The sequence below is a fragment of the Haemaphysalis longicornis genome, unplaced genomic scaffold (assembly GCF_048455015.1).
Source record: "Haemaphysalis longicornis isolate Haplotype H1 unplaced genomic scaffold, Haemaphysalis longicornis Haplotype H1 scaffold_6, whole genome shotgun sequence".
In the NCBI taxonomy this organism is placed as follows: Eukaryota; Metazoa; Arthropoda; class Arachnida; order Ixodida; family Ixodidae; genus Haemaphysalis; species Haemaphysalis longicornis.
Genome location: NW_027526407.1, coordinates 60,491,519 through 60,563,126, shown reverse-complemented (window position 1 = coordinate 60,563,126; position 71,608 = coordinate 60,491,519). Strand labels below are relative to the sequence as shown.

The 71,608-nt window shown below is 46.8% G+C and overlaps 2 protein-coding genes and 1 long non-coding RNA gene across 3 annotated transcripts; all 3 read right to left on the bottom strand.

Annotated features, from left to right (window-relative positions):
* Window positions 1-23,105: 23,105 nt before the first annotated feature.
* On the bottom strand, window positions 23,106-24,666 carry LOC144141583 (uncharacterized). The gene is made up of 3 exons (XR_013316648.1): window positions 24,516-24,666; window positions 23,300-24,418; window positions 23,106-23,239 (listed from the first exon to the last, which is right to left on the bottom strand). It is a non-coding gene; the product is annotated as an uncharacterized LOC144141583 (long non-coding RNA).
* Window positions 24,667-37,152: 12,486 nt separating this feature from the next.
* Window positions 37,153-63,924, bottom strand: Dera (deoxyribose-phosphate aldolase). Its single transcript, XM_077674502.1, has 7 exons — window positions 63,705-63,924; window positions 63,539-63,636; window positions 63,326-63,473; window positions 58,189-58,425; window positions 51,813-51,941; window positions 50,369-50,481; window positions 37,153-38,224 (listed from the first exon to the last, which is right to left on the bottom strand). The coding sequence occupies exons 1-7, from the start codon at window positions 63,733-63,735 to the stop codon at window positions 38,018-38,020; spliced, it is 963 nt and encodes a 320-aa protein (XP_077530628.1). The 5' UTR covers window positions 63,736-63,924; the 3' UTR covers window positions 37,153-38,017.
* Window positions 63,925-65,147: 1,223 nt separating this feature from the next.
* LOC144142781 (THAP domain-containing protein 2-like) lies at window positions 65,148-68,957 on the bottom strand. The gene is made up of 3 exons (XM_077674503.1): window positions 68,823-68,957; window positions 68,491-68,689; window positions 65,148-65,297 (listed from the first exon to the last, which is right to left on the bottom strand). Exons 1-3 carry the CDS (start codon window positions 68,891-68,893, stop codon window positions 65,148-65,150), a joined length of 420 nt encoding a protein of 139 aa, XP_077530629.1. The 5' UTR covers window positions 68,894-68,957.
* Window positions 68,958-71,608: the final 2,651 nt, after the last annotated feature.

Sequence of the window (71,608 nt, the reverse complement as noted above, 5' to 3'; positions counted from 1 at the left end):
GGGTGGTTAAGTTTCGTTATTTCTAGCTGGAACTTGGACGAAACATTTTTCTTATACACACACTCCAAGCAACCACGGACGTCCGTGGAACGTTTTAAAAGCAGCCGAACATCGAGTGCCAAGTTTGGGCGGCCACTTACTGCCACTGTACGGCTATGCTCGGATGTACACTTGCGGACGTGCAGTGGGCATCCAGCAAAAGACGTACAAAGGATATACACTTCTATATGTCCGTATAACTATATGTCCGTATATGTCCGTATAACACTTCTATATGTCCGTATATGTCCGCTTGCGCACGTATAAAGTTACCACGAAGCATCAAATAATGGCGTAAATTGAAGATAACGGCAAAGCAAAACCTACTCCGCTTCTCAATTAAAAAGAGTTTGCGCAGCAAAACCCTGGCAAGTACACTGCAAGTTCTATCTCTATATTACTGAAATTAAGCCTAAATGTTTAACTATTTTGAAGCACCTCGCCGACTGCAACGATGATCTTTTCGGGGAACGTCATATAAAAATTGATAACTGCTAACAAAACGCGTGAAGCAAGTTTACCGTGTTCGTGTATGCTTGTCAGCCCAGTAGGGCGTTGGTGTTGTGTAGCGTAGTATTCGTTGTATGAAAATGCGCTTCTCGGAAATTAAAACATTTGAGGTTCTATAAATTTTTACTGAACGTCCAAAACAGATCCAATTTCGAATGTCTGAATGGAGGTATACGGAAGGGTTCATTCCGGACGCGCCACGGATGTGTACTTGGTAGCTCCATTCGATTCAGAAGGGGTGCAGGCAACTTTGCAGAGAAAGTTCTGTGGTGCCGGTGCAGTGCAGCAACGTGGTTCCGCGGTGCCGTGCATCACGGCTGCACCGTCAGCAGCGCCCCTGCGTGTTTACAATCGAGCGAGGTGCAGGCATAGTCGTCTGCTAATCATCCTCGCCTGTCGTCCTCTACAACTGGATGTTTACGGCCATCTGGGTTGCGTCGTATGCATCAGCGGCGACACTAAGTTCGTCCCGCGTATCTTCGAGCTCGACGGACATTTTCACGCGGTCACCGCAACTGCCGGTAGCCGCCTGCCAACCCGCAACGCCCCAACGCTCACGGCACCGAATCGCTGCACCTCCTCCGTAGCAGGTGCAGCGGTTCTCTGCACCGCGGTGGCAACGCTGCTGCACCATGAGCAATCGAGCGACGCGGTGCACGGCACCATTCCTGCAGCGGCGAATCGAGCGCTTTGGTGCAGCGCATCGTGCAACGTCGCAGGCGTTGCAGGGAATCGCGTCTGAATCGAATGGAGCTGGTATGTCCATCGGCTCTGAACCGCTAGAGCGGAAATCTACGAACGCTGGACGGCCGACGGACGTCCGGTAATTGGTTGGGGCACATGAGCACGCGCTCACAGACACACGCATATGGGAGATGGAAATGTGCGCAAAAAAGCGACGGTGTACACTGGAGTGTTCAGCAGCCAAATGACTATGTCAGTATGTAAAAATTAAACAAATAAAGATAAAGGCAAGACATGATTGGCCACTTCACAATGAATCCCTAGATGGCATGTGTAGTATTCGCCACCATGGCTATTTCCGAGAAATCAGACCAGTTCGGGGCGCGACAGCATGTCGTTTGAACATTTCGAAGACTATAAAGCTTAAAGACAACGCAGAAATGCATTGTCCACATAAAAATAAAACAGCCAGCCAATCAATTATGATTTATTGTAGGGGTCATAAATCATATACATAAATCATAAATCATTTACAATATATCATAAATCAATTATGATTTATTGTAAAAACGGAATATACAGGCAAAAAGTTCTCCAAGAGTAGCCGTGGGCATGGGCAGCTAACAAATTACGTTATTTGCAAACCGAGGGAATGTTAATATCAACGGTAGGCGCCATCTTGACAAGTTGATTGATTGTAAGGTTAACGCGCCACCGCAACGCAGGCGATGAGGCGCGCCGTAGTGGAGGGCTCCGGATTAATTTTGACCACCTGGGCATCTTTAACGTGCGCAGAAATCTCGTACACACGGGTGTTTTTGTTTTTCGCCTCCATCAGAACAGCAGCCGCCGCGGCCGGGAATCGAACCCGCGACCTCGTGCTCAGCAGCGCAACGCCTTAGCCACTGCGCCACCGCGGCGGGTGCCAACCAGTTCTGCAAAAGGCGTTGACATACTAGTCAACCATGCTGGAAGAACCATTTCAATTTGTTCAGACTCTTCCCACATTTACCTTACGCACTCACCTTTAATGTTCAACCAAAGCAGTTTGGCCACATGTAGCGCCCGATCCCCGTTGTAAGTTCTTCACGGTGAAAGCTGCAAAACGTTGAACCTCACAAGATTATTCGTGTCCTGTGTTCGTGTCATGTCCTGGCGCCGCTAATATGAACACTTCTCTGCATGGATAAATTCTTTTTTTTTCGCCAAGTCGGAGCCATGCATTTCTGCACCGTTAACATAGGAATTTATGGCCTGGACTTCCAATGGCCTTTTGCAGGATGAAATAGGTAAATGCATGCATTTTCATTTAATTAAAAAGATCACTCAATCACGGAAGCCACAGTGTGCCCTCATAATTCTTTCTGTTGTTCATAGGTCTTCTCAGTATTTTCGGCACGCTCCACCACCAAACAGCAAAGGTCGCAAAGGGGCAAGAAAGGCGGTGCGGGGCAAGAAACATGCCTGATAATATGGCAACCTCGCAGAAGGGTAATTCCGTTTGATGCGATTTTCTTTTGTAATTTTTGGAGCATGAAAAAAAATTTTGGCGGGCATTTTTTGGAGCGTAAAAAAAAGTTTTTGGAGCAAATAATGCGATTTTCTTTTGCAATTTTTGCAGCATGAAAAAAAATTTGGAGGGCATTTTTTGAAGCGTAAAAAAAAGTTTTGGGGGGAATTTTTGGAGCACAAAAAAGTCTTTGCAGCAATTTTTGGAGCATCAAAAAGAGTTTTGGAGCACTTTGGAACACTGAAAAGTCAATTTGGGAGCAGTTCGGAGCATCCGATATCAGTTTTTGAGGTTGTGAGCACCGCAATAAATGCACACTAAAACACCTCGATCCCGATATTAAGTTTTGAGACACCTTATTTGGAAGTTATTTCCTTATTACATCATGTGGCTCGCGAGTAAATCTTGTAAAAAACACCAAGGGGTGCTTTGAGAACTCTCTAATATTGTGAACGCACGCATTCATTTACTTTATACGGTTAAGAGACAGTGTGTGTGTGTGTGTGTGCGTGCGTGTGTGTGTGTGTGTGTGTGTGTGTGTGTGTGTGTGTGTGTGTGTGTGTGTGTGTGTGTGTGTGTGTGTGTGTGTGTGTGTGCGCGTGCGTGTGTTGATGATTGATTGATTGATTGTGGGGTTTAACGCGCCGACGCAACGCAGGCGATGAGGCGCGCCGTAGTGGAGGGCTCCGGATTAATTTTGACCACCTGGGGATCTTTATCGTGCGCCGAAATCTCGTACACACGGGCGTTTTTGCTTTTCGCCTCCATCAGAAAAGCGGCCGCCGCGGCCGGGAATCGAACCCGCGGTGCGTGTGTGTGTGTGTGTGTGTGTGTGTGTGTGTGTGTGTGTGTGTGTGTGTGTGTGTGTGTGTGTGTGTGTGTGTGTGTGTGTGTGTGTGTGTGTGTGTGTGTGTGTGTGTGTGTGAAGGGGGGGGGTGCTACGCAGGAGGGGGAGATAGCCACCAGAAAAATATTATTAGGGAAGTCAACTAAGTAAAGGAATATAGGAATATATTCCTTTAAAGGAGAGGTAGCAGGGAAAAGTGTAATACTGTACGAGCACAGCAAATTAAAAAGGAAACGATTAAACAGGGCACCACCATTATACAAACAAAAATTCCAATCGGGCAGCTGTATAATAAAAATTTGCACTTAAGTAAAGTTTTCCTGGCAGAGTGCATTTGAATATATTATTGGAAATAACTACTTTACCACGCAAACGTAATGAATAAAAAAAATACGGCCGTCTTCAAAGGCTGGTTATAAGAAAGTCTCAGATCTGTGAACTACCACATACTGCTTTATGTTAAGAAAAATTAAAGCCATACCACTCAATGTGAACAGTGATTCGCCATAATGGGCTGTAGCGCCGTTATCTGCTCACTGCACCACCCAATGCAAATCAAATTTCCGGCATTCGCAGTGCTCGCGCGCCCCCTGCCTGAGACTGCGCCAGCGCGAGTTCTGTTCTTTTTGTGCTAACTTGCTTTTCCTCCGCCACGTGCCGGCATTGAACTGCCACTTTTTTTCGCTCTTACTATCTTAAAAACCAACCCAACAAGCGTTCCTAACTGAATGAACGCGGGCGCAGCCATATACGTACATTTTGCCTCAAATGCAAATCGTTTTCTTTGCGCTAAACAACGGGGAGATGTAGGATAAGCGCCAGTGGTTCGAGTGCTTCGAACGCTTGTGACATTATACCGTTATTGGCGGTGAGCGCGACCACTGGCGGCGCTGCGAAACGCGCCTCCGTGACGTCGGCTTAGGGATTCTCGCATTTGTCGTCTGCTTCACTCGGGCTCGCTCTCCCTGCTCTTTCTTTGCGCTCGGTTGACGTCTGATGCGTGTCCGCACCAGGTTTTGCGTGTGCGTAAGTTTTTATCATGATAATAGACTTAAAATCGCATACACTAGCTTAAAGCGTGAGTTAAAGTATAGTTTTGGATACCGCTACGGAAAAAAACATTGCCGGCTTCGTCCCATTCCTTGCGAAGCCGGTCCTGTGCGGAGCGCGAAGAGTCAGAGCTAGGCGTCAGCTTCTATATTAAGCAATCTTTCGACTAAAGGGAACAGCCGGCAGCTAGTAACCGACAACAGCGAAAATGCAAGGCCTAAAATTCCAGACCTTCGGGGCTGTCGGCATTGGCAGAAGACGTTACGATTACAGGTATGTAAAATAAAACAGTTTTTGCAACTTTCCCAAACGCTCGAAAGTATTGTATCACATCACTTCACGTTGTCATAGCATGAAAATATGCCGACATACATTAAATGCTGCAAAAACTGTAGGTTGAGTTCTAAATAACCCACATTGTGTATATATGCGCATGCTGGTTTTATACCAGGCTTCTAACCAGTATGAAGGTTTATTGATCGAAACATAGAGATAATATGATCGAAAAGAGTCGCATCTACGGTAAATATACAGTAACACTATCTTTGTTCAGACTTGGTGGGATATTTCGGTACATTTCCCACAGCCATATCTTCCCAATATTCAGATATGCGTTACAGGGAAACTGCGCTCGAGAGGAGCAGAAGTAGGAGGAGGAGGAGGAGGAGAAAACTATATTTAACAGTAAAATCGAGCTGATTAGTGGGCCGGGTCCTTATTACAGGAAAAGACAGTAAGAGTAATTCATAAAACGCCATCCCGTTCCCGTTCATCCGGCCATTCAATTCATAAAACGCCATCCCGAGTAGACCATTTGTTCTTTACGCCTAGAATGGTTGGAAAACATTAAAGAGCTGCTTGGAAATATTTATTGGTTTCGATTCTTGTAATATATGCACGTATGCTATTTATTGCGTTCATTAGCGGGTATATCAAGCCTTCGACACCGTAATCATGTCATAATTGTTCGGGTTGAGTCAGTTCGTTATGATAACGGTGGTTACGATAGAAATTTGGGGCACAAAAGCCACCTTCGGGTACTGTTGACAACGTTGTCTGTGGCGCGATCGCGGTGCCGTAGCACAAACCTTCTCGTTGTATAAACAACTCACACTGTGGATATGCCATTTCTTGCACGCGGCCATAACGAAAGCCAACTTGTGAAGGGAATGTATGCCATACGCGCTCTCATCCAGCGGCCGCGGCCATACAGCCTGAACAAAATATCCGCACGATCTTTGTGAGCCCCCCAAACACCCTCAAAGCTGCTAATAATGCGTTTGTGGTGGTGCAGAAACATTAATGCGTTGAACGCAGAAAAAAAATCATCTGATGCAAGTCAACAGCAACGAAAGAAATAGATGACAGCCGCTTTGTTTCCTGCTGTGTGATGCGCGTGTAGGGGCCCGCTGCTTGGAGCGTATTTAGACTATTGAGTCTTCATAAGAGCATCTAAAAAATACTGTACGGAAGCCTACGTATTTTGGATACTTATGGAGGAGCTCTGAGTAGAGGTGTGCGCCGTGTCGGTTCTGACCGGCGGCGGCGTGGTGGTCGTTTTTATTCGGCGGCGGCGGCGTGGTCGGCGCAGCGCCGAGCATAGAGTTGCGCCGAGTAATCATCGGCGGCGGCGCACGGCCAATTTTATGTTGGCGGCGGCGGCGCCGGCGGCGTGGAAACCGGAACCGCAAATTAAAAAAAAGAAAGCAAGCCATTAAAAAGGCTGGTTCGCTACATCCTTCTTTGCTAAAGTGATTGCAATTCTGGGGTTTTCCTAATAATGGCTGAGAGGATCCAATACAAAGTTGCTGAAAGTGAGAGAAGTAAAAAAAAAATTTTGTAAATACCTTGTTTTGCAGCCGACATATTTGAAAAAGTTATTTGCGTCACATAATCGCAATTGTTTTCTTTGAGCTATGTCTCGGTTTACACGAGATATTTTTCCATTGAGCCATGCCAACACCGACACACGTGACACTCTCTAGATATGTTAACCTTGCTCCCACTTGTTTCGAATGCTTTACCTAAACCAAAAACACACAAAAACAAAACATTGCTCGTATATTGCTCGTATACTGCTCGTATATTGTATTTATTTTTACCTTGTTTGTTTACTTGTATTCTAACCCCACTCCCCTCTGTAATGCATTTGGCCCTGAGGGTATCATAAATAAATAAATGAGCATATATTTTGCTTCGTTCAGCTGTTAAGCTGTCAACCAATCACCAGATGTTACAAGTAACGCAAATTGCAGACTGGACAATAAGTGAAATCAATTTGTGTATTATAGTCTCTAATTCTATATATTAGTCACCCTTTTTTCATAACGGCGTTTTTCCAGGAAGAAAAATGAATCAAAATACTTATTTTGTCTTTGCAGCAGGTGAACATTTTATTCAACTGAAATATGTTATGATGTGGTAGAAAACAGATTTGCTCAATTAACTCACCATCACCAAGTTGAATGATCCAAGAGTGGATTAGTATAAACACAGGTATTGCTCGGATGCACAATTATTGCAGGAAAAAAATTAATTTTTAACCGGTACTGGCTTATATACTTCAGCTGCAGCTATCGGTCTCGTTGTATTCGTTTTTCATATGAATGTTCCAAAGCAGCAGCACGTGCATTTAGGAAACGAACAAACTGGGAACAACACACTGATTGGATAGAACAATTCCTCTCAGAGCCAAGATTTGCAAAGTCTATAGTTGTCATGAGTGAACGAGAGTTTATCTACCCTGAGCGGTGGAAAATGGCTCTTCGAGATCGAAAGACAAGACCAGCCACTTAGAACACTCGCTCGCTCGGGGTGCTCGTGGCCGGATACAAAGAATTTTTTTAGCCAGGCATGAGAGCCACGGTAGATCTTTCTGAGCGCCTTCCAAAATTTTAATGTGTCGTTCACTTGCGTGCAAGGTTTACTTAAAAGTGCGTGGCACTCCGCATTGATTTCGTTAGTCCAGTGCTGTGGCCCGCTAGAATGGCGTCGTGCTAGGGATGTCAAAGCGTCGTTAGGGTAGAGTGTACTAGAAGTTTTAGAGTGGCCCGAGCGGCGGCCTCTCCCATTGCTCCGCCGGGTCGACTTTCGCGCAGAAAATAAAACCGGTATAGCGGCGGCGCTGCTGTCGTCAACAACTGAACAGCCGGCGCTCCCCAGCACCAGCTCCCAGCCTGCGCGCGGCAATATTTGCGTTGCTCGCGGCGGTGTTTTGCGCTTGCGAAGCTGGTTTATTTTGTATTATGAAGTTTAACGCACCGGCGCTACACAGGCGATGAGGCAAGTGGTACTGGGGGGCTTCGGATTAATTTTAACCACCTGGAGATCTTTAACGTGCGCCGAAATCTCGAAGACACGGGCGTTCGCTTATCCTCCATCACAAAAGCGGCCCCGCCGTGGCCGGGAATGGAACCTGCGCCTTTGGTCAGCTGATTTAGAAAGTAGATGCAGAAACGTTATGACTCCACTTGAGCAAACTTTAAACTAGTACGACCCGACATAAAATTATTGACCCCCCCCCCCCCCCCAAACGATACTGTCTCATTTTTTATGCGTTTTCTGAAAACGTTAATTGTTGATATACAGTAACCTCTCGTTAACTCAAAGTCGTAAAATTAGCTGAAAATTTTGAGATAAGCGCAGAGTTTCCAGTTAAGTCAAATGCAGAAAATTTGTATCCAGGTCCCTGAAATAGCAGCTAGTGGTGCTGACAATAGCACTATTGCACAGGGGAGATTTCGTAATAAAGGCAAAATAATTCGCAGGAAAAAGAAACTTCTATTATTGCAGAAGAAAGAACTGTGTTGCGCTCGGCTGTTTCGCGTTCGCATCTGCACCCCAGAAAAGCGTACCCGAGCTTCTCAATGCATCGCATGGATTGGTGGTCGCCACCGCTACATTTTACCTTGTTACAAAGCAGACGCAGCATGTATGTTGTTTCTGCCGTTGTAGGCTCCTCCTCGTCCGCATGATCAGTAGCTGCGTCGTCAACAGCAATGATGTACGCGCCAGGCAGCATTCCGGTAACGGGGACGCGTAGTCCGCGTAAACTTGCACTTCACGAACGCGTTCGGCGGGAGTAATAATCATTCGAACGGGGACCTTATCAGCTGCCAGCAGCAGACTTTGCGTTGTGTCCTCTCTCCCAGGATTTCGAGACATCCGTGGTCCTCAAAAACGTTTTGAGATAAAGCGGGCAAATGTGTACCGCCTATGGGAGGTAAACACACGGTGAGAAAAAGTTTCGAGAAGATATTTTGAGATAGCAGAGTTCGAGTTAACGAGGGATTAATTTGACGGAATGGCACCAGGAATGTTTTTCCCTTCCCCTTCTTGATCCTTCGCATGAAGCGAAAGCAGCGGGCGCACATTCTATATAGGCTGCAAAAAGTTTACTGTTTTTTTACGTTCCTGTTTGGAACGAAAATACCAATTCCTTCTTCTGGGCTACCTACCCCAGCCGTTGATGAATTGTAGTGTCGTTAGTGGGCTTTCTTATGCAATAGTGCCGGCAATATGATAGCAGGTTAATAACCTGCTATGTCGCATATTGCAGGAACTCGGTAAGGAAGTGTGTACTGAAAATGAAGTGCCAAGTCTGAATGACCAATCCTGCACGCCAGGGGAACATGCCGCTGTGTTTACTCCCCTCTTGTATTTTAGGGGGGGGGGGGGGGCATCTGAATCCTTCCGTTCATTTTTGAAAGTTTATTAGCGATCTCTAGGACGTTTTTACCAGTCGCTTCAGCGCCAATCGCAAGGAGCTCCACCATGACAGCGTTATGGATGTGCCGCAGCCCTTATTCACAGCAAACACCTTACGGCGTTGGTTGCGACCAGCACGTGAGACCTTGACAGCAAATGAGGTTCGTTTATTGTGACACGGATTCACTTCTATATAAAAGTTTTAATCAAGTTCCGTGATTACATGCGAAGGTGGGAGCAACACCCTAAACTTAGCCGTCACTAATGATCGAGGGCGAGTTATGAAAATGCGCTGGCCAAAAATGTCAATTTAAACCTCCATGTTAGCGTTATTCCTAAACCTTTACCTGTGTAGACTTTGTGCATGATTTCCTGGGTTACATGTCATTTTCTGGGCTATTGAAAATGAAAACAAAATGTGTATTTTGTTCCAAATCCGTTTATATGAACCTCCATGTTAGCGTTCTTGAACCTTTACCTCTATAGTAGACGTGGTATATTTCATTTTTGTCGCGGTCAGTATATCTTCTTATCTATGTTTTGCATTTGTTTTATGTGCGTGTAATTTTACCATCAGCATACTTGTGAATTAAATTTGCGTTAATTTGGTTCAACTCCTTTCTTGACCTAATCAGGTGAAAGGTAGTGCGATTAATAGAACGTTGCGGGAATAGTTCTATGACAGACGGTCATTGGGACAACTGAGCTAACCGCTGGGCTAACCCCTTTTTAGTTAAAAGGATACCTCGCTTGCGCGTGTCATTTTCTGATCGGCCACCACGGTGACCCGTAATTATCCCAAGCGGGCCACTGCGTAAATACTGCTATAAGAACAACTCACGCAATAAAAAACTAACGCAACTTATGATATTAACCCACATAACTGCAGTCCCAGCGTAAATTGCAAGACAATAAATAAAAAATTCTTCTGAAAACCTATCATCCCAGTCCTCATATATTTTTTCATGTCGTTTGCGTCGACCAACTATGTCCATCAAGCAGCACAATAAGGACACAATCATAAAGCAATCATGAACTGGTTCATACCAGGCAATTTCACGCAAAATACTTTTTTAAGGGGAAATTGTAATAGCGAAAATGTCGCTGCAATTACTTTATTTACAATCCGCTACGAATGCTGCAAGGAAAATTCGTAATTTTCCTTGTTGCCGAGCGGGAAAGGCAAAACTAACGCAAAATGAGCTGCAGCGTTTATTTTTCATTTCGTTACCCATAGTCCACTGTACCTACAGTATATTTAAGCAATTGGACGACCCGCAGAACAAATTTCAAGCGCTCCGCGCGTAAAGAAGCAGCGTCTTCTGGCCCGCGCGCGGCCGTGCGCGCGGCGATGCGATGCGCAGCCAGCCGCCGCTTTCGCTTTCAGTTGTCGTTGACTACAGCGCCGCCGCTATTTTCTGCGCGAAACGAGCACCTCTCCGGGCGGCCGGTCGGGCCACTCTAAAACTTCTAGTACACTCTAGTTAGGGCGCGTGTCCCATTCAATCGGATTTATGACGTCGCAGTCGAAAATCAAGTTTAGATGTACCCCTTTGTGTCACATAGTCTTCAACAGCTTTGAGATTCTGAAATCTGAATCTGAATGATTCTGAAGAAAGCTAGATTAATTTTTAAAAGTCATCTTTATTCTATATACTTAAATGGCACGCCGATCACGCCGGGAAAATACGTCGGCGGAGGCGGCGGCGCGCCGATGTCGCGGCGCACACCTCTAGCTCTGAGCGCTGAATCAGGCAAATAAGCTATACGTAGTCGATGACAGGGTAAGAGTGCAGCTCAGCCCACAAGCGTTGTGTGGCCGCTACCTGACTCTCCGCGGTTAGAAAAAATAGTTCGTTGTATTGCAACTGTTTATACACATGATTATTAATATGAGCGGCTGACAGTATAACCATCTGATTATGAAGCCGTTTCTATATGTTTCATTCCGAAGAATGAATGAGACTCACAGGAAAAAGAAAAAGTCGTCCTTATTGAAAACTGGCTCAGGAGAAAAAAAGAATTACTCACTGAAACAAAGGTTATTCTTGGTAGAAACTATTCCCGGTGTATTTTATACCTAAATCAACGCTATCTGTGATTGTTTTACTGTTAGACAACAGAAATAAACATAAACAACGCACACACGATTTTTGGGTCTGAATAGTTTGAATTTCGACCGCTGCACGTCGCTTAGCCGTCGTCTGCTTGTAGAAACATAATCAACATAATGGTCGTCATTATATTTGGTCGGGCTCGTCGCAGTGCGACTATTTCTTCACTTTGCGTGTGCTCTAATTGTCAAGAAATGTAGTCGGTAGAATATCTTCCACAGCCATCATCACCGTTAAATCAAGCGTCGTAAACGCGGGGTGGAAGAAAGGGGCGGTTCTTCGCCGCAATGGCTGTATGCAGTGCACGGACTGTGTAAGCCTGCAGGATGAAAAGGAAACCAGAGGCGAAAATTCATCGGTGTTTTTCAGAAATCGGCCGCGATATCAACGGGCCACGTATTGTTCTATGCGACCGTTTCGAAAGTAGTGACGCCCTGCTAACACCTACCGCAGTGACGCACGCAACGGTGGAGGTTGCGATGCGGCATAAGGTGTCCTGCCTTGCAAAATCAGCTGTAGGTGCGAAGAAACAAGCGTTATTTTATTCCGCTTAAACGAGACGACAACACCGTATGGCGCGAGCATAGAACTGCGGGATGTGAAACGTTACAAGTCTAATCATTTCTACTTCACGAGACACGCGAGTGGCAAGACGCTCTTCGTCAGTTCGTTTGATTGGCAGTATACGGTGTCATGCTTTCAATCCAGGCGCCGATTTCTGAGGCGTTTCCCGGCGATGTAATAAAACAGCTGCCGCTGTTTCTTAGTGTCATATCACCGCCCCGCAGTTTACAGTGGAATGATAAGGCAGAGAACCCTGACTGGCGGTGAAAAAGCACTAGCAGCCGCCTCAAAAATTACTGCTGCGAGCTTTTATCGAAAAAATGAATAGTGACCTACAAATGCATCCTTCCGAAGTTCTACTTTCCAAGTTGTGCAACATTAAACTTTTATTGGCTTTGCACTGATATGCAGCAGCCTACCGTAAAGATATTTTAATTGCTGATGAGGCTTTTTAAATAGAATACACAAAGAAACTATTCGGTTCAACTTGTAGTTCCTTCACAGCCATGTCAAGCTTTTGTGGAAGCATTTTCATTTCTGATAACCTTCCCGAAGTCAATTATCTTCCCTTATGTATACCAAACAGTGACGTCGAACACCGACTGCCCCATACGAAACTTGAACGAAAGGTTATACAAGTGCATTAATTTCTTACTGCACCTATTTAGACAACTACAGTCAACAGGCCCAATAAAATGAGCATGAACACGAGATCTAAGTGACTTATTTAAAAATGTGCCGACATCTCCATGCAAGCATTTCCATTTTGTCCACTTCTGCAACCAATCAGAGCACCGAACTGGAACACGGAGAAGAAACATTTAAAGCGCTAACCACATGGAGCGATTTTTCCAGCGACGCGACGAGCGACGCAACTAGGATCCGCAGCCGCTGATCCGAAGTCGCTCGCCGAGGCAACCACATGACAGCGACGGCTCGAGCGACTGAGGACGGCGATTTCAATGTTGCCGCACTGCGCATAGTAACGCGCTTGGTACGCTGGTTGTTTGCAAACATTTTTTAAATGCAGAGCATTTCTTAGCCTTGCCTCTTCCTGCGTCGGACGGCGTCAACAGCTCCGCGTCCACAGCAGGTGCGCTCTCCTCCTTCCCTCCTCTCTCTGAACAGCAGCCGGCGCGCGCATGCGTCGTAGTCAGCCCGTTCGCTCCGTCGCGGTCTCGGCGTAACAGGAAGGAGGAGGAGGAGGAAACAACTTTTATTGTCAGACAGAGCGCGTTAAGCGCCCGATGGGGTGGCTCCCCCTTCACGGGTTCCATATGCTTCCAGGGCCGCCTGGCCCCTGTGGATCAGTCGGAGCTGGTCTTCCAGGGCGGGGCTGGATAGCAAGATCTCCCATCGCTCGTCAACGGTGAGGATAGTAGGCGAATTACTTATGGGTATAGGTGGGGGGCGGTCTTTGGAGAAATTGCACTCTCCTATGACGTGCTGGAGAGTGCCTAGTAGATTGCAGTGAGGGCATCTGTTCTTGTAGATTTCAGGGTACATTTTATTCTGGAGGCAGGGGTGGGGAAAGGAGCCTGCCTGTATCTGCCTGTATATTGCTTGTTCTGCTCTAGTCAAGGAGTGGTGGGGGTGTGGGAATGTCTTCCTACCGTCCCTGTAATATTTGACTATATCTGTGTAGCTGGTGATGGGTTGCCATCCCCTTCCCTCCTCCTCGGTGGCCCGGGAGTTCAGCGCTCGGGCCTGTTGATGAGCATATTCGTTGCCCTCAACAGAGGAGTGGGCCGGGACCCAAACTAATTCGATCTTTTGTTTAGGAGGCCTAGCTTTTTCGAGGAGTTTTAGAGCCGCAAGGGACACCCATCCAGATCTGTAGTTCTTGTACGCAGCTTGTGAGTCCGTAACGATCTTGGTGACGTTAGGTTGCAGGAGTGCGAGGGCTATCGCCACTTCTTCTGCTTCCTCTGAAGATGGAGTGTTGATCGATGCGCAGGTGACCAGCTTGTCCAACCCGGTGACCGCGACCGTTGCCCTTGTGGAGTGTTGGGGCAGGGAGGCGTCTGTGTAGAGGACAGTGTCGTCTTCCTCCAGGGTCCTGGAGAGGGCTCTGGCCCGGGCGTCGCGCCGTCCGGCGTGCCTTGTGGGGTTCATGTTGCGCGGTAATGGTTTGCTTTCCATCTTCTCAGTCCACTCTTCGGGTAATTGGCCGTGACAGGTATAGTGGGATTGCTGCCATCCGATCTTGCGGAGGACGCTTCTGCCCGCCTTGGTATGGCTAAGGCGGACCCTTTGATTGGACAGGTGGGCTTCTATAAGCTCGGCTACTGTGTTGTGGACTGCCATTTGTAGTAATTTTGTTGTGGACGAGTTTGTGGGAATACCCAAGGCCTGCTTTGTGGCTTTCCTGATTATTGTGTCAAGTTGTATTACATCATTTTTCAGGAGTTGCATATACGGCGCTGCGTAGATAATTTTTGAGGTAACAAAGGCCTGAACGAGGCGCAATGTGTCTGATTCTTTCAGACCCCTCCGCCTGTTGGCCACTCGCCTGATCATGCTCAAGATCTGGTCTGACGCGAGCCTGATTTTTCTGATCATAGCCGTTGCCTTGCCGTCTGCCTGGATCAAGAGGCCTAGGATCCTGAGTTGAGGTACCGGAAGGATGCGGATCCCTTCTAGAGTGATTCCAATGGTTTCTGATCGTTTCCCTGATGTACGTGGTCTAACAATGGTCAGCTCCGACTTTTGAGGCGAACAGCAAAGGCCACAGGCCTTCACATAGCTGTTAACCGTCTCAGCTGCTTTTTGGAGCGTGTCTTCGATCCATCCATCCGATCCTGCTCTCGCAGTCCAGAGGGTGATGTCGTCGGCATACAATGCATGTCCCAGGCCATCAATGGACTCGAGAAGCTTGGGCAACGGCAGGAGAGCAATGTTGAACAGGAGTGGGGAGAGAACTGAACCTTGCGGTGTTCCTCTATCCCCCAGTAAGATCGGTTGGGATGTCTTCTCTCCTATTCTGATCATGGCCGTTCGGTTGCTAAGAAAGTCTCGGATATAGTTGTACGCTCTCACTCCGCAACCCGTGTTGCGTAGGTTGCGGAGGACACTACCATGCGTGACGTTGTCAAAGGCACCTTTGAGATCGAGCGCTAGTATCGCTCGGGGCGCCTGTTTCGTTGCCCGCTTGATTACTAGCTCGTTAAGTTGTATGAGAACATCTTGGGTGCCTAGGTGTTGCCTGAAGCCATACATTGTCTCCGGCATCTGGTCGGTGGCATCCATATGTCGCTGCAACCTCTTGAGTACCATACGTTCCATGATCTTCCCCACGCAGGACGTGAGGGATATCGGTCGCATGTTGTCAATGTGAGGTGTCTTCCCAGGCTTGGGTATGAAGCGGACTTCTGCCTCTTTCCATTCCGGTGGGAGTTTGGCAGTCTCCCAGACTTGGTTAGTGTACTGGAGCAGCTCTCTGCGGGCCTTGTCCCCGAGGTTGTTGAGTAACTTGTAGGTAATGGTATCGGGTCCTGGCGCGCTGGCCTTATTGCTCTCGGAGATTGCCGCGACCGATTCGGTGTCGGTGAATGGTTTGTCTATTGCTTCGTTGGTAGGTCCTGCAAGGCCATGTGGAAGTTGGCCGAGCCATTTATCAGCGTAACAGGAATGTGATAGCAGCGCGGTGGGGCGTGGAAGTGCGCGCGCTGCATGCGCATGCACGCTCTCGCCCCCGTACTGCTCTCCCTCTACTGCGCGCGCTGCAAATATAAAGCGGCTAGCGGTCGCTCGTGCTTCCGTCACTGCGTTGCTCCTTCCTTCCTTGGTTGACGCTCGCTCCACCCTAACGCGACTTTACTCTGCTCTCTCTACCCCAAACCAACACCAACGCAACTACGACCCAACTACCCACCCTAACGCGACTTTACGCGGCGTTCACGACCCCTAATGCTCTGCATTTACTCGTGTTCCCCTCGCGGGAAGGCGCGGGAATTTTTTTTGTTCATTTGTCATAAATACCATGACCAAAAAGTATTACGCCCTTCTACCTTGCTTTTTGCACTTCATTGCATCTCTAAAACTGGTTATGGTTAGCGATAGCGCGCACTTTTCCTTCTGCGCCTTGTCTCTCGGCTCCAACATGAACGCCGTGAAGAATTCGCTTTCTTGACGTCGTTTTTGCCACACGGGCCTCACCCAGTGTGTGCGGAAGCCTTCTTGCTTCTGCTTCAACATGTACACAAGCTTTGTCATGCAAAGCTTTCTTTGCCGCTGCATCGCAAACACCGTCTGCGCTAATCTCCCTCGCGTTCTCTTCTAAAACCGGAGGTTGCGTGCTTACGTAGGGGCTCTGCTATTGGCTAGTCGCTGAGGCCACTTCCGGGAGGCGAGCGACTGTTTCTGGCGGGACGCTCTGTCCGGCCAACAACAGATCGAGGTCGTGACGTCACAGTTGAAAGTCACGTGGCAAAGGCGTTTTCGTCACTTCCTGGGCCGTGGGCTTTTTTTTTTACTTTTATCACAAAGGCATGTGCATAGCATCAAGAAGCCATGCACCGTGGTCAGAAGTTTCACCCAAGGCTTCAGCCAAAGCATGTGGAGGCGATTGCCAAAGGCACTGTTATTGCGTCATTTTGCCCCTGGGAATTTGTTCTGTGCCCGAGTTGGTTTCGTTCTTTCCACGTAGATGATAGCCGCGTGATACAATCCTCCCTGTTCTGTGGTGATGCGTTGTCATGGCCGGTTACTTAAGTATCGTCGAAGCGTCCCTCGACATCGCGTTGTCTGTTTTTCTGAGCCAGTTCACGAATGAAGCTGTCACCTTGAGCCCTCGCCGGTGAAACGGCGACAACACGACGACACCGATCTTTTCCCTAACAATCGAGGACGAAGTGTGACACCACTAATTGTGCGCCCCCATATCCTACAAGAAAACAAGTCACGTTGCCGTCAGCAACAACACGCAGCAAAAGAGTTCACCAAACGAGGATATGCCGTGCTGAGATGCAGCGAATTCAGTGATGTGGAAGTGATTGTGTGCATTGGGGTGCCACGCTGGACGTACCACATTCGGCTTGTTATTGCGGTGACAGGTAAATGCACATACGAGACGTGGTCGAGCTCACCGTGTTCCGGTACATCTACGAATTCCACGGTGACAGAGAGAGAGAGAGAGAGAGAGAGAGAGAGAGAGAGAGAGAGAGAGAGAGAGAGAGAGAGAAAACCTTTAATGAAAGCTGAAGAGGTCAGTCCCACTAACGGAGAATTTGTTTAATGGTAAAGGCGAGATTAGCCATTGCACTTAGCTTGCTATCGCCCTTGATGGCTGCGCTCTTGATGGCTGAGTGCGATGCTTGCACGGGCAGAAATTTTTTGCAGGCAGCTGTATGATGCGGGCTTCCAAATACATGTGACTTACATACATGCTATTACATATTGCATGCATACTATTTTACATTGCCTAAATAGTGAAAAGAGCTTAAATCGTAAATCAGCGGGAAGCTGAAGGCATGTAAAGTTTGATAACTGCACGTCCCAGGCCTTATAGCTACAGCAAGTGGTGAGCCTGTCTTATATGCACCTCCTGCAGTTGTAACTGCCCTAATTGCACCCAGTGATGGTACAGGGCGAGAATATTGACAGATAAGCCATTTTCAGTGTTGTGGTATTTTATTGTCCCTCTGTTTTCTTAGAACACACCCAGCTCAGTATTATATCACAAACTTAATCAGAGCAAAGCGAAGTTCATCCAGCTGTGAGTGGTCATAGCGCTGTATTCTTATTTTTATGGCGAGCCTTCCCTGACCAGAACACCTTTTCCCATGGCGTTATACACCCATGACTACTATTTCCGATACCCACTTTGGGTTGCCCATAGAAGCAGCCATTCCACTGAGAGAAGGAAGAGTCACCAATGCAAGCCTTCCCCATCGAGATGTCAATAGTCACCTGTACTCGTGCTATTGTCACTCCAATTGCCTTTGAAACTCTCAGCTGTGCATTATACTGTCAAAACTGCAAATGCTCAATGCAGGAACACACATGTACACTAGCTCAATCAGCGCAGTAAAGCACTGGGACAGGAAGATGCTTTGAGTCTTCCAGCATATTCATGGTCACTATTCAATATTTCTATCCGGTGATTGCAAAGACACAGCCTGAATGCTTCTAACCACTCTGCCGACCACATTTTCCCCTCACCATACCAGACTCGTTGCCAAATTACTGCCTCCAGGTCCTTCTGCTTTCTTAAGACTAAAAAATCTCTGCCGTCAAAGTTGCCTCTGCATCTGCTCCCTGCCTTGTACTGTTTCCGAGAGGAGGAAGTTTCTCTCCAAAGGCTTCTATCTGGAGTGGCCCTCACACTTTTTCAATCTGGACACATGTAATCCTCTGTCCACTGAAATCCATATGCATGAGTCACTAAGTTGTGAATTTTTAATGTCCTTGCACATTGATAGCAGGTATAGGTTCTGAAGAGTTGACTCTGTTGGTATGTTTTGGGGCAACACGTTACGTAAAATGGACTCAGCAAGCCTAAAAAGGCATTTTTAGGGCAACAAAAAGCCAATATAGACACGAATCTAAAAATAGGCCCTTATAGGCACTATCAACAGTTGATTAATTTAATTCCTGTAGGTCGTGCTTATATGTCGAACAAAGTTTACAGGGACTCCAGGAAAAAAAATGGGAATTTTGCCTAAAGTTCCGATCTCTAGTTATACTTTGTACATCAGGGCATGAGCTGCGTTACAAATATTATTATGTGCCGGTGCATAACTGTTTTGTGTGCTGGTGTTCGCACGGTTTCTGTATATACACGATTGTACTTTACCAGTAATACTTTTACTTTTTACCAGAACTACTTTTTACCAGAAATACTTTTACCAGAAACGTCTTTTAGGTTTTTCTTTTTCTTTTTCGTTATTTGGTCGGTGCCCTCTTTCTCTCTGAAATGTACCCTCCCGACCAGACGGTTGTCCGTCAAACCCTTGACTTCAGTAATACTTAGTTGCACTTGTTCCGGTCATCCTTTGTCTCTTGTCAAAATTTTGCCTGTATATATGCGAGTGTATCTTACCAATAAATCCTAGTTGGAAGTAGCACTTGGTCATGTCATCCTTCTTTGTCTCATCCAAATTTTGCACTTTACACGTGTGAAGCCGCCCAAAAGTTCACGTCGGTCAGCTACATGAGAGATCCAGTACATCACCCACTAAAAGTCTGCATGGCTTCACCTAATAATTAGTCCGTAAGCTACAAGTGAGACTAACACTAGCCATCAAGAGTTAACATCTGTGGAGAAAAAGCGAGTAGTATAATGCACAAAAGAAATTGGAAAAGATACGAGGCTGTTTGGGCACAGCTTTTTATTGCAATTGAATTTCCTGGGAAAAAAGTCAGTGTTAGGTGCAACAGGGCCTCAGAACACAAGTTTGCTTCAATGTTTGTTTCAGTGAAGTTTTTTCTGAGCTGACATCACAAGCACAGAGTTAGGTAACGGCACTGTAATCAAAACTATCATGCATGGTGGTGTGGCTCCTATACTCAATAAAGGGCAAAGGCTTTATTAGAAGAGAAAAACCACATGCAGTGCTCTTAGAGAAAGTAAATATCTTCATTCAGTGGCTTCTGCTTCACCTAATGGGAATGCACTGTCCCCTTATAACTGCTGAAGGTGGTGCAAAAACAATTCAGCTATTACCAACACACCCACTGAAAAGAAAGTGCTGGTGATCCCTTTTACATTCCTATGTCTGAGGTGTTTGCAGCACATTGTGGCAAATTTTAATTTTTGTCCCCAGTGCAAATTACAAAAGGCACAAATGGACTATGTATAAGGGGTGGACGATTGATCGATCAACGTTCTGATTAATGCTTTAGTTGTGATTAATTTTTTAGTCGGTCGAAGTCATGTGAGCAAACCGAAAACGGAGTACCGCGTTGAAAGTGTGTACATGCCGAGGCCCATATTTGCGTTCAAATAACCTGCGTGACGTTACGACAGAAAACAATGCAAGTATGCTCAGAGATGATAGCAATTAAAACTGTTGGGACAGAGAAGCATTTTAATATTATCATTGGTGTATGGATTCCATTAAATATTATTTTTGGTCATTTTTCTTTCAAAACCAACACTACCGATTAATTAATTAATTAATTAATTAATTAACAGATTAAAGCTAATCGGATTAAAACGGTCAGAAGGATTAATCGGATTAAAACTTTTAACCGACGCCCAGCCCTACAATGTATGCAACCTACATCTTGGCTTTATTCAAAAGGTCAGACAGTGTACATCATTACTACAATATTGTTCTATGAGGAACAACACTACCACCACACAAGAATTAGAATACCCACGGGTAGATTTCACAAACAGGCAGCCAGAATGCAAAGGAAGCCAAGTAAACCAGGGGAGGCCACCCACTTATTAAACAGCCATCGGTACCGTTCTTGTGCAAGATTGATAAAGCCTGCCACTTGACCTTACTTCAACTGTGGTATCAAAACAGCTTGTCCGGGTTACTGCTGCTGCTTCCTTTTTTTTCTGCCATGCTATAGGTACTCGGTACGAGATGAAATATTTGCTACCACTACAAAATGTCTTAACTAAAAGCCCGCAACCCTCCTAGTTATACAGTGTGTTGCGACGATAACTGGAACACTTTAAAAATGTTTCCTGAGCGATCCGCCGCTCTGTTCACGCTCAAACTTCACACAAAGGTCGCATTTTGTGGTCTATTTTGTTTGACACCGGGAACAACAACGGTAGTTACCTGTTTATTCTGAAAATAAATAAAAACGATTTTCGCCTATGGGAAAATGGCGGTGATTTGGACGTGCGAGCCCGAAAACCGGGTTTTCTGATCGTCTGTTAGCTCATTTCTGGGTGCATTTTCTGATCGTCTGCTGCACCATTTGGCTCCGTACGGGAATCCCAAACATGCGTTTCACTCTGCAGGTGGTTCCGTCGTTCCAACATCAACTTGCGCTGGCTCGCACGTCCAAATCAGCGGCCATTTTCCCATAGGCGAAAATCGTTTTTATTTATTTTCAGAATAAACAGGTAAGTACCGTTGTTGTTCCCGCAAAATAGACCACAAAATGCGACCTTTGTGTGAAGTTTGAGCGCGAACAGAGCGGCGGATCGCTCAGGAAAATTTTTTAAAGTGTTCCAGTTATCGTCGCAACACCCTGTATATCTTATAGGAGCTTCTGTAGAGACCAGGGCTGCGAGGATATGAAATTCTGCTTTTAAAGCTGTTTTATTGAACTAGCTTTTAATAGGAACAAATATTTTCGAATTAAAGTGCTCTCCTAAAGCACCTTTCTCTTCGAAACGTGTTTTGGTTGAGCTGGTCTATGATATTGACAAAATAAAAAATTCCCCCGCATTTCCCCGAGGGGGAGAATGTGAAAGTGCGAATGCACGGTTGTCGGCCCGCTTGCGGCGCTTGCGTTCGGCCCCCGCAGCCCACCGCCTCGCCGCCTTCTCTTCCATCTCTTCCATCGGGTTTGTAGTATCACGTGTACACCACGCAGTTATCAAGCCGCTATAACGCCGCTGAGTCGCCAACGCACGCCGCTGACGACGTAGTTTGAATGCGTTAAAGATATAAGGCGCGTCACTAACACTGATATCACCGTCGCGTCTGTGGCTTGGTCGGTAGCGCGTCGCGCTGCGGCCCGCAAAGTCCTCGGATCGAAACCTGGCGCCGGATGCTGCTTTTTCTTTAAAGAGCACTGCGGACGCCGCCGCCGACGCCGGCGGTGGATGATTTGGGGTCGCTTATAAAGAGCATTCGCTCTTAAAATAAAAAAAATTATGAGCGCTAAATAACAGCGTATGAAAAGAACGGACGACAAATACGACAGCTGCTTGCCTTTCTCGTCCGTTGTTCTTGTAGCGCTCGTATTTTTCAACTCCTTCCGCCTGTCCTTTAGCCGCACGTCACAGGTGCATTGCGGTAAAGCCTGTCGGCGCTAGCGGTGAAAGCGGCGCTAGTTAGCGGTGGCCGATCGGTCATCGAAACTTTTTATGGGCCTCGTACTGGTACTACAGCGGAGTCATGGTGGAGTCAGTGACTGTCGAACAGGCAACATGAACACGCTTAAAGCAGATACGCGGCGCGTTCATCAACCAACAGCTCGACGCTACACTTGACAATCATGTAAGCAACCGTCCACGACGTTGACCCGCGGCTACGTCACAGAACAGGGAGGATTGAAACAAACTCGGGCATCAAACGCCAAGCGAACCTACCGCTGCGGAAGGGCGTATGTACCTGCGCAATAGTGACAAAAAAACACCTTACCGCAGTGCATAGCTTCTTGATGCTATGCGCAGTGCCTTCGCGATAAAAGTAAAAAAAAAAAAAAAAGCCCACGGTTCAGGAAGTGACGAAAATGCCTTTATCACGTGACTTTCGGCTGTGACGTCACGACCTCGATCTGTTGTTGACCGGACAGAGCGTCCCGTTTCTGGCGACCCAGAACCGAGCGATTCGATGAGCGACTTGGTCCGCGGCGAAAAGTAGTTCGTCGCTAGCCGCGTCGCTCCCCAAGTCGCTTGCAAAATAGCTCCATGTGGTTGGGGCTTATGAACTTCTTCGTACTGGACTGAAAGGACGCTCGGGCTTGGGGAGCGTGCTCGTTAATAGGAACCATAACTTGATGTTCATTTGAGAGTCACGGCCAGTGAACTCATCGGATGAGTTCCCCCCCATCACTTTTCCAGCCGGGAAGGGGTCCGCGCTAGGCTCATGTTGCAGCTCCGCTGCTCTAATGGCTATACGCAGTGAACTCCTCATTCTCCCCGCCTCCATCACTCACTTGCAATGTTTTCCCGCCCATTTTTTAGTTTTCGCGAACCAAAACGTGCACACCACGTTCTGAATTTGTAGCGGAACCATACATATATCGTGCGTGTAAAACGGCAATAAAACGAATGTACCGAAAAACCATTGACCAATTTGTTTGCACAAGGAACCGGTCCAGGCTTATCCCCCCCCCCTCCCCCTCCCCCAACTTCAATGAGCGCCTCTAGGATTTGCTACAAGAGACCGACACACTACTAGACGTCGCTCAAGCCGACAGAGCCAGCGAGCCACGTCGACTGTGTAGGAAAGATTAGGCAGCACTCCGGGTTTGAACAAGGTTTATTGATTTCAAGATAGCTAGCGTAGAACGGCATTCTCGACGGCTCGATGACGGCTGACGGCACCATCTTGGTGGTGGACAGGAGGAGGTCTGCAACAAAAGGCAGATCACGTTAGAAATGTTACGTTTTGGGGGGTCATCATTGCTTACCGAATGCGAACAGGGTTTAACGATTTCAAGACAGGCACAGCCACGGACAGCTCGACTCGAACGGCATTCTGGACGGCTCGATGACGGCACCCACCGGTCCTGCTCGGCGGTTGCCGGGACGCATAGACAGGAGGCGATCTGCAACAAAAGGCAAATCACGTTAAAAATGCTACATTTTGGGAGGTCATCATTGCTTACCGAGTGCGGGGTCCAGGATTACGCCTGACAGGAACGGGAAGGGACGCTGAAAGGCAATTGCAACACAGACGAACAACGACAGAACCACTTTTATTACCAGAAAACACCTCTGTACAGAACACGCGTCGTCGAGCTAGATAGGACAGATGTAGACGTGTACCTCCCTAGCCAGAAGAATAGTGAGTGTTTGCGTGAAGGGTACGGTGCAGTGAGACACGACACAAGGGTCGGGGAAAAGGGAGGACGGGGGCGGTGCCGGACTCGAACCTGAAAGGGAACCGAGGACACCAATTCCACCACTCGCCTTTGCCACGACCCCAATTTGGAGCCGCGGACCGCAGAGCCGCGTTCCGTGCTTCAGTGGTGCTCGCTGAAGGTGGCGACTATTCCGAACGCCGCGCGAACCGAGGACGCGTGCCAGCGGAATGCGTTGTCAAATATACCTCGGCTACCGCGGCGTTCGGAAAGGAAGAGCGACTATCACCACAACTTGACGGGCTTCCGAGCTATAGTTTTACAATAGAGGCAGTGACGAAGGGCTTAAACCCCGCCACTGCGCCGCTGTCCCGAAAGCTACCGCCTAAAGCGCACCGCAAAGCTTTGGTGACAGTCGGAGTCCCTGCGTCGCGACGGCCCAAGAAACGTCCGGCTACGAGGCGAATGTGCGCTCGGTTTGACACTTAATTCAAATTCGCGGAATTCCGGCGTCACGAAAAAAACAATTAGACGAAAGCCGGTTTCGCGGGCCCGCCGCACGTCGCCCCGGGCCTTTGGCCACGGAACTCACCACTTGGAAGAGTTGTCGGTGAAGCAGCCTACGCAGGTCCGCGAGGGAAGTTCGCAAGGGGCCCTCGTGGATGCGCTAGTCCGAGCGAGCCCGTTGGGAGCGGTGAATGGCACAGGCACGAAATGAAAACGACTCTAGAAAAAGAGCAAGGCAATCGTTAAAGAGTTAAAACCACTCTTTGCGCGAACCAAACTTCTCCGCTAGACAGTATCGCATCGAAAAAAAGCTCACCTATCCATCCACCCGCAGGCCGCCGAACCGTCTGCGTGCGATACGCAGCAGCCGGGCAAGATGGCGCACCATTTCGTGTAAAACGCGTTTATCAAAGCAACATAGAGCGCTGCTATTGGTCGGCCTTCGTCTACCCTTCCTCTCTTTCAACTCGCTACCGTCTTCCAGAACATTCTGCCAGTTGCAAAACGAAACGATTGAAAAAGACTTCCAAAAAATTCCGCTCGTAGTTATCGCATCAAGTCGCGGCCGTGCACGGTGACCGGAGCGTGACAAGGCATTTTATGCTGCGTCACGGAGCAAGATGACCTTTCTGCTTGGTCTTCTGCCTGCCTATCGCGCTATGCCGTTGCGTGTGTGCTAGTGGAATTTGCCTGGCGCGAATGCACGGTGCTCTCATGCTGCCGCCGCTACCAACCGTCTTGTGCGGCTTTTGAAACCGAAATAAAAACGCCACGTTTCGAGCGGAACACAAATGCTACTGCGTACGAGCCGTGGCTGTAAAGAAGGCCGCAATTTGAAGTGCTTGTTAGAGAGCTGTGGATGAAATTTTTAGAAGTATTTAATATGATTGCCGGTGATTACAGCACCGAAAGGTCGTATGCTTGCCCGTTCTGGTGATGGTTATGCGGGCGGCGGTGGTGGCCTGAAAACATGCGTACGCAGGGAACTGGCAAATAAGTTTGTCATTGGTAGCTAAAGTTATAAGCGAAACATTTATCGTCGACAGAGTCAGGAAAAAAGGTACAAAGACACAATTAGCAGCAAGAAAAGCACGAAAACCGTCCAGTTGCCACGATGTAAGAACGCATCTCAGACACGACATCCCTGTGACAAAATCAAGGTGACCAACGGTTAATTCAAGATGCGTGCGTCGCACAGAAAAGCAGTTGCGGTGAATTAAAAGGAAGTGGTCTTTCGTATTGGTTGCTATGCACAACGATGTTTGCATGCGAGCAGCCAGGTAAGACTTGTGTAAATGAATGAATGAAATAATTAATTCAGGTAGGAAATGTCGAGCGCCTCATGTTCCAGAATTAAGGAAAGGGAGACAATAAACCTTGTTGTCTAGTGGTATATGACCCCTTACACATCAGCCCCGCACACGGACCACTTATTTCAGGTCATTTTGGGGAAACTAGCTTTCCAGGAGGGCTAACGGGTCTATTTGATGATGTCTTTGTGTCCGCACGCCGACAATATCAATCCGGCTTAGCAAGATTCGCATGAAACACAAACCACACTGCATAAGTTCGCTCATACGAAGATTGGATTGAACCACACCAAAATCATAAGGAAACGTACATTTGGAAGCTTTCGCCAAAGACTTGTGTAAATAAAAAAGGGCCCATCTCCCCGCGAGGGGGACTCGAGTAAATGCGTCGCATAGGGGGTGGGTGTATTGCGTTAACGTTTAGTGTTTGGGGAGTTGGTGGTAGTGAATGCGTTGTATCAGCAGCTTCTTGACGTAGTTTGAATGAGTCATGGATATAGGGCGCGTTCGTAGCCTTCCATTCTGTGTCGGCTTTGTGGCGCAGTGGGTAGAGCACCATGTACCTTGCGTTCCGCCCGCAGGGTCGTGGGATCGAAACCAGGCGTCGGTAAGTACTATTTTTTTATATAGTGTAGGGGGAGGGGTGCGGACCTGTTGTTAAGAGCGAGGAGGGTAGCGTGATGCGGGAGAGGAGGAGTGTGGGAGAGGGCGCACCTGGAACGGCTGTTGCGGACGCCGAGGCACGCCGACAACGCCGGGTGACATCGTGAGTTAAAGAAATGCTCTGCATTTAAAATTTAAAGGGGCAGTTCTTCCATGAAATATTCGCCACAGTTTGATGACATAGATGAAAATAACAAACATCATTCCCACATTTATTTGACTGGTGATCATCGCCCTGGAGAGAGAGAGAGAGAGAGAGAGAGAGAGAGAGAGAGAGAGAGAGAGAGAGAGAGAGAGAGAGAGAGAGAGAGAGAGAGAGAGAGAAATAAACGTTTATTTCACCCACAAAAAAATGGCAGCATCTCCACTCCGTGGATGATGGCGAGGGTGCGGAGTACGGGGACTCGAAATGACGTCCAAGTTGCGCCCCGAGTGACATCCGATTTGCGCCTCGACCGTCGTTCGATTTGAACCGTGAGGTGCATCTTGATTATTCCCTAAATGAAACTGCAACTCACGGCTCAAATCGAATTTCGCTTGATTTTCGCTTGATGGTGGTGTGCGCACGGATGGACGCGGACGGACATTGGGAGGTCCCAAGGTACTCCGCAACGTTACAGGTGATGGAGTAAGCCGTCTGACTCTCGGGTACTAACTCACGGTCGCAGCCCAACGGGTAAGACGACTGACACTAACTTTGTCTGGTCTACCAGACACATCCTCGAATTCTGTCGGTGCCTGTGTGGTTTTTTTTTTTTTTTGCGATTGTAAATGCTATGCGCACGGACGCGGACGGACATTGTGCCGTCCTAAGGTACTTCGTACCTCAAAGGAGTGATGGACGATCTTCGATGCTTTAACTTTGATCATCCAGGGTGAATGGCGTCCCTAGTACGGGGTGCCACGGCCTTCAGCTGCTTGTCTGGCCCGGATCACCAGGCTGCGCGGGTTTTCCAGGACCTCCCACTGCTGCATCGACGGCGCCAGGACTCCTGGGAGTTTCTTGACACCCCTGCACTCCCATACCACGTGGTACTACGGTGGTAATAGTGTTGGTCGTCCCGCAGAATTTGCAGTTGTAACTGTAGAGACTGGGGTGAATAATATGCAGTTGCGTGGCGTGATGGAAAGAGTTCGTTTAAAGTCTTCTTAGGTGAATTGCCTCGTCTTTGGTGAGTTTCTGATAAGGAGGTGGGTATTTTTGGAGGGATAATCTGTAGTGTTCCAAGATGTCCCTGCTGCGTCGTGGAATAGGTGGGAACAGCGACGGGGGAGGAGCTTGATCTTCTGCGATGGTGGTGAGGGTAGTAGTCATTGCCCGGCCGGTGGGAATGGCCTCAGGCGGTGGCATTAGCCGCAATGTTACCCTCCAGAAGCTCGTGCCCCCGTGTCCACACGATGTAAACGTCCGGTTGGGAAAATAATTTTTTTACTCCTTCCAACATTATAGGGACAGAAACCGATTTTCGTGGAGGATACGTTCTCTATCCCAAATGAATGAGCATCACTTAAAACAAATTCCATACTGCACACATAATACGCAGCCTCAGTCCACGCATTGTCAGTTTCTCTGATGCCACTTTGTGCAGTGATGGGAATATACGCACCATAAGCTTTTAGCAGGCATAATAAAAAGCTGCATGCATGTGTATTTTTGGAAATGTATAAAAAAATACGTGGTCATGTTGCGGGGCCACACACTTCCGGCTTTCTTCAACGGCATGGTTCAAAATCAAGCAGTCATACTGCAGTTTCGATGTTTATCTACCCCTCTTATACGTTTTAAAAATGGTACTGATGATTACGACCAACCAGTGACAGTCAAGAAACGAAACGCCACCACATTTGATTACAATACTCGCACTCGTTCATACTTTTGTATGTGCGATAATGTGTCCATTGGCATAAGCAGAACAGGCACCAACCTCTCGCAGGAAGGCAGGTTCATACAGATTTTCTTAAAGCCACCCAGTCTCGGATAATTGTGCACGAACATTTAATTCTTCACGAGTCTCTGCAATGATGCTGTAATCATACCTGTTTACGCCAGGGAAAAAAAAAAACGCCACACTTCTGCTCCGTTCGTACCCCGGCAAGCTAAAGCAATGCGCGAATCAGTAAGGAAAGATACCTTACATTGTAAGATTTGGCAATCATCTTAATAACGTGTAAGGCTGTACGAGCGGCCGTATCCGGCCAAAAAACACGCCACACACGTTTGGACAATCCGCGTCGGGCCAGACGGACACCGCGTAGGCCCGCGCTCAACATCGGGCGCAGCCTACGCTCACAGCAACAAACGAAAACGCTTGCAACTTGTCACCGCTACTGCCGTAGGCGAAAGCAAATCGTATTATTTCTTCACAGAGGTTGCGTTACACCGACACAATTTCCACAATCACACCAGCAACAGATGCAGCTTCGACGCTTCGCCGTTCTCAGATCGAGTTCGGTGACGACGTTTCTCGTAGAAACAGCCCACCAGTGCCACCACGATTTCCTCACGTACGCACAAACCACGACGCGGTAAGACACACACGGGACAGGTGACGATAAGCGGCTTCTTGATGCACTACAGCACATTCGTAACACAAATCGCATACAGAGCTTTTGGTTCTCGGCTACCTCGTTGTCGCTCGACGGCGCAGCAGCGGTCGGCAAGCGAGCGCGGCCATATTGAAAAAAAAGGGCCCATCTCCCCGCGCGGGGGACTCGAGTAAATGCGTCGCATAGGGGGTGGGTGTATTGCGTTAACGTTTAGTGTTTGGGGAGTTGGTGGTAGTGAATGCGTTGTATCAGCAGCTTCTTGACGTAGTTTGAATGAGTCAAGAATATAAGGCGCGTTCGTAGCCTTTCATTCTGTGTCGGTTTTGTGGCGCAGTGGGAAGAGCACCATGTACCTCGCGTTCCACCCACAGGTAGTGAATACGTTGTATCAGCAGCTTCTTGACGTAGTTTGAATGAGTCAAGGATATAAGGCGCGTTCGTAGCCTTCCATTCTGTGTCGGCTTTGTGGCGCAGTGGGTAGAGCACCATGTACCTTGCGTTCCGCCCGCAGGGTCGTGGGATTGAAACCAGGCGCCGGTAAGTATTACTTTTTATATAGTGTAGGGGGAGAGGTGCGGACCTGTTGTTGAGAGCGAGGAGGGTAGCGTGATGCGGGCGAGGAGGAGTGGGGGAGAGGGCGCACCTGGAACGGCTGTTGCGGACGCCGAGGCACGCCGACAACGCCGGGGGACATCGTGAGTTAAAGAAATGCTCTGCATTTAATAGTTCTCCTTCCAAACGTATGCTGCAGGCGTCACATAAACGGCGAGACGCCATTGGTTGCGGATGAACACAAAATCCCTTTGATCTTGAAAAGCCGCTGCAGAGTTGAGCTGTCACCAACTATAGAAAGGACGAGTTACACACGATCTTCGGACCGATGCTCTGACGAAAGTTGTTCTCTCTCTTCTCGTGTGTTGTACACTTCTGGGAGATACAGATTGAAATTATTCAAAGCTGTCAGAAGCTAGCTAAATAACTGAATTACTACAAACACCTTTTTAATGCACTAAAGAATTAAAGCGGGTGATTTCAGCACAGGGACTGCTGCCCCCACAAGCAGAGTATAGCAGACGACAGCGGCGCGAGTCCCTAAGCCGACGTCAGAGCCAGGGGGCGCCCCTCAAACATCTCATCGCCAATACCGGCGGCTGGATATCGAAGCCTCTGGGTTACGCCGCGCGAAGACAGCGGCTACGACGGAACGCCGGCTCTACTTGGGTCCAGCGAGCGAGCTACGACAAAGCGCGGCCCTAAATTCTGCACTTAAAATCGAAATCCGATGTTAATGACCACTAATGTTAAAGCGCTAATGACCACTACCTCGCCAGGCGCTCGGCAGGCTGAATAATTAGGCTACAGAGTCGACATCCTCCCGCACGACAATCATCGTCGCCACTACTCCGCGGCGCGCTCGGTGGTATTGGTCAGCTGTTATTGGTCAGATATTGGTCAGCTGTTTCTAGGCTATAGCATAAAAACAGCTGACCAATATTCCACAGTACGCCGCAAGCGTCCACCAATTCTGCGAATTCTGCGTGTGCGCGCTTTATCGCGGCGCAAGGCCGGAGGAGCGGCGACATCGGGGATAGCCGGCTTGTGGCGTGATGCTGACTGCATCACAAACACTTTGTGCACGCTTTTTTGCGCCTGCGTCGCGACAAGGCATGACTACAAAGGACTACAGGGACAGTCTCGCAAATACGTCAAAACAATGCATTTAGTGGTCTTAAATACGGGCAGCTTAAGATCAGCCATGTAACGCAAGCCTCAAAGGCAACAGCGCAGCTGAATGAGGCGCATACCACGCTGCCGCTCGGTGCTTTTGTATACAGTTCGAACGTGAAGCTGGTCCAAACTGGGACCAGCAGCGCCCAGCTGGGAATTTGGCCATAAACCAGCAGGGACCAGCAACATTTTCTCTATAGGGAAAGCGTCATCTTAACGCGAAGTGTTTTAAAGCGAAGCTTTTTGCCTCTACCCCCAAGTGTTCTGTCGCGACCGTTGGTGTTAACAGAAAACTCCCGCGAATAAATAAAGGAAGTTACTGGCACCTCTAGAAATTAAGAAGAAGAAATGGACGTGGGCAGGGCATGTAATGCGAAGGCAAGATACCGTCGGTCATTAAAGGCCAACTGCACTCAAATTTTCGCCAACGTAAAAATAATGTCACCTAACAGTTCATATAAAAAGGGTGCGAAATGCAAAATACTGCGCTTCAAACATCAACGCGCGCGACGCAAACGGCTCGCGACATTCGCGCTTTCGGAACCGAAACTGAATAGAAAAGGCGGCCATAGCGGCGGCCGGACGTGACGTACGTGAGGGAACGGAAGCGACCGCGCCAGAGCCGGCGGCCGCTCAGAGCCGCGTTCAAATGCGCGTGGTAGCGCCGCGTTTCCCTTTTTTTATTTCCACAGAAGAACTTCCACTAACGTTTGCCCATGATAATGGAGTTGGGCGCAATTCCGGCATCCCGTTGCTATCAATCGAGATGAAGTAGACCGCCCGACAGTAATTTTTTCCATCATAACAAGTGCCGGAATAGCAATTTTTGGCATTGCAAGTAAAAAAACGGACCTTGATTTACAAAGCTATTTTATTATAGCAGCTTTTATTATAGCCGATCCCTCGGCTATCACGTCGCCCTCTCTGAAGGGAACAAATCGCACGCGGGCGGAGATAAATCACTATTTCTACTATACATTACATGCAAACAGCTTCGTGAATATCGGCCCAGTATTTTTTCCCGTTTCTGCACATCGAGAATCGAATTATAAAAGGGATCTGAAACTATAAGCCCGCCTCCAGAGCTAAATGACGCACTAAAACACGAAAACACTTCCTATCTACAGGTGTTTTCTACTTTAACCAGAGACAGGTACCGTTGAAAACGTTTTACTTTCAAATAAACTAAATCTAACGCTCAAAGTAAATACTTCACTTGGGAATCGAACAAAAACATAATCTATTGTTTAGGAGAGGAGCAGTTTAGTTTTCGCACTTCCCAAATACGGCGGCCAATATTTGTGCGCGTGTATTTGTTACTACGAGAAAGGCTGATTTGGTTCACTTAGCAAGGAAGACAAAAGTCGCACAAATGTTTATAGCCGCGCGTACAAGAACTCTATTTGGGTCGTGAAACTTTTGGAAATGTCTAAAGGATAGAGGTGGCGTCGGGCCAGCCCAAATGAGGCCAATATTGGACGCGGAAGTGCAAGTGGTCAATCATTTATAACATATTTTTTTTCTGTGGTAAATGCAATAGGAATGACAAATGTAAGGCAAGTGCTCATTTCGCGCTATTTTTTTATTTGAGTAAAAATATTATTTTCAAGTAAAAAGAGTTTTGCCAACTCCAACACATTCGCAAGCGCCTGAATAGGTTTAGGCTTCTAATCATTTTTTTTTTTTGCATTGAGAAAAATAGGGGATATTACTGCCTATGCGGTTAGTTTAAACATTTGATGGTGACGCCGGTACAGCGCGCTGGTGTAGCAGAGAAACCCCGGGCGAACGCATCCCTGCGCCCGGCGGAGCGCCCTGCAAGTCGCCGGGGAAGCGCGAGCTTCACGGGACAGGTTCCCCAACCTCCGTCACAGGCCGCTCGGAACTTGTTACGGCGACTCTCCGCCAGGTGCAAGCGTCGTCTGCTCGGAGGTACTTTGAACGGCGGTACCTAGCGCTCTCTGTGATTACGAAGCTAAGGATTTCACCATGGTAATTTTAAGAGCATAGACTACTTATTTGTACAAAAAAAATTTTTGAGTGCAGTTGGCCTTTAAGGGTACCAGAGTGGATCCCTAGAGAAGGCAAGAGTGACAGGGGGCGGCAGAAAGTTAGATGGGCAGATGAGATCAAGAAGTTTGCGGGGATAAATTGGTCGCAGTTAGCACAGGACCGGGATAGTTGGATATTAATGGGAGAGGCCTTTGTCCTGCAGTGGGCTTAGATAGGCTGGTGATGATGATGATGACTGGCACCACTAGATATCAAACCTGGGACGAAAAGAGGGACGAAGCGAGAGCCGTTCTGTTACCGATTGAGCTACCAGACCGCGCATGGATTGGCGCGCATTTTTTAAGTGCGGAGCACTTTAAGGGCCCACCGTGTCGCACCTCGACCGCGGTACCACCGAATTCACGCGGCGTCACGCACCCAAACAGAGGCTTCGAAAAGATACCCGCCTGTTCCTCGATTCAGCCTTCCGGTCGAAACTTAAGGGGATACTTGAACAAGAGGTTTGTATAAGTAGAACTGTTCTAAACTCCTCGAATCGCTACAAGCCCCATTATTTAGCGCGAAGAAAACTGTAGGTACATTTGAGGCAAAATATATGTACTTAACCGGGGATCCCGCGTTCATATGGTTAGCAGTGCTCGTTGTGTTGGTTTTCACGATAGTAAGCGAAAAAAGAAAACTGGAAAATCTCGCACAAAGTCACGCAAGGCGTGAACCGTGGCTGTAGGATTTCTTTCTACGTGATCAGTGAAGGACACATCACCACACATTTATAGAAGTTCGAAGTTGTTTATTTACATGTTCCGACGATCGCTTTGCACTGTGCTAGTGTAGTAGTCATTGTCACTGGCGAAGCTGCAGGATTTCTTTCTACGTGAGCAGTAAAGGCCACATCACCACTGCGCAGACCAAGGACGCTGGGCGGTAGCCACGAGTCATGCACTCACGAGCGCTTAACATTTTCTCAAGTATAGTTTTAGCGCGTTACGCGCCACACATTACGGCCAGCTACAAGAGCTCCGTTGTAAAAAAAACGTGGCCGCAGAAGAAAAAAAGTCATGACGCGTTCAAAATGGTGCAGAAAGGCTCCAGCACATGTGAGATGAAAGCAAGCACAAATATTAGTGCCCTTCCACTCTGTGAAGAAGGATGACCTGCGAAGCTGGAAGGAGTCCACGGAGTGCACGAAACAAACACGTTTGTTTGCAATTTACGATTGAGCATATGTACTTTCTAGCCAATTTGCTGAATAAAACTTGCAAGCTTTTTTCTAGCGGCGAAGCATGGAGCTGTCTGCTTCCCTCGCGCGTCATAGGCATCTTAGTGTCTGTGTAACTTACCAACCCAATGACGCGTGTCGCACTGGGCCATTTGACGTTCCCCTTTAAATCTCCCGCCAGCAAAACGGACATGTCATCAGTTAGGGCGGCGTGCATACCCGCCGCTCCCCCTTGCCATGCCCCCCACTCCCAACCTGTGCACGTATAAACCGGAAACCGCTGATGTGCGTGTGCTGAGAAATGAAAGACACCATCGCTGAACAAGTAATATTAGCTCACGTCGGCGTTCCAAGCGGGCAGGTTGCTGTTCATCCAAGAGGAATTCGCAGCTACTCGGCGAGCTGGAACTTAGGTAACGACGGCGGCAGCAGCGGCTTTCCGTTATGTTCATGCCCATTAGCGCTTCTGTTCGGGCCAGCGCTTCTTCAGTTCCCGCTCCACTTCCTCCAAACCAACACGTGTCCGTCGCATAGTGGGCCAAAACCTGAAAGGCTTAGAGCGTTATTCTAGCGGGCATGTGGCTGTCCGTTCCCTCTCTCGTCGTAGGCATCTTAACTGTCTGCGTAACACGCCATCACAGACCAAAAGTGCTTGATTGAGGAGGACAGATGAGAGGGCGCACTGAGCAATGAAACTTCCACGTTTAAATCTCCCACCAGCACAACGGTTATGTCATCGGTAGGAGCATAAATGCCGGTTGTGCGTGCACGCCCCTTCCTTCCCACAACCCCTTTGCACGCACAAACTGGCAACCGGAGATAAGGGCATACTTAGGCGTCAAATACACTGGTGACAATGTTGCTCCGAAAGCTTTTGAAGCTGAAGGTTTATGTGCTCACGTCGGCATTCAAAGTTGCTCTTTATCTGAGAGGGATTTGCAGCTACTTGGCGACGTGGAATTTGAGGGGGGTAGCGGCGGCAGCGGCTTTCAGTTTTTTTCACACCCGTTCGTGCTTCTGTTGATTCTCCACAATCATCGGATAACTGCGCTACCACCATTGTCAGCCTATTGTGCAACTTGGGAAAGAGGCGTCGGTGGTGGCGAGGGGAACAACAGTTGTGAAAGGTGTTGGCGGTGGTGAGGAGTGCCAGAGCGGTGCCGAGTAAACTGGCTTTGCCGGAATGAAAACTGGGGGGTCAGACTGCTGCTTTGTAGTAAAAAGAACAGAACTCCCGCTTTTGCTGTTCCAGGAGGAACCACAAACAAAAGATAACGAAAAGGATGCGAGCTGTCCCAGGAGAAGGCGCGTGAGCACTGTGAAGGCGGGAAAATTGAAATTCATTGAACAAACCTGTTTCATCAAGAGAGGAGTGAGATAGAGAAAGGAAGAGCGTAAGGAGTGGTAGCAAAGAGTGGAAAATGGTGCCGCAGCCCCCCTGGCAAATCACTCCTCCACACTCAACAGCTTTCATGTTGAGTGGAACTGCTTTAGCTTTTTTTCTCAATAAAACTACGTATAATAAAATGAACAGGAATATCCTAGTTTAATCAGCGCCACTCTGCAACTGCACACAGACATGTTACGCAGAACTGAGGGCGCCGTTACGGCAACATAAATGTTCGCAGCTGTTTTAAGGTTATTTGGGCACTACCTTTCCTGTTTTCTGTGTGTACGTTCATGAATAAGATCGCAACCCAACAGGGATCCTGTCGGTTTTAGCATGCAAAGTGATGGTGTTTTCGGTGTGCTGTGGCCTCTGCTCAACGAGTTACAGCTCTGAACTACATGCACACTAAAGTGGACGTCAAGAAAAAATTTCAAACTTTTCTTTATAGTATGTTCCCCATTATTGTCGGCATGCACACAAAATAGTTGTAAAAAGTTGCCTGATGGCCGTCAGTGAGGGTGGGCCAGATTGGAGCTATTCGCATATGCCACTACAGCCACCAAATACGCTTTCTAGCGGCTCTACATGCCCCTATGCACTATCTCTGCTATCTCTACGAATTAACCACGTGGTCGCTAAATGTCCTCTATTAGCTTCCCTGTAGAGCCGCAACAGGAAATTTGGAGCAGTTTGGCGCAATTTTGGAAATTTTTATTGGAATGGCGCACGTATTCCCATTTGGCACAAATAGGCACAGTTGGCGCAGGAGTGGAATGCATTCAATCCATTGTCCTACTCTGTGCAAGTTGAAAATCTCCCGCTGAAATTTCTGCCCCCAAATATTACTGCCGAAATACACCTTTTCAATGCAGGAATTATGTGTGCTGTTAAAACACACTGCAGGAGTGAACCGCGTACAATGTTGCATCGCTGCCGCTGAAAATAATGAACCACTAAATGAAGATGGCATGGGATGATTTGAAGCCTGGAACCACTATGAATTACTGGTGGCATGCAGGCACTCTCAGCAACACCACCTATGGAAGACGAGGTTCTTCAGGATGTTCTTCCATTTACAGCACTTCGTGAAGCTATTCGGTAGCTTGGGAAACGAACCTAAGAACATACCACCCCTTCCTAAAGAAAGTTGAGAGAAGCAGGAAAGCTTCACCCAACCCAAGGAAAGTGCGTCCAATCGATCGTCGAGCCTTCAACGACCCAAATCACAAACGAAGACTGAACACAAGCGTCGATTTTTTATGCACTAAGTAAACGCATCTACAAAAAATCTAAATGTATACTGATACATGGTTTCTGAGATAAGGACGAGATACCATTGTACTCCTTCCCGATCGATGCATGCATACCTTATCTATGTAAAAATGTCCCTTTTTCACGATTTCCAAATAACTATTTTGACACAAAAACAATGGAAGCCAAGTTTCACGCATGTGCCCTGTGTCCAAAGATCTATCAGAGCTTTCGGTCAGCCAACCGTTTTGTGGGGAAATGCATTAGTTTTATGACAGAACCCAACCAGCAGCTCTAAGGCAGCTTTCGCTTTAATAAAGAAGCACCAGTCTTTGAAATGGACGGCAAGGCAATGTTTGGAAGTCACTCGGTCCCTCCCAAGCGGCAGCTTGGAAGTGGCTGGACCTTGTCAACGGATTCGCTTAGGAAACCACTCCAGAGGATGAATACTGAGCACTGTCGATAGCCGGTGGTGCAGAGGAGAGACTAATTGTAAAACTATAGGCAGATCAGCATGCCATCGAGAGATCTCCAACATTAAACAAGAGCTGAATGTGTGCTTCAAATGGTTGCAGCGTTCGAAGTCGTCAGTGCGAACCCTCAGTTATTGCTTGAATAAACGGTAGCTGTGGTTTGGCAACGCTCACTATTAGTGCTTTTTTCAAACCTCCGTTCACTATCACCAACAATTTTCCCGGGGAAACAGAAGTATTTATCTAGCAAGGCATGACTGTAAGCATCTTTGAATTGCACAGCAGTGCCTCCTGTCCAGAAGCCTGGGCTAACTAAAGAGATGAGGCACACAGTTAATGCAGAAGTATTTATTACCTATTCAGGTACATGATTTCACAAAAGTTCAAAACTCTTACAGCCCTGTGAGCATGAGCATGTGCACTGCAACAAACATGCAAAATAGTTGCTTTTAACTATCTCCTGTAGTGGTTGGTTTGCCCCAAGTAGTAAAGTGGCTGCCACATGGTCATAACAAGAAGTAAATCAAACTTTACCGTTCCATGTTACAGAAAGGACGAAATGCCTCAACAGTTCGATAAAACAGGGTTTTTGAAGATGACAACCTACTATCCCCTTAACAAATAGAACCCTTGGTGAAGCTTTTTTAGCTGTTTGGGAAGCGCTAAATCCAGTCCGAATACTAGAAGCATGATTTATACAAGACAAGAACAAACTCCTCAAGATCATCGCATGTCATTTCAATCAATGGAAGATAAGCATCAACTGTGGGGCTAGATAATGACAGCTGAAAACGACTGCTAGACTTGAGCCTCACTTGGAATTCTATTATCTATGAGAAATTCCCCCTTTTTTGTAACTTGGGGCAAACACAAAAACTCACCACAATCATGACTGCATCTTTCATTAAGACAAGCTCATTCAAAAAAAAAAAAAAAATCAGCATTTGTTCGATTGCAATTTTCATAAAGCGCAATAGTATTTCCGACAGAGGCCTCTTTCACCACATTAGTTGAGTACGTTCTATTCAAAACAGTGCATTTCCGTTTTATTTTGAATATCATATTAAAGTGTCAGGCACTTTCACTGCTCAAGCCAAATAACAAACATGCTGAAGACTCAAACCTAAAGTCTCTGTTTTGCCGTTGCATAACAACTGAAAAAGAAGGTGCGGAACAAGTGAGGAAATAAAACGACAGTGTTCTAGGGCAACCGCCAAGCCAGAGTTAGCAGGCAGGCATCTCGGCAAGCGCTGCGTATCTCTTTGTCACGTGGTGGAACAGCTGCCGCTCGATGTCACCCAGGAGACCGCTGGCCCCGATGCGAAATAGGTCCGGCTGCAGCCAGTCGTCGCCCAGTTCCTCCTTCATCAGGAACTGCCACAGGAGGGCGTCCTTTGCTGTCCTGATGCCACCGGCTGGCTTGAAGCCAACCTGGAAGTCAGAAGAGTGGAACGGTTGGTCTTAATTTAAATTAATTGCGTTGCTAAGGCTTATGATACACAAACAGACGCAAAAAAACACACAACACAAACGGTGCAAAGTATGTGGATAAGAGAATTTTTTAAAGGAGCACTGAAGGCAAATAGCAAGTTGGCCTCAGACAAAAGTTCAACTGCTTCGAAGCCCTCTCGGCTTCTATTCGGTGCAAAAGATGCTCTAATTGCAGAGAAATTACGAAGCCAAAAATGCATTTTATTTCTCGCACCATTTTATGACGTTTCGCGTGACATCAACGGTTGCAAGAAGCTAGTAATAATGTGGTGTGGTCCAGCAGGAAGATTAAAATGCATCAAGTGACCTTCGTGGCTGCAGAAGCCACTGGTCGTGCACTCGGCGCATACGATGATGATGATGATGATGATTGTGTTTAATGGAGCAAGGGCTTCAGGGCCAAAGAGCGCCAAAAAAAAATGTGTTGTGTGTCAGGTGAGTTATACACTTAATGGTTTTGATAAAAGATGGTTGTGTAAAATGGGTGTATAGGACCAATGATTGTCAGTAAAAAGTGGTGAATAAAACTAGTTGAGAGCGTAGAAAAAGATTTGGACTAAAAATCAGGGCGCCTCAGGGACAGTTTCTGCCAAGCAAAAAAAGGATGAGGTCCCTGAGTGTCATGGAAAAGCACCTCAGCAGTGTTCTCATTACTGACGCAGGGGTGAGACAGCTGAATTCAGATTTGGGAGCAGCTTTTGGAGCAGTTAACGACATTTATTATGTCACCTTAGGTGCCTAAAAAATCAAATTTTCGGCAAATCGGGGAGTGGGGGCTGCACATTTTAAAGGGATGGACAACCGATTTTTGTCCCAAATATGTTCTCTAGCTCGTATGAAAGCCAGCGTTTTATATAGCCTGCTAACCACAAGCAATTTATAAACAAATTGACGGAAATAATTTTAATTCGGCAGCAAACTTTTTAAAATCGGAAGGGTGGCGGTTCGTAGTGTCGGAACTTGACACTACACTATGTGTCCCAGTCACGTGACCTGCAATCCTTGCTGCCACTGTAACTGCTGAAACGTTTAAATTGCATACGTATTTTTAAACACTATTTTGAAAATTTTTAAGACACACCGCCTGCTGCCGTTGGGTTGCTCTCAGTGTGGCTAACTGAGCCTCCATGCCCAGAATCAATGGCGGTGTTCAGTAAACAGACCCACTGAAAAAGCTTTGACATTTCTTCTGCCGAAATATTCGATTGCAGTTTTCAAATACGCCAACGGCAGCTTAAAAAAAAAAAAAAAAAAAAAAAAAAACGGATGCGCCCGGGGAGAATCGAACTTCCGACCCCACAACATGAAGCCAGATTCTATCTATCGTCCATCCTAACAGATGGCGCCTTCGTGCAAAATAGACTGATGAATTAAAAAAAAAAGCACATAAAAAAATAAGAAAGCCTGCAATTCACACTTTTTTTAAGCCGGGGACGAGTTTTTAAATATCACTTCGCATTTCACATACAGACAAAAGTATCTTACCGCGCTACTGTATGTCATGGTTGCCAACATTAGTTTTGGGAGGACACATACGGCTCGTAGATCTAAAAATTTCGATTTAAAAAGTTCGAGGGCATTATGAACAAAACCGTTTATCGTTAAGATGCTTTAGGTGATGCCCTTTCATTTGGGATAGAGAATATATACTCGACAAAAATCAGTTGTCTATCCTTTTAATTGGTTTTGAACGTACATAACACTGAAATAGCCTTTCAATAAAGTTTGTTCTACCAGAGTGTCACAAGGTACGAACTGCACTTCCTTTTTACAAACCATTTTTAAACTCTTTGGCTCTACACATAGATAGCGTGGAGTGCCGTTAAAAATATTGAATTGAAAAACTAAAAACCGGAAGGCATTTTTTGTTATCATGCGAATGCCTAAATTATTATTTTTGCAATCCCAGACGCAGCTCTTAACCCAGAAGTGTAGAGCCACGGCAGAAGTTGCGCAAAGCGACGTGACAGTCATCGCACCCCAATCCCTAAGGTGCTCGTTCACTAGGATCGCAATTTGAATAACGTTGGTATGTTTAGCCACCTCCTTTTTGGCACTAAATTTTACTTCAGATAGATTAACTAATATTACTAGCGTGCAATAATAGCCCGTCCCGCTATCGGACACTGCTTGAACATTTTGCGGCGAGCAGTGTCGATCGTCCCATTCCCGCCGCTCGCAAGGTCGCTGTCAAAGGCAGTAGTAACTCAGCGTTTTATAACACCGCAATGACTCCGAAATTTCATTTCAAGCACGCACCACACCTCCCACTCAATGCTGTAACATGGAGAATTCGCGGGCACCGTGTGGTTTTTGACGAACTCCATCTTTCGAGTTGCGCAAATTTCCGTAACAGACCAAACGAATAAATGTAAACCCAGCCTCGTCCATAACGAAAAACCACGGTAGAAATCTGCAAAGAGCGCTCTGCCTGAACTAGAGTGAACTAGCCTGAACCACGAGCAAGTGCTTCACCCGGCGGCCATGTTTTCCAACCTTCACAACACCAAGATGGCAGCGCCCAGTAATGTCGTTCCGGAGATACAGCGCTCTGAAAATTGCCATTTTTTCATTAACTTGAACAAGCAGTTTGTCGCCTCAGTAAACATTATTATTTTTTTACAGGACTTTGCAATGATTTTCGATGGCAAAACTTTAAAGACCCACAGAATATAACATGTGCCACCCGACATTGTGACTTTCGGAAAAACTACTTATCCCGGGAACAATTTTATGCGGGTTTTGTGTTGAATGATCAATCAGTTAAACCTTTACAAACAGCATCACCTTGAGGGTGCCAAAAAATTATGCCGTCAGTAAGCATTTTTCCCCACTGAATACTGCCGCGGGAGCGATAAAATCCTTGGCTCTCAGACGGTTTTGGAGCAGTTTGGCGCAATTTTTGCAATTTTCAAGCTTTTGGAGCAGCCTGGCGGAGGAAAACAAATTTGTATCAAAACTGCGCAATATGCGCAGCTGTCTCACCCCTGTACTTATAAAAGCTGCACCGGCCCGATTCCGATGAAAAAATAAAAAAAATTCCATAATTTTCTCCTCTTTCGCCACAAGTGGTATTGCAGCAATAGGAAATTTGCGAGAGGTACATCCCAGCATGTAGAGCAGCTAGAAAGATAATTTGTTTCGCAGCGTAAAGCTGAATGTTTGAACCGTCCAACATGGGAAGCAAATTTTGCATTTTGTGTTTCAGTAGATAATTAGCGTTCTTTTTAATTTGTTAGCAGGAGTACTTCAAACCTAGATGTTAGAATTGACGTACACTTGTATGTAATTGCAAAACAAAAAACTGCTTCCCACATTTTACTCTACAACGTCTGGTATTCATGCCTTGCTGGTAGGTAATTTTTTGTTGATTAGTTTTTGCCATTGTTCTCAAGAACAATCAAGAAATATTTTTATTTATCCCTAACTAAATGCCTCACATCAAAACTATTTGGATATTTGAGCTAAAAAACTGAACAAGCCCATAAAGTTTTATAAAGATTGGTTGGAAAGAAAAAAAAACGTTTCTAAGGGCAGTGTGCCCCTTAAACAAGCCTGACATCAAGTTAAAAGCACCTGGTCAGGAGCCTGTCATGTGTGTGCCTTTGCCTATAATCAACCTGAGAAAACCCTGCATGGCATTGTTTCTTGCACTTCACGCGAGAAGCATTCCTCATCATCGCTCTCCATATCAACAAATACCCAACTCACCACAAAGTACGACAAGCCAGAGTTCAAGCCTTGAATGATGCGGACCCCAAGGATTGAGTGGACTGTGCCCACCGAAAGGCTATGGTGGCTGAGGTACATTCAGCAAGCTTCCAATCTGCGACACCACCCCCCTCGCTTCCAAAGCAGTAGTCATCGTTTAGGCCTAACTTCCACCATGCCTTGATAGTCATCCAAGACTTTCAAGCAGTCCGCAAAAAATACCCAAAATACCCGGCTGACCCAATCTCTAGAGCAAAAACATCCCCGCAATGACAGAGGACAATAGTGGACACCATCCCTTCCCAAAGAAAGTTGAGATAAGCGCAAAAGCTATAGAAGAGCATCCAACCTCCACTGAAAGTGTGTCTGATCGATCGCCAACCCTTCAGAGACCCAAGTCACAAACGAGGAACGAATCCACGCAACAAGTTTTCGCGCATTAAGCAAACACATCTACGAATGATCTAAATGAACACAGATACGTGGTTTATGAGATAAGGGTACACTATTGCACTCCTCCTTCATGATCAATGAGTGCATTGTCTTGTCTACAACTGTTCCTTTTTCACGATTTTCAAGTAACCGCTTTGACGGTACAATGGAAGCCCAGTTGTACACATGCGCAGTGTGTCCAAAGACTTTATCAGGAATTTTCAGTCGACCAACTTGTTGACGGGAAAATGCCTGAATTTTTTTCACAGGATGCCATCGGTCCCAAAAAGGAAGCTTTTGCTTTGATAAGTACTAAAGGGAAATGTGGTGCTAATGTATAGGCAAGCTGCACTCAAACAAGCATGGCAATGAATGCTACTTAGAGGCATTCCATTCTTACTGGGCAAACAAGCTCAAAAGTTGCCTGCGGCTGCCAAAACCACAATGTATGGAGACCCTCGTTTCCCCATGTCTCAGCCGCGCATGTGGGGCGGGCTGGGGGCTGCCATTTTGGCAGGCAACGTGTCATGTCCAGCTCGTGTGGCACACCATATTTGGCTCATCGCGAAGCATGCGTGCATCAGCACTGGGGAGGACTCGCGTGTTGTCCCCTGCTGCAACGCCCTTCCCCCAAATGCCTAAGGAGACATCCTCTCTCCCCCCCCCCCCCCCCCCCCCCGAGTTGAGAAGCTGAACACAGCGGTCTCTCCGCGGGATGTTGCTCTCAGAGATTCCGTCTGCGTTGGTTGTATGGGCAAAGCTCTCCCCGCTGCGACAATGACAGACATCTGGGTGTGGCTCCCTGCAGTCTGAGTAAGCGAACAGAGCCCATCTCGACCATGAGCAAGTCTTGTTGACTGGTATGTCACCTGTAGTTTGTGGGAACACAAAACCCTCAGCTCGGAAAGAGGAGGCGCTGACGACGCCCTCCTCCTTAGTGGGGCGAGAGCGATCCTCACACGCCTCCCTCCTCTCCTTACGGGGGACGACTCAGGGCGCGTGGGAGAGACCACCGGGGAGACCGCCGTTGGAAGTGCAGCGCATGGTACATACCGTATTTACTCGAATCTAGGCCAATGCTTTTGTTTAAAAAGTTGTTTACAAAAGTCAGGAGTCGGCTTAGATTCGAGGATGCAGCTTTCATGTCACCGGTAGACACTCAGCGGCATCTTGCGGCCACAGGCTTGCAGCTGGCAGGTTTTCAATGGGTTTTCAAAACTACGGTTTTCAGGCTCCATTTTGCCTGTTTGAACGTTGTTAACTATATGCTGTGAATCCAGCTCTGAGCGTTCTGTGATTGCTTGCATATGTCGTCGTGTGACCTCGAGAAGCGCCCGTCTTTACGGCCCAATGGCGCCAACCAAGCAATGCCACTACACCGCGGCTTTCAAGAGCGGTAGCCTTGGAGGCCGAGAGAACTTCAAACCTCCAAGCACAGCACAACTTCGGAGTCAATGAGAAGAACATGCGCCGATGGTGGAAGCAGTGAAACAAACTTTTCAACTGCGTAGCCAAGCAAATGGCCTTCACAGGACGCAAGAAAGATCTACACCACGAGGTGGAGAAGGAAGTCTCTGACTTTACCCAGCAGCAAAGAGAGGGTGGAATGCCTGTGATGACGGAGAAAATACAGGTGAAGGAAAGGGAGATCGCAAACATTGGAGGCGACGCATGGGCTCAGTTCAAGGCCAGCAGGGGCCGGGTTAAGTGTAGCTTATTTAGTGATGCTAGGTCGGGTCACTCGTTTTATGAAGCGGTTCCAGTTCAGCCTGCGAGCAAGCAGTGAACATGCTGCGACAAGCACCGCAAAAAATAAAGTGCCTGTCTCAGTCCAGTGCCTTTTTTCATTCGGCTTACATGCAAGGTAAGTTTTTTTTTATTTTCTGTTTTCTAACGCCGGCAGGCACTAACTCCCGCCCTTAGACGGGCTGGGCACACGCTGACGGGTGTATGCTCCAGGGTCTAGGTGCATAGTGCAGTGTAGTGTTTGTATCATGGTTGTCCACGTAATGAACCCCTGTACTATGGAAGATATCGCTTCCCTGTGAAGTGATTGACAACGTACACATGTGGCAAGAGCCGTTGCTTGCTCTCGTATCCGTTGTGGGTAGGGTCTCTTCGCAGTTCAGTGCTGCGCGAGAGCAGCAGGAATAACGATGGCGAGTTATTCTATTCTATTCCTTAATGCCCACAACTTACCAGGCAATCAAGCTTCAACTTTGTCGCTGAAGCCGGAATCTGTCTATCGTGCGCGGGTCTCAAACCCATGCATGAGTCTTTGAATTTGGCTAGGGCTAGTAGTAAGGCTGGGATTGCTTACTCTAGTGGAGCTAGCAAGGGTCCCTGTTATCCCGTATGCAGGGGTAAGATCCAAAACCGATTTGGGAGCAATTTTTGGAGCAGCAAAATTTCGACTTCAAAGCAAAATAACATTGATTGAGAGCAGCTACACACTGAATACGTTGTATTAGGAGCTTAAAAAATCAACTTTGTAGCAACTTTGGAGGAGAAGTACCCTTTTGAATAAGTTTGCATGCACATAGCACTGAAGTAACCTTTTAGAGAAAGTGTTTTTAACACAGTACCACAAGGCATGAAGTGCACTATCGTTTTGCAAACTTGTTAAATTATATTGAGGCTCTATGCACAGACAACACAAAATGCTGTAAAAATTTTCAAATTGAAAAATGCTGCAATCGTAAGGTGTTTCTTTACCATTTCAATAATGGAATAATTGTTTTTGTAATCCCTCACCGCATTGTACGAAGGAGTCCAGCGCTACGAATTGCACAAAGCGATGCAGCAGTTGTCACGCCATTTCATCCCCGGGGTGCACGTTCACCCCGATCGAAATTTCCGTACGGTTGCCATGTTTAGCCACTTCGCTTCTGGCATTAAATTTCATTTCAAATACATCAATTATATTACTCGCACAACCAGACCTACCAGGCACACATGCCCAAACACATCGCAGCGCCGCAAGTTATGGTGTGTTAACTGTTCAATTCCTGAGGCTCGCGAGCTCGATGTCACACGCAGCTATAACTGACCGTCTTATAACATCGCAATGAGTGCAAAGGCTCGCTTCACGAACCCAAATTGTAGACACACACACTGCATTTCACACTCAAGTACGACCCACGGTGAAGTCGTTGGCATCACGTTGTTTTCAATGAACTCCGTCTTCCGACCCATTCAACTTCCCATAACCTAGAACACATTCTTAACAGTATCCCTGCGTTAGCAGCGCTGTTCAGTACCACAATGGATAAATGACTAAACAGGAATACAGCTGACCGCGTAACCTGAACCAGGGGAAAGATCAGCGAAGCGTTCCGAGTGTCTAAACTACTGTGAAGTTCCGATAGAATGCCCTCCTTCAATTTACTAAAAGACCCAGCCATAGAGGACGGTCACCTCAAGACCAACGCAGCAGATCATCCCCTGCTCCTTTACCATGGTTAAATAAAATGATTGCGCTAAAAAGGGGGACACGGACGGAGTGAGGACAGACACAGACCCTTTTTAGCGCAATCATTTTATTTAACAATGGAGTACCAACGTGCCCAGGACGCTACCCTTATTAAGTTCCTTTACCATCTGTGGCCGATAAATGTTGTAGTAGTAGTAGTAGTAGTAGTAGTAGTATAACATTTATCGGCCACAGATGGTAAAGGAACTTAATAAGGGTAGCGTCCTGGGCACGTTGGCACGTTGGTTGGTTGTGCGTCTACTACTACTACTACTAAAAGACCCCAAAGATTACCCACCCCCTAAAATCGATGGCTTTAGCGTGAATGAGTGAACAAAATAAACGCGAATCACCTATTCATGTGTTGATGTGGTCACTTATTTGTCATTTCCGCACTTGTTCTGAAACGTCTCGTATTTTTTCTTGATATCTCCGCAGTTTTGGTTGGCAGTGCAGCCACTTTTTTGTAGTTTTTCTCAAACTGACCCGAAAGTTCGCCCATTCCCTATTCTTCACTTGATATATCTGTAGTTTGGGTGGGCATTCTTTCGGACCTTTACAGTACGCAGCATCCGCTTTGCCCAGCAGCCATGCTTTTTGTTGCCATAGTGACGCCCAATCGGGAAAGCTGTTTCAGCGAATGCAGCCGGAGAGTCAATCAAGCTTTAGAAGCTCTCGTTTGCTTCGTTTCGCAGTCTCCTTTTTTCTGTTGTTTGTGCGTTTGTGAGTGACGATAAGAGCGGTGACCGGAAGGCAGAAGAAAACGAGGGTACAGCTGACCTAGTGATACCGAGATGATCACCACCCCGTCCTCACAAAAAACACCACCACTTGGGCTGCTTGGAAAACCCTGATGTCAACTCAGCCTTTCTCCCCATCGAAACCGATGCAAGGGCTGAAATCATTGCCTTTCAGGCTGTTTTGGAGCAGTTTGGCATAATTTTCGTAATTTTCATGCTTTTGCAGCAGCAGCCTGCCAAAACAGAAGCGTATTAAAACTGCGAAACAAGTGCAGCTGTCTCACCCATGCATATGCTAGCCCACAGTAATGTTTTGTAATTGTGTGTTTAAAGCTGTTTCATTCATATAAAAGTATGGCTCATAAGAGGCTCGCTTCGCCCACAGGGATTTTCTAAAAGCTTCACAAAATCCGAACAATAAAAAAAAATTTGCCTCTGTTGCTGCTTTTGTTACCACAAGCCACAAAAAGGCATTTGACAACCCAAGCCAAGCCAGAATGGAACACTGTCAGCTGTTATGGCAGCCCACATGGTGGCAAGGCACTTCAGCAACAGTTGTCTCTCGAGTATATACTACCGTATAATGCGGAATGTAGGTCGAGGCGGAATATAGGTCGACCCCCTTACCTTGTAGCCGAAAAATGCAAAAAAAAAAATTAGGTATCAACAATTGTTTTATTGAGACTATAACTTGTTTCGTCTCAGATTACTCATTTAAAACTGTCTGAAGTGTCGTCGGACCACTGCTTCTGGCTCGCTGTCCTCGTTGCAGTCCAGGGAATTGCTTATGCAGCACTTCTTAAACACTCGCAAGATGATGTCATCGTGAAGCGAGCGCAAAGCATGGGACACTCGTGTGCAGACCGGAACGACAGCCAGTCTGTGCAGGCGGTCAGCAAACGTCTTGGGGTATCCATTCGTAGAGACATCGCACGACGCTAGCGGACAAAATTTGCCCCTTTGTACAGCAGCACAGGTGCACAGAGCAGCGCCCATGAAACGAGGCTTTCCGAGCGTTGCATACTGAGAGGTGCCCCTTCAGCTAATGCCGCTAGCAACGCTTCTTTTGGTGATACCGAACTGGCGCAAGGCGGACACGTCATTGGCCTTGGAAAACCATCAACTTTTCTTTTAAATGCTGCTGTAAACTGGCGCCAAGTGCCTAAACTCATTTTGAGCAAGAAGAAAATTGCACGCACATTCGCCGACAGCGAGAGAAGCAACAAAACAAAGATGGCGTCGCGTGCGATTGATGGTGGTGGCGATGGTGCCTTTGGGGTTTGGATGGGCTCGATGGGCTTCCCGGCCGCCAGATGACAACTGCCAGTGACTGCAATATAGGTCGAGGGGTGACTTTTCGGCAAATTTTTCTGTAAAAAATCTCGACCTATATTCCGCATTATACGGTAGTATGAAACTGCATGACCTCAACCACTTGCTCTGCCCTTCCCGATCCAACAAACATAGCCAGAACCACACCCAGACACCAAAAAAAACCTCACACGCAAAACACCATGGGATTTGGGACTGCCCCCAGCCCAAAGGGTCTAAAGCAACAGCAAGGTCGTACTCTATTTGCTTCTCTGCTACATTTGAGAAGATGATGTACAAGAGCACACGTAACCTATATTTAGGCCGCGCTCGCACTGTTGCTTCCTTGAAGATGTCAAATGGGTTGGCCAAAGACTCCATAAGAAGAGGCCTTGAAGACATTCATTTTTGATTGTGCAACAAGCACACCCAGTAACTACAAGCCAAGATTCCTGCACTGGTCTCACAATGTACTCTCCCTGAGATACCATTGCGTGATCTGCACACTAATATAAGTGAATTTTAGCAAACATAAGCACAAATCGCCACTGTGCAAGATAAAAATATGCACGTGCCATCCCAAAAGAAATGTTTGTGTGCTGAATCATCTGTGAACAGTATTGCAGTAAAACTGCTATAAAATCACATTACAGTCTACGCTCGTTACAACGGATCCGGCAACAACGGACTTTCGGTTACAACAGACCATTTCTGTTGCTTTGTCTGGTCCCCATGCATTTTAAATGGAGTCCACTCCGCTCATAACGGACCCGACTAGAGCAGACTATCGGCTACAACAGACTAAATTTTAGGGGAAAATTGTTTCGAGTGAATGTTTATAGCGGACTTCTGCAGGGCCGGCACCCGATATACTTTTTTTTGTTTATTTTGGCAAGAAAACTTATGTCTGGCAACATTGCTGGCAGCCGGGTCGTTGGCGCAGCCAAGCCAAGCCAGTGCCAGTGGCTTTTTTTTTTGTGCGACCAGTGGCATAAGCGGCAGGGTAGCTGATTTCACTGTCGGATAAATTAAGCGTAATTAACGCTGTCAAACATGGGGAAAAACAGGCCGACATCGCCAAAAGTACAGGCCTGTCTAAGCAGATGGTCCGCTCTACCGTCAAGAACAAGGCCGCTGCTGATAAACGCAACTCTGGTGAGATTGAAAACAGGGCTATCGAATACTCAAAGTTGTGCACCCGGAGGCGAGTCTGCCCTCGTCAGTTTTTTTATGTAATAAAAAACTCGGGTTCAGTGAAGTTCGGTTTTTATTATTCCCACACACCATCGTTCCCGTTCCGTTCGGTGAAAAAGGTAAGAAATGCCTCAAGAAGGGGGGTTGTTTTCCATCCATTGTTTGCAATCTGCCGGTAACCGTGCACAGTCCAACTGGTCTATCTTCCGATTTAACAGCTGTCCGTCATCAGATTATTTCATTACAGCTGTTTCAATCACCAGACTAAAATCGTTAAAAATGTGGAAGCTGCCTCGGGGGAACGTCAGGCAGCGACCCGGTTTGATTGACGAACGGTTTCGGGAAAACCTGCCTCGTCGTGGAGGAATTTAAAAGAGCCTAGCTAATTCAGATGGCCACGACTGATGTTTTATAGCTGGTTAATAATTGCGCCTAGTTATATTCTTGCTTCATTTGCTCAGCTTATCATGCGTCTTTACACGCTTGACTGCATGCGCGAGGCCTTTTGCAAGTGCCGGTGCTAAGCTTTGGAAACGGTGTTTACGTGATTTTTTGCCCTTGCGCGAACACTGTGCATAGGTGCTGCAGGCGTGTAGAAAGAACAACGTGTATGTACTATGCATATGCAATATCGTCAAAGTGCCCACTTTAGGGCTCATCATCACCCCCGCCCCCCCCGTCGGATCCTGCATACTTCGGCTACAGCGGACGTTTTTTTCCGGATTCAGAGGGTCCGTTGTAACGGGCGTAGACTGTAATACAGATTTAAAATAGTGCATGCCTAGTGAAAGTAAAATGTTGGCCAGCTACTGCAGAGTTGCACTGCCTATTTGCACCACATCGTGTGATTGGAGTGCATTTTTTCTCCTTGCTCCACGATTTAACCCTATTCCCTGAACGGTTGCGAAATATAAACCCATATTACAACACGCTTTCAGAGGTCAATTTCTGGCGCAGCTGGAAGTGCTATCGAAATTCAGAGTGGCTGCTCGTACTTTACTACCATGAAACAGCTTCCACGTTTCCACATCAGGCTGTTGTTTCAAGGTTGAAACTGAAGCACTTAAAAAAAACAAGTGCACTGGACACTGAATCAATGAAGTAGCGCAACACGGTGAACTAACAACATTGTGTTTGTTGATCGTCAAAAAGGTAGCAGGGCCACTTTCTCTCAAAGAAGGCTCTTTACACCTCGAGACAAGCAGGGTGGAATTAAACACCAACCTTGAATTTCGTGTCCTGGTAGTAGTCCCATATGGCCCTCGCCATGGTGACTCCAACCGGCAGGATGGCGTTGACCCCTTCCTTTCCGGTTGACGTCTTGATGAAGTCCGCTCCTGGACAACAACGCAGCACTGGCTCGCAACTTTTCAAAAATGAGAATTTCATTTTCTGAACGAATACAGCCAGTGGTTCTGCCAGGAAAGCTTATTAGAAAAGTGCACTCGTGCCGACATTTTAGATTAGGTAGTTTAAAAACTCACAAGAAAATGAGAGCACTGCCCTGTCTGGTTAGAGAAGTGTATCATGAAGACTGTTTATGTTCCAACTGCTTCGTAATCAGATGAACATTAGTACTAAAAACCTTACCTCGGTCATACAGACACGACCCACCATATTTTCGCGCGTATAACCCGCACAAAAAATGCGAAAATTTCATGGCAAAGTAGGGGTGCGGATAATACGCGGAGTTTTTCCTTTAGTGCAGCTTCACGGCAATGCGCGTTATGCCGTGAAGCTCCTACGCAGTAACACTGACTAAGCCTTCCATGGCAGCGATTGCGCAAAACATACAAGGACAAGGAAGGAAAAACAAGGACGAGCGCACTCTAACAGCTGAAGTTTATTAGTGAATTGGGAGTTTCGCCTTGCAGTCAGTGTATTCTACTTGCCAAATATGCCCTTTTTCTGCCTACATAGTATGCGATGTGTTGCTTTAGCAGTAGCTTCGGTGCAGCTTTTCTTGTATCAAATGTGTGGGCAATATGCGAGGATATTTTTTTTTCTTTTCCGGTGGGCTGAAACTGGGGGTGTCGATTATATGCAGTGGCGGGTTATACGCGCAAAATTGCGGTAGGCATAATAAGCACTCTTGTACACTCACTGAATTTCCTTGCCGCACTGGCTGTCTTAAGAACTCCTTTTTCACGCTAGCGATAAGAGAATGGAGCAAACCAAGTCCATGAATCGCGAGCGCTACTTCAACGAACACATTTCTAGAACTTGTGGGAAAACGATGTGTGGAAATTTAATTTTATTTAGCACTACTTAGCATCTGGCACTACATCATCATGTTTTTTTTGTGTTATTCTGACCTATCAGTTTTGTACAGTACAATTTATTTCATACTTCTACGTGTTGCTTAAAAAATCAACTGACAGTAAACTTTTTCAGCCAGGAAAGCTGTGCCACTTTGTTTTAGTGGTTATTGTACACAATTAGTTTCACGTCAGTGTGTAATATGCACAACATGGTTACTGAAACCATTCTGTCAGTATTTCTTATTACTGTTTGCTATATTACTATGCTTTTAGGACCAGCTATTATACTCTGTGGCGCTTTTTTATACTTCATTGTACACCTTTCTTGTCCACCTTCTATGATCTCTCACAAGATTGGCAGTAATTCTAAATAAACAAACAAACAAATGGATGAATGAAGTCCTCACCTGCCATCATGCAGACCATGCTGGCAGTGTAGACATTCCGAAGGGACCCCAGCTCTCCAGTGGCAAGGATTGTCTTCAGGTGGGCTTCCCCACAAGCTTTCTTCATGGCACAGACCTCGTTGTAGACGGCTGCAAGAACGGGACACTTTGCATACAACCCCAAGATTTCTTTTAGATGCAAAGCATCTCTTGCTCTCGGCTCTGTCGTCCGTCTGTCCGTCCGCACCTCTCCCCCTCTCCCAACCAGCTGTGCGATAGCACGCGCGCTTCTCCTCCTCTCCCTCTCTCCACGCCAGCTATGCGATAGCGCGTGCGCTGCCCCTCCTCTCCCCCTCTCCACGCCAGCTGTGCGATAGCGCGCGCGCTACTCATCACCGCAGCTGCACGATGAGCACGCATGCGCATCTCCTCTCTCATCTCCTCTCCACTCCATCTGCTCTATATAATAAACCCGGTCCGCGCGCCACTCCCTCAGTTGCTGCTTCGGTTGAGTCACGCTGCGCCGTCCGGAGTTCCGTCATTTTCCGTTATTTGGATACCCAATCTCGTGAAAGGAGCCATGAAGACAAAATGCAAGTTTGTGTTATTCGAAAGATTTCGTGTTTTATAGTGCCCCCAGCGCTTTTCCAAATGCAAACGATGCTTTATTCACTGAGAAATTAATCAATTTAGGTAAAAATTTTGATTTTCCCGCTCAATCGTGCGTTTTCGTGGTCCCAAATGACATCACAGGAACCGACCGCTCTGCAGCCTAGGGTCCCTTGATTCACGCATCCGCCGTACAGGGTGGAGACACGTATGCGCTGGCGCCACCATTTTGGTCCACTCGCTCGCTGACGAAACAAGTCATTGTATCAAAACCGCACTAAAATTATCGCCGCAACGGGGTTAACTGGCGAAGTTTGAATTATCTTATCTGTTTCGCGTTGCTGGGTCTCGTGGGAAACGATAACGACGAGTTGTGCACGTTGACCCAACTGCAGCGGCACGGGACCGTTCAAAGGGTGTCTTCACCCTGTACGTTAGTGCAGGCACTGAGGTATTCACGCGTTTGTTTACGTTACTGTACCTAGATGGCGCCACCATACCGTGGAGTGTCGCTTTCTGCCTTTTTTTCGTTCTAGGAGAAAATGGTTTCGTGAAACATAGTGCTCGCTCGACAAATATGTTCACGTAAGACACCGTCGCTTCAATCAATCGGCCAGTGTCGTCTGAGACAACCCCAAAGCCCCGCAGTTCTGTGCAGCTAAACAAGCATAGTGCGCGCAGTACCAACAACAGCAGTATGGAGCGGTACTTCTATGCTTACATGTGCTTTCGTAACTTACACTTACTACCATTCTTACGGCTTTAAAAAGAATGTGCCCTAAATTTAAGCGCAAATAGCTCGTTCGGCAAGCTGGTAAGCTCTGCCTAATTTGCGTTTACTTTTGCCGGCCTCCGCCAATCGCAGAACTGGCTCGAATGACATCATAGGTTCTGTTGCGGGAAATGAGCTAGTGGGTTGCATGGCCATTCCCTTTTTTCCTAATTATGTAGCTTATTTGAGCGAAGTTTACGTTAAAAGTGGTGTCAGTATGATTCTGACGAGGCAATCTTCTGAATGAACCAAACTTGTGTTTTCTCTTCATGGCTCCTTGAACGTTTCGGAACCTCCGAGATGCTTCGCATCAACTCAGGGTTCCCTCACGGGAAAGTGGTGTCATTTTTCCTTTTTCAGTTTTCAACTCATTTATCCGAAATTCCGTTTACCCTTATGGTATCATAGAAGTGCCAACAAAAAATTCCCTGTCGTATTTTGACGTGATGTTGCACACACGCCATGCAATTCTTTGTCTTTGCCTAACACCAAAACAACCACTTGCACGCATTTACCAAAAGCCCTATTATGGACCTTTTTTTTCCAAGGCCCTTTCTGCTTGCGTTGCCATACGGTTTCAATTTGCATCATAGAAAACTGCATGCAAACAATGTGTCGTAGCTTGCATATCAGTATTTTTGTACCGACAGTTACTTTAACGAACACAAAATACCCAAGGGTGACTTAACTCTTTCGTTTCCACGCCTATTCAAATCGATCACCGGTGATTGACGATTTATATTGCCTATTTCGACATGTTGTAGTCGTTTCTCGTACAGCTAATGCGGTCAGTGGTTAGTCTAGGCACTGCCCTTTTAGAATCAGTTTAAATTTTCCCGCTCCGACGACATTGAGATTTTTGGTGGCGTTTTTTGCAAGCTGAGGTGCGTGTGTTTTTGAGGAAGGGGGCGTGGCTGCTGCACTTGGGAAAAAAGGATGCAGGTCGTGGTTAGGCTGCATTACCATAATTTTTTTTTGTCAAAAAACTCCTGGCAAGTCAAATACCAAATAATGCGGTCAGCTCTGTAATCCGACAGCGTTGAGAGGTGATAATTACTTGAAAATGGCCCCAGCTATTCACTAATGATCTTTGGTTCGGACAAAGGGCAGCTTTATTCTCCCAAAGCTTATTTCTGATGGTCCCCCGCATGTCTAGCAAGTGTGCCTAACATTTTCAACCAGTTTCCAGCAGTTTCAGTTTCGTTTTCGCATTGCGAAATTCATATTTGGCGCTACTACGCAGTTACCCAACTACAAGCTCATTTGCCATGGTGCCTCCGTTGCCCGCTACTGCTCCTCAAAACAAGCATGCCGCTCGCGCTTTCACTTTATCTACGCCTTGCTTCTGCGATAAGAGCTTCCGTTGAAAGTCAAACGATAATACCAAGTCGTCGGGTATCAGTTCAGATGAAGAGAACGCTTCCAATTGGCCTTGAACACCGCCAGCTGTTCACCGGCCAGTTTTGGTTTCATACGAGGGTATTTCCGGAGGTCTAGTGTCGCTTCTTAGTAGTACTGTCTATTCTGACAAACTCTCCAACAGCCTTGTATTCATTTCTCTTCGAAATTGTTAGGTGGCGCTGCAATGCAGTAGGCTCGTAGTGCTGAACTCGCTTTACAGCCCGACGGTGGCTTGGTGAAAGCTTGCTGGGCATGATTCTAGCGCATCGTGTCTTATTCCTGCAAGCAGGGCTACCATAGTGAGTCAGAACATGATAATAAACCGCAAATGAAAGTTTTGACTGATAAGTGATCATCAGAACATCAACAAGCATTTACCAAAAAGTTTGGTTCTCAACTCCAAGCGGATTTTTTCACATCGCTTGCTGGCCTTCAATATTGTGCCGGTCATAATCATTGACAAGGTGTTTTTACATCACGTGGAGGTCAATTTGGGCCTTTAATAATGTAAAACCACCAGATTTCTTTTAGAGAACTATCCAAAATAGCAAAACTTGAAATAGAGGTTGGGCTTCACCACATGGCACTGGCACCACGCGGGCTAACATTTTCTTTTATATCTGACAAATTGTACAGCACAACTCAATTTTTTTTCTAGGATGGGTTTTTGAAATGTCTACCTACAAAATGTATATTCTAAATTTTTTCTACTACTGGTGGTTTATTATACACAACTTACTTTTTTCTTATTTTCTTCGAAACGTGGACAAAAATTTCGAATTCGATAATTTTTTTCGGAATCATTATTAAGGAAAACAATATTAAAACTGGTGTCGTTGAAAAGCGCGTGGAATAATCTGCATTTTATGTCACTGCAATGTGTGCCTAACCAATATGTATAGCACAAAAAAAATGTTTTGTTAGACCCTTCAAAATTGGTCAATTTCCTGCGGTAACAAAAGAGTTAACTCTTTCATTGCCCCGGGAAATTAACCGATTTTAAGGGGTCTAAGAAAACATTTTTTTTTGTTAAACATATTGGTTAGACACATAATGCAGCAACATAATATGCAGATGACTGAACGCCCTTTCCGACAACACCACTTTTATAATGATTGTGAAAAAATTATCTAATTCAGAATTTTTCTCCAGGAATCGAAAAAAACACAAAAAAGGAAGTTGTCTATAACAACCCATCAGTAGCAGAAAAAATTAAAATGTACATTTTGTAGGAAAGCGTTTTGAGAACCTGTTCTAGAAAATTAGTTGCGCGGAACGATAAAAAAAAAAATGTTATGCGTGGTGCCCGCGCCTTGTGGTGAAGCCCAACCTCAATTTCAAAATGCGCAGTTTTGGGTGGTTCTACGGAAGAAATCCACTGGCTTGGCATTATCAGAGGCACCCATTAGTCCTCACGTGATGTAAAAACACCTTGTCAATGATTACGGCCAGCACAGAATTGGGGGAAAGCAGGCGATGCGAAGAAATCCGTCTGGAGTTGAAAGCCAAACTTTTTGGTAAATGCTTGTTGATGTTCTGATGATCACTTATCAGTCAAAACTTCCATTTGCGGTTTATTATCATCTTCTGACTCGCTTGGGTAGCCCTGCTTGCAGAAATAAGGTGCGATGCGCCAGAATCATGCCCAGCAAGCTTTGAGCAAGCAGCTGTCACACAATGAAGAGATTTCAGCACTACGAGCCTCCTACATTGCAGTGCCACCTGACATTTTTAAACGAAACAATATCAAGGCTGCTGGAGACTTTGTCAGAATAGACAGTTCTACTAAGAAGCAATACTAGAACTCCGGAAATAACCACATACCGAAACAAAACTGGCCCTTGAACAGCTGGTGACGTTCAAGGCCGATTGGAAATGCTCTCCTTGTCTGAACTAATACTTGACGACTTGGTGTTACCTTTTGACTTTTAGCTGAAGCTGGTGTCGCAGAAGTAAGGCGTCGGTGAAGTGGAAGCACGAGCGGCATGCTTGTTTCGAGTAATAGTAGGGGGTGACGGAGGCACCATGGCCAATTTGCTTGCAGTTGGGTAACCGTGTAGTAGCGCCAAATATGAATTCCGCAACTCAAAAACGAAACTAAAACTGCTACAAACGGGCTCAAAATTCCAGGTCCACTTGCCAGATATGCGAACCTTCAGAAACACGCTTTGGCAGAATAAATCTGCCCTTTCTCCAATCCAAAGGTCACAAGTAAACTGCTGGCGCCCTTTTCAGGTAATTATCACCTCTCAATGCTGTTGAATTACAAAGCTGACAACAAAATTTGGTATTTCACATGCTAGGAGCCTTTGATCAAAAAAAAAATGTGACAGTAATGCAGCATAGCCACAAGCAGCATGATGTTTTTGTCAAGTGCAGAAGCCACGCCCACTTTCGCAAAAACACGCGCACCTCAGCTCGCAAAAAATGCCGCCAAAAATCTCAATCTCGCTGGAGAAGGAAAATTTACACTGATTCTCGAAGTGCAGTGCCTAGACTAACTATTCGGGTGCATTAGGTGTACGAGAAATGATTCAGACATGTTGAAATCGGCAATATAAAGCATCGATCACCGGTGATCGATTCGAATAAGCATGGTAACGAAAGAGTTAAGCACCAGGAAATCCAGTAGTGTGAACTAAAGCCATTCAGGACAAACTTTTGCACAGAACCCCTGTGTAGTGTTTTACAGCAAAGCTCCGTCTTGCGCTAGATTCTAAGCAAAATTGCGTATCTATCAAGTCCCATCAACAAATAATAGGACACGCTCACTCCAGCACTAGTGAAAAATGCTCCGTAGCTCTTAATCTGCCGTAGTTATCTTGAAAAAAAAAAATCGTACTGAAATTGGCCGCTCGGAAGACCATATCATTATATTAGGTTTTGTTTATCAGTCATGACTGGTTACTTTACAGTGAGGTTGTAAACCTTACAGAATTCCTGTCTGCTATCAATACATGCCCATCCACAGAGGGCGCATGGTTACCGATAACAGCTTGTTGCAGATAACGGCATGGTTACAGATAACAGCTTGATAACTCGTTTTATTGAACTATCCCAAAACAAATTATGCGAGAATTAATTTAGATTTAATTCAAGAAAAGATATGTGTGTGTGATTGATTGATTGTGAGGTTAAATGCGCCGACGCTACACAGACGATGCCACACACCGTAGTGGAGGGCTCCGGATTAATTTTGACCACCTTGGGCTCTCTAACTTGCACCAAAATCTCAAACATATGTCGGTGTGTTTTTATTTGGTCAATACAGTAAGTCGCCAAACATAATTCAATATAGGTATCCACCAATACACTGATTGATTGATTGATTGATTGGAGGGTATAATGCCCTGACGCAACGAAGCAATGAGGTGCACAGTAGTGGAAGGATCCGGATTGATTTTGACCACCTGGGGATCTTTAACGTGCACCGAAATCTTGAACACACAGGCGTTTTTGTTTTTAGCCTCCATCAGAAAAGCGGCCACCGCGGCCGAGAATTGAACCCAATACACCAATACACCTTCACTGGTATTCCATCTTCACACACGTGAAACATCTCTAAATTTTTCGAGCACTGTTCAGAAGTTTTTCGGAGAAGAAACACCGGCTTACTCTCCCAATCTCCTGTCAGCGCCGCCGAACGGTTGATGACGATGTCGATTTCGCTGGCTCCACTCTGCACAGCATACTCAATTTCCTGCAGCCTAGAAGGCAAGGCGTACTGGCCGGCCGGAAATCCCGTAGCCACGGCCGCGATGGGGATCTTCCTGGGCGGCTGAATCTTCTCAAACGCCTTGACGCAGTCGGCCACTCTAGCAGGGTAGACGCAAACTGCGCCGGTCGTGACATCTGGGAAGCACGCATGTCAAAGTGTAGCATGTCATAATTAAGTTCACGTATGCTTTGGCAAAATATTGTTAAAGGGGCCATAAAGTGAAGAACCAACTTTGTTCAACTTCCATGAGCTAGCCTTTGGCAGCTCACCCAGCTCCATTTCAGCCATACAAGAAGTTCTTTTAACTGCAAAATTGGAAGAAATACAGTTGAACCTCGTTATAACAGACACTGATATAGCGAATTATCGGAGCCATGAAGACAAAATACAAGTTTGTTTCATTTGAAAGACTTCGTGTTATATAGAGTCCCCAGCTCTTGTGCAGCAGCGAATCATGCCGTATTCACTGAGAAATGAATTAATTTAGGTTAAAATTTTGATTCTCCCGCCAAATCGTGTGTTTTGGTGACATCTACAATGAAGTCATAACGGCACGTACACAAACAAACTTCCACTGCGCCATTCGGCTCTGCAGCCTTGGTGTCGTCAAACCTCCCAGGTGGTGCTAGCATACTCAGCACTCCACCGTTGCTTTGTTTTTGACCGTATTTACACCTGGCTTGTTTTTGTTACGGTAGAAAGTAATCGCTTCGTGAAACATGGGGTATTCTTGACAAACAGGGTCACGTAAGGCAACGTCGCTTACGCCAGTCGGCCAACATCGTGTAAGACAACTCCAAAGCGTCGAACTGCAGTGCAGCTAAAACAAGCATAGTGCACCCAGTACCAACAGCAGTGCGCATTCGTACTTTTATATTTACGTGCATTCTCGTAACTTTCATTGTTTACCACACCATCCTTACTGCTGTAAAATGGATATGCATTGCATTTAGGCGCGAACAGCTCGTTTGGCAAGCTTATAAGAGAGCCTAAATTGCATTTGCTTTTGCCGGTTTCAGCCAATTGCACAGCTGGGCTCATATGACATCATAGGTTCTGCTGCGGGAAATGAGCTAGTGGGTCGCATTGCCATTCCCTTAACCCCTAATGATATAGCTTATTTGAGCGAAGAGTACGTCAAAAGTGCTGTCAGTATGGTTCTAACGACTCAACCTTTCGAATGAACCAAAACAGGGCTTAGCTGTGTACCCAGAACAAAAACATTGCAGGCACCCAAGCCAAGAGTGTCAAAAGCTTGACAAGTACAAAACAAATCGATGCCCACCCTGAAGTTGAAGCATGTACTGCCACCACTGTTTTTTTTTGTCTGTTTGCAAACAATTCAGCACATGCTATGTATATGAGCACTGCACACAGTTGAAATAGAAACAATGTTTGCACAAAGCAATGTGATGCAGTTTTGCAGAAAGGCTATTTTCAACACCTTTATTAACCTTGTCATAATCCTAATTTTAATTACGTTCCAACCAATCGTCATTGAAGTTCTTGGTGAAATATTTGCCACAGTTTTCAATCGTGACGCAATGAATGGTCACTGAATCACCTGCATAACAAGCCTTAATGAACCTGGATTTCAAACCACAGAGAGGAACACAGAGCTGCTGTTATAGTAGTAGGATTCAACTACAGACTATAGTTGCACTTGCCTTTTCGAGGCTAAAAAAATGCACATAACTACAGGAACCTGTAGTGTAGAAGTATAATTTAAGCTTTGCCAAGTTTCACAAGCTGCTGAGGCATGGTGCCGCAGATGGTTGCAATAGTACGTACCTGCAGGCAGTGGCGTAACTAGATAGGATGGCACCCATGGCAAATATATTTTCGCGCCCCTCATGATAGTAATGATAGTGATTGTCGTCATCATCATCATCACCACCATATTATTATTATTATTATTGTAGTCGTCATCTATGTTGAAAGAAGGCCATCTGGCTGTTTTTGGAAAGCGAATGAGTGATTTTTTGATTGATTGTTCTCTACAGTGGACTATAGCCGTCTTAGCATATGTATTCATCGTACCATACCCCAGAAGTCCGCAAGGTTCGAAAGAAAAGTGAAAGAAGAAATGGACCTTGTCGGCCACCGGTTTTCGTCTCGCTTTACGTAAAATAGGACCATAAAATCTATTTCTCAAATGATTTATTGCAAACTTCATATCTACATACTATGCCCACATTGTTTATTAATGGTAATGATGCGTTAAACAAACTCATTACGGCAATCCCTGTGGTCTCCTCGTCGCATATCACTGCCATTTGTGACGCCGGTGCTCATGCTCATCGTCAGCAAGTTGCCAAGAAAAAAAATTGGCTCCAATCCATGCTGTGAAGGTGGTTGGAAAGCAAAGCCTTAAACGACACCCACAACAACTGCCCATGCAACGTCACTTGGATTCACACATGTGGCTCTACAAAGAGTGAAACAAGAGATTCTGCCATCCGTTACCTGTAATTCGCGGGCGGAGTCACGAAAGCACCAGCGTCGGCCACGGCAGGGCTAGAGCGGCGGGTGCCGCCCCTGTAGCCCGGCCATGAGTCGACGGAAAGAAAACAATGAGGTGCGTCTTTCGAAGGGTGAGACAGCGGAACCTAGCCATCTTAATGTGCTAGCTCGGGGCTGCGGCAGGAAATGGAACCGCTGCGGCAGCAAATAGAAATAGAACGCAACCGCGCAAGCTCAGGAGCGCAACGCCTTCCACTGAGCATTCGCGGCGTGTATCGTTTTTGATGGAACACGACCATAATGGTTTGGTGTGAATATAAAAGAGGATCCCTAAAATCTACTGCCTGTGGTTCACCTGGCGTTTTAAGAATACCTGCAAAGAATTAATCTAATTGTAAGGGTGCACACACACACACTTTACCCCACTGCCTGCTTCTCGAATACAAACGAAAACAGAAAGCACATGCATACATGCAGCACGCACACACACTGTATATCATCTGGGGTTGCCTCCTGGACTCTGTACCAAAGCATTCACACATCGGTGGCACTGCTTCGTGACAGGGAAAGCAGTAAGGAAAGCAGAAAGTAAATAAACTGCTTGAACAGCCACATTGCAGCAAAAGGATAGTGCTGAGGGAGACAAGGACGGACAGAGGGGGTCACATACGGGGTACTATGCCGGGAGGTTGGCGGGGTGCTAGCGCCCCGTGTGCATCCCCGACATTGCGCCCCATGTGCGAGCCCCTCTTGTCGTCCTTGTCTTCCTCAGCACTATTCTTTTGCTGCAATGTCGCGCCAACTAGCCCAACTGGCGCTCTCTTCAACAGCGACTTTTGCAGCACTGCCGCCCCGCTGCGGTGACATACGGTAACCCGGTGCCGCTTTTTTCCCTCGGGCACATGTTGGGAGGACTCGGCTCGGCGCCCCCTCCCAAGTGGCGCCCGGGGCACTTGTACCCCCTTGCCCCCCCTTAGTTACGCCACTGCCTGCAGGTTCAGCGTAGTGACATGCCTGTTATCTCCACTTTCTCGAAGCGCCGTCACATTTACGGCAGCCAGTTCGGAAGAGCAGAATGTGTTTTTACTCCGACAATAAAACCAGTGAGGCCACCATTTGTTTTTTAGTACCCCCATTCTGTCAGAGCTACACCATTCTGCCGTCTTAGACGTACCCAAAATAATAATTGGACAGAGAGCATCCACATTTCGCCACCATTGACGAAAGCTTCACAAGTGCCCCAAGCTGAACCAAGATTGGTGTGCACAAAGCAGCATCCACAAATGAGTAGGGCAGGCAAGTCGTTTTGCCGTATGCACCGCAAGCACGACTGGTGGCTACTGTGGCCACAATGCTTCACTAAGTAGGTTGCAGTGCGCCTGCTAAGCCACAACGCTGTCTCACTCCCTCCTGATTGCTGTTTGCATCAGATTGATTGATTTGATTGATTGATTGTGGGGTTTAACGCGCCGACGCAACGCAGGCGATGAGGCGCGCCGTAGTGGAGGGCTCCGGATTAATTTTGACCACCTGGGGATCTTTAACGTGTGCCGAAATCTCGTACACACGGGCATTTTTGCTTTTCGCCTCCATCAGAAAAGCGACCGCCGCGACCGGGAATTGAACCCGCGACCTCGTGCTCAGCAGCGCAACGCCTTAGCCACTGAGCCACCGCGCCGGGTGCTGTTTGCATCAGGCGCAATGTCATGAAATGGTGCAAAAGAAATGAGGCACAGAACTGCGTTGTTAAATTAGAAATTTCTCAGCTATTAAAGCATCTTTCACTGACAAATAAATGCTGAGAGAGTTACAGAGCAGTCGAAGTTTCGTCTGAACCAAACTAGTTGCCTCCAGTGTCCCTTCAATAATGCAGCGGCATAGTATTTTCCTCCCTGACCTGCCTCATTGCCCATCTCACAATACCTATCTCGGACTGCCTTCGAACAGTGTATGGCATGCCTGAACATGCCAGTGAATTAGAAATACACATGTCCCTTGTTCCTGGCAGCGGCAGCGTATTCGGAATATATTAAATGCAAAGCCAAATCCAACACTAGCCAAGCCAATGTTTCAGGTACTGAGACAGCACCTCACATACGACACATCGCCGGCGGCACCGATGCCATTCAAACTCAAGTATTTGCGATTGTAAACTGCAGTCAGGAAAAACAAAACGGATTGCAAATAAAATTGTCAGTTCCACAAAAATATTACACATCTCCAGTTAAATGGCCTGTGCAGAAATCGAAACAAGCAGTTGTAAGAGATGAAGATGTTCAACGTGCAGCCAATGCCTGCTTTGTAACTGACTATGGTACAGCAATCCCTCGCTTCATATAATGCGAACAGCATCAAAACTCAACACGTGTTCAAAAAACAGCTCGCTAGAGATAACTTATGAAAGCCGGCTACTACATCTTTGAAGCTGGACTGTGCACAGTACACTATTCACGAGTACTTGAAACAAACGTAAATCGTACGTGCGAGCTTACGACCACCGGGTGCATTAGACCGGTAAATAAACATGCGAATCCTCGAAGGCAGACACTTCAGTTCACAAAAGTCGATTACCTTCCTTGGGGACGCCAAGTTTGTCGAGGATGTCGTCTCTAAGCGGATGGGCAGCCTTGGAGCACAGCCGGTAGACGTTGCTGAAGGTGTCATCTCCCGAAAGCGTGGTGAGATCTATACACGTGATGGCGCGTAGCAGCCAGCCGGCCTGAAATCAAGTTCGTTTCTTAGTTAAACAAACGAAATACCAAAACTTATTAGCGTCCACCATACCTGGTAGGTGTTCTTGACACATCGACGCGACCCCACGAACGACACTCGTTCCAAGACAGCAGGCAAATTGACTTCTACACCGGCGTACAGATCAGGATCTGTAGAAAGTGGAAACATTTAATGAATAAGATGAGCTACTTGGGAAAGTGAGGGCTGGCCAGCTTACCAAACTTGCGCCCGTTGTTTCGAGCTCCCATTGTTGTGCCAAGAGTTCAACTTTCCTCGAAACGGGGCGATTCTGAATACACGCGACGTCCTTTTCCGGGCTCCCGGATTCTTTGAAAGGAGCAGGAGACGCGATAAGCGTTATGATAAGAAATACGTGCAGCGTCGGGGTGCAATCTAACGATCTCGCAATCCACTACCACAGAGTGCCTAGAGGAGGCACTGACCCTACACACCACGTCGCTCGAGAGTTGTAAACTGCGCGCGTAAACTGTGCCGCCACCTTCCCGTGGTGGGAGTAACATATTTATGAGAACTGAGGAAACTTCCAACAGATGACGCAGCTTTATCACTTTTTTTAATTGGTCGATATTGTTGGTATTCACGTTTATAGCAACGTTTCGGTAAACGACGGTTTATATAGACACTTTTTCCATTCTGTATCTCCCCGGCGGAGCCAGAAAGAGAAGGCGGCCTGCATAGAGATAATATACTGCGGCCTGCCATGATTTCCTCCACAGCGGCGCTGCGGTTGCGAGTTGCACTAGGAAAGCGAGCGTCGTCTGCTGGAGGGGAGCGTTCCGCTCGGCATCTCGTGTTCTCACCAGGCTCTGGTTGACTACTGCAAAAGAAATAGCTGTTCTCGGGAGTTGCGTCGCATATTGTTGCGGCTATTCAAGTTCGCAATTTCCTCGAAACGGGCCGTATTATGCGAGGAGTAATGCACGCACGCCCAAGGATTCTCGATAAACCATCCTCGATAAATACCAAGAACGCTAGCGTTTTAAATGAACGTTCACGTATCATTAGCTGTCAAGTGTGCACACACACTCATTTGCCCTGAAATCGCCAAAAAAATTGCAGCACGAATTATATTTCCTTACAGCCGTGCGCAAGAACTGCTTTCTTTATCATGGACATCCGCGGAGCCAGTTTCAGCGCCACAGTGGATGCCCGCTTCGAGTTAGCGACTGCGCAACACGGAACAGTGAACTTGTATTCTTCCCGGAAAAATTCTCTACGCTCATTCTGTTTAGTTTAAATGAATATTTGAGTCGGGCTTGCGCAATACTATCAAATCGTATTTTCTTTAACCAAATCACGAACAAGCCTACTTTGCTTTTACAACACACCAAAGGCTAACACACGATCATGCCCCTTTTTTTTTACATGACAGCGGCTGCATCCAGTGCTTCTGTCCGACTTGCCACTGTCAAGTTGCCACTGTCAAGTATTGTGAAGTATCCAGGTTTAACATTTGGTGAGACACTGCAGATTAGTATACACTCACTCAAGAAGTAGCGAAGCGCTTACGGATAGTGTGCAGTTACCTATATTTCTTACAATTTATATCCGACAGCTTGCTAAGAAAAATTATATGCAAATATTTGGAAGAATTAGTAGTAAGGTACGGAGTAACTTCCAACGGCTCAAGGAGGTTATACTAGAACTTCTGGAGTGGCGGTTCCGTATACCCGCCCATGTATCGGAGTGAAGCCACGGAAACCCGTCGGCGGCCATATTGCTCAGGGCAGAAGGAGACGGCGACTGCCTTGTGCCGCCGTTGTGCCCCGTGCGCTTGCAGCCGTGCCTTCTGTTATAGCAATGAGAGTCGCTTTATCTTTCTTAGGACGCGAGGGAACTTTGGAGCGACTAATATACATGCGATTTATTTTTTTCTTGACACTTACACTTAGAGTTAAATACGATGCGATAGGATACCAGTTCGTATTATATGCTTACACTGTTGTCTCACGGCAGAAGTACCGCTCGAAAATATGCAATGAAAATAAAATTTAAGAAAGGGAGTGAGAAGTTGTAGAATGCTAGCTGGTGACGAAAACAATATGACACCAATAACGAAATAAACGAAACTGAAGGTTCACGGTACAACCATATTTATTCACTTGTCCACATTCAGCACCACGGTTCCCGGCCGCGGCGGCCACTTTTCTGATGGAGACGAAAAGCGAAAACGCTTGTTTTCACAAGATTTCGGCGCATGTTAATGATCCCCAGGTGGTGAAAATTAATCCGGAGCCCTCCACTACGGTGCGCCTCATTGCCTGCATTGCGTCGGCGCGGTAAACCCTACAGTCAGTCACATTCAGCACCAGATGCATTAGAATAAACTAAACGAACAAAAAATAAAAATTTCTGACTAAAAGAACAAATGCGTCAAACACTAACAGTGAGCTACATCAAATGGAAAAGCACATCAAAATGCGTCAAACACTAACAGTGAGCTACATCAAATGGAAAAGCACATCAATCAATTTCTTGCACTTCAGAGATTCTTGAAAATAATCTCCCTCGTTAGCAGTGTGCGCACGTTCTTGTTGCAGTTCTCTTGGTTCATTCGCCTAGAAATGTGATGAAGCCTTGTTCTGATGTACAGGCTAGCAATTTTCTTTGATAAGCTATATATATGGTTATCAAGGGGGTCACAGTCCAGAAGGTGAGGTTCCAGCTCAGCGAACAAAGCTTTTTCAAATACTGCAGTCATCACATGTACCAAAAGGCTTTCTGAGCTAGTATTCAGGGATTTCAGGTTCTTGCATTCGTTCTGTAGTACTCGCAGTCCCTTTTCTGCAATACTGCAGATCTCTAAGACATCCCTCGATGGTGCGACAAGTCCGCCGCGGTTCTTCGCGCTGACAAGGTCTGGCAGTTCACTGGATTCCAGCGCAGCACAGCACTCCTCACAATTGGTTACAGACCGCACCTTGCGAGCCACAAATCCCGCTATATACGGTACAACAGCACTCGTCACTGCTGAGAGGCTCTGAGGGAGATCCACACGATGAGTGTAGTCATGCTCATCATCCAAGGGCTCCAGCAGCGATGACCTCCTGTGTGACGTAACTGCTGTTGGCGACTCGGCAAGGCTGACAGCACTGGACATGTTCAGGATAGGCACCACATCTCGGCAGCAGTTCCCAGCGTCAGACGATGTTACCTCTGTGTGGAAGAGGAGGCGCTTATAGGCGGCTCTGAACTGGCAGGCTGTGGGGTTGTTGTTGTAGCCCCCCTTTCCCCTCACACAACCAAAAAACGTTTCCAAGTGGTCTTGTGACATCTTGTGCGTCAACAGATACTTAAAAATTTTCGTGGCCACAAGTGCATCGAAAAGGGCAGTGACACTTCGTATGCAAATTATGAGGCTAACAAACCCAGTTTTTTTCAGTCCATCTATCACTGGTCGCCCACTTGCATCCTTCAGCCCCCTAATATACTCCTCGGCTTCGTGGAAGAACGATTTCCAAGAAGCTGCATTCTGTTGCCGCAGTGGGGCTTTGAATGATCGCGCCAGAGGGTTCCTCGAGTTCAGAATATCGAAGAGGCGATCAAAGATTCGAATGAACTCCGCTGTTGCGTGGGCACCTTGAAACTGGGGAAGCTTCAGTTTATACTCGCAGAAGTCCAGTGCATCAGCAACAGATGAGCTAAGGGTCTGCACAGCCAGTCGAACCTTCATTTTTTGTTTTGCCCATTCCAGATGGACTTTCGTCAGTTTGTTTCCAAGGTGCAACCCCTCTTTTTGTTGCAAGGCCTCAAGAGCTTCAATGTATGACCACTTCACTTTGCGTCCTTGAATGTCAGTGAGGTGGTTTACTGATCCCAAGCAGTTACGCACAAGCTTGATCATGTGGCAAGCATCTAGAATCACAAATACTTTGTTTGGGCTATCTTCTGAGCACTGGAATGAGGTGTTAAATCCCGGAGAACGGCAGCGGAGAGCAGCACCAAGAAAACTGGCCATTGAAAAATTTGAGGCCGCTCCATCAAAAGTCAGTGATGCTGCTATGACACCTGCTGAAGTCACGCGTGAGATACACTCTTTCGTTAGCTGCGCTCTTTCGGAACCAGAGAGAGAATCAATGAAAAAATACCCAAGGGGCACCTTCAGCCTCATATTGAGTGCCACCAGCATGAAAACACAGGCATTCGTTGCTTCTGGGAGGCTGTCATCTGGCATTTCCATGCCCAAGTCGACATATCCAAAAACTTTGTTGCCCACAAGTTGGGCATGTTTTTTAATAGACATGTCGTCAACCATTATGGCAGCGACCAGTGGCTCGTCTCTTCCTTGCACTATGTTCTTGATAAACTCGAATGATTCTGAGGTGAAGCCAGGATCACCATTCACCGCCTTGTACCATTCTCGAAGAGTTCGCTGGTTTGGCAAAGCATTGTTAAACTTCGCTCGCACATAATCATAAGCCCTTGGCGAATAATAGTGAAGCGTCAGTGCAAATGCTCGTAATTCTGGGGGGTATTTGTTCGTCTTTTCATGAGTTCTTTTGAGAAGCTGCTGGATATTCGGAGAAAATGACGCTTGGAAAACCTCCAAACCTTTTTCCGATAAAAGGTTCTGCTCCTTTAGCTGCTCAATCAAATCCTGAGAAGCATCAATGCGTTTTGAAAGTCTCCGTTTCTTCTGCTGCAACGTCTTGACCTTCTTTTTCAGCTGCTGTACCTCGTTGGCCGATTCATGCACTTTCTGCTTGTACCACTCCTTCGTGGGTGACGTTTGCAGGGGGGAGACTTCGGCAGCTCCATCCAAAACAGGCTCCTCAGGCGAAGGCATCTCCCGACTTTTAGGAGGAGCTCGTTTTCTCTTCTCCTACGTAAAGAGAGGCACATCGTGACAGCGTCAGAAATTTCGGCATTTGGAGCGAATGCGCAACTAAATATAAGAAACTGAAAATCCCAGAGATGCGGAGCAAACGCTACATTAACTACATTTGGGAAACGAAGCGCTCACTTGTACGAAGCGTACTCACTGGCTTTTGTAGGTGCGCTGGAAACGCTGCAAACTTGGTAGGGATGCTACCAGCTCGTAGTCTCGTTGTTTGCCCTGTCCTATCGAAGCAGTCTGCTTCAAAGTGCGTTGAACACAAGACGTCAGTCTTCTTCGGAGTCCAACCTTCTCGCCTCACAGCGCGCTCCCATGCACTGCGCAATTCGACGTCTTTGGGAAACCTGAAAAGCACAAAAATGTTTCACAGTGTCTCCATGGCACCCGGACGTAAATGGGAAATGCTTGTACGCGCGAACGCATCCGTAATCGCAAAAATATGTGAGGGAAAGCGAGCGAGCGAAGCACGCTACTTACACGTGAAAAGTTATCCCCGCTGTTTGCTTCACGCGATTCGCGCAGCCAAATGCTGCGCAAGAGCCCACCATCGTCTTCAGAAGTGGTCACAGTCGTCTCCCACAGCGGCCTCACTTGAATAGAGGCATCGCACTAAAAAAAACCAACGCAGAGGCCGCACGCGCCCGCACACGTTACAATGCGGCCGACCGCTTTCTGCCCTGAGCAATATGGCGACGCGTGGCGTCAGCCGCGGAGCCCCTCCGCCACTCCAGAAAGTTTAGTACAACCTCCTTGCAACGGCTAAGCCTCACAATAGGACCGCGCATATTAAGCCTAACCACGTAATAAAAAGAATGTATCTCAACGTTTCATTTGGAACGCACACTATATATATATATATATATATATTGTGAGCGTTTATTGGTGCCTTGACTCATGAAGAAGACTCATGGAATGAATTAATTGCCATTCGCTAGTGGGACCAATCTCTCACCTGTACATACCCATTATCATCATCATTTGTGGATTATCATCATCGTCTGGGCTTGTTCTGCGGAGTCACTGAGTTCCCTGCGGGCTGAGTAAAGAGACGTGCCTTGGAATTACCGTTCCCTTGTTCCAGCCTGCTTTCCTCTTACAAGTGGTGGAGGTGCGGGGTAGCACAAGGCGTCCTGAACGAAGCTCCAGGGGTGCGGCCGGTTCAGGTAGAGGTCGGGGTCGAACGCAACCTCCACCACTTGTAAGAGGAAAGCAGGCTGGAACAAGGGAACAAGGGAACGGCAGGCCTGCTTTACCCATGGCGCCCATTGCTTACTCCACGGTTGATGACATCAGTCTCCCGGCCAAACAGCGCGACGATACTTTTTGTCGCAGAATAATCGATCGGATAGACGGTTCCGCGCGACCTCCCAACAGCCGGTTACGTCGCCAACTCCAGAAGTTTCGGCTTGAAAACGGAGTTCTGCACCGTTACAGCCACCACCCTACAGGGGCCAGGTGGGTCCCTGTCCTACCTCGGGAGCTACGCGCAACTGTGTTAGAGGCATTTCACGATGATCCGACAGCAGGACATCTCGGGTTTGACAAAACCTACGATCGCATTCGTTGTCGCTTCTTTTGGCCTGGGATGTCGACATGCGTGGCAAAGTACATTTCTTCATGCACCAAATGCCAGCACCGAAAACGCACTACGACTCCGCTAGCCGGGTTGCTACAACCGGCACCTTGTCCTTCGGCGCCCTTCGAAGCTGTGGGCATTGACCTGTACGGCCCGCTTCCCAGCACACCAAACGGCTATCGCTGGATAGTGACTGCTGTCGACCATCTAACCAGGTACGCCGAGACGGCTCCTCTACGATCTGGCTGCGCCCAAGAAATCGCTGACTTTCTGCTGCAGAATATCATCTTGCGCCACGGTGCACCCCGCGTCCTTTTAAGCGACCGCGGCAAGGCCTTCTTGTCCCGAATTGTGGCTGAAGTGCTTCAAGCGGCAGATACGATTCATAAAACAACCAGCAGCTATCATCCTCAGACGAACGGCCTCACTGAACGCTTTCACCGGACTCTCTCTGATATGCTCTCTATGTATATCAAACCAGACCACACCAACTGGGACCAAATTCTTCCGTTTGTAACCTTTGCCTACAACACAGCAATTCAGCGCACCACTAGCTACTCACCATTTTTCTTGGTTTTTGGCCGTTCCCCTTCCTTCTTTATTGATACCGCTTTCTTATCTGCACCGGTCTCTCCCGTTACCCCGTTTTCTGACCAGTTCATCTCCCGGGTTAACCACTGTCGACACCTAGCCCGCATCCACACTGAAGCAACGCAGCAGGAACGAAAAGCTCATTACGATGCTCAGCACCGCAACATCGAGTTTCATCCCGGTGAAGAGGTGCTTTTGTGGACCCCGATACGATCGCCGGGCCTGTGCGAGAAGTTTCTGAGCCGCTATATTGGTCCATACACCGTCATTGAACAAACTTCACCTGTCAACTATAGAGTGTCTCCTGCAGTTGCCTCCAACGACCGTCGCAGACGTGGAAGTGAAGTCGTCCATGTTTCTCGTATGAAGCGTTTTACCCAGCGTGCGCCTTAGCTACAAGCGTCCAGGCGGCCGCTTCCCAGCGAGGGGGGGAAAGTGTGAGCGTTTATTGGTGCCTTGACTCATGAAGAAGACTCATGGAATGAATTAATTGCCATTCGCTAGTGGGACCAATCTCTCACCTGTACATACCCATTATCATCATCATTTGTGGATTATCATCATCGTCTGGGCTTGTTCTGCGGAGTCACTGAGTTCCCTGCGGGCTGAGTAAAGAGACGTGCCTTGGAATTACCGTTCCCTTGTTCCAGCCTGCTTTCCTCTTACAATATATATATATATATAAATATATATATATATATATATATATATATATATATATATATATATATATATATATATATATATATATATATATATATATATATATATATATATATATATATATATAGGGCAAAAATTTAATCACGCATGAATTTGAAGTCCTGCTTTTCGATCAAAAGTTTATCTTCTGTGCACTTCGAAAACATTATTTTCGCGTAACTTTAAAATTGACAACATAAAACAAAGTCCTTTACTTCTTTACCCCTTTCCCATCGTTTCCAGTGCTATAAAGGTAACTATTATTATTATTATTATTATTATTATAAGTTAATCTCCTCCATTGAACAGGTGCTTATCACTCATGGCAACCGCAAAGTCCTCCTGCTTGGAGATTTTAATGCTCCTGGCGTGGAGTGGAGCCAGCTAACTTGTT

What these genes read in the sequence shown, in the direction of transcription:
- Dera (XM_077674502.1), bottom strand. Translation starts at nt 63,735, where the DNA reads ATGGGAGCTCGAAACAACGGGCGCAAGTTTG. An exon ending in CATGGTCTGCATGATGGCAG is followed by an intron (nt 50,482 to 51,812) that starts GTGAGGACTTCA and finishes GTTGTTGTCCAG; the next exon opens with GAGCGGACTTCATCAAGACG. An exon ending in ACCAGGACACGAAATTCAAG is followed by an intron (nt 38,225 to 50,368) that starts GTTGGTGTTTAA and finishes TCTGACTTCCAG; the next exon opens with GTTGGCTTCAAGCCAGCCGG.
- LOC144142781 (XM_077674503.1), bottom strand. Translation starts at nt 68,893, where the DNA reads ATGGTGGGCTCTTGCGCAGCATTTGGCTGCGCGAATCGCGTGAAGCAA. An exon ending in GCGGGGATAACTTTTCACGT is followed by an intron (nt 68,690 to 68,822) that starts GTAAGTAGCGTG and finishes TGTGCTTTTCAG; the next exon opens with GTTTCCCAAAGACGTCGAAT. An exon ending in CAGCGCACCTACAAAAGCCA is followed by an intron (nt 65,298 to 68,490) that starts GTGAGTACGCTT and finishes TTGCTATAACAG; the next exon opens with AAGGCACGGCTGCAAGCGCA.